The sequence below is a fragment of the Crassostrea angulata genome, chromosome 1, assembly GCF_025612915.1.
Source record: "Crassostrea angulata isolate pt1a10 chromosome 1, ASM2561291v2, whole genome shotgun sequence".
Taxonomy (NCBI): Eukaryota; Metazoa; Mollusca; class Bivalvia; order Ostreida; family Ostreidae; genus Magallana; species Magallana angulata.
In genome coordinates, this window is record NC_069111.1 from 53,120,800 (window position 1) to 53,178,050 (window position 57,251).

At 32.7% G+C, this 57,251-nt stretch overlaps 1 protein-coding gene across 2 annotated transcripts; it reads left to right on the plus strand.

Moving 5' to 3' along the window:
* The first annotated feature begins 335 nt into the window (after window positions 1-335).
* Window positions 336-57,011, plus strand: LOC128174520 (uncharacterized). 2 transcript variants are annotated; one of them, XM_052840059.1, is made up of 52 exons: window positions 336-360; window positions 3,620-3,872; window positions 4,109-4,420; window positions 5,724-5,849; window positions 7,977-8,264; window positions 8,372-8,644; window positions 8,756-9,070; window positions 16,634-16,759; window positions 17,077-17,397; window positions 20,442-20,735; window positions 20,850-20,992; window positions 21,954-22,117; window positions 23,164-23,314; window positions 23,444-23,639; window positions 23,858-24,108; window positions 24,203-24,428; window positions 24,591-24,833; window positions 24,913-25,041; window positions 25,235-25,438; window positions 25,532-25,780; window positions 25,949-26,153; window positions 26,395-26,558; window positions 27,870-28,031; window positions 28,209-28,334; window positions 28,466-28,594; window positions 28,733-28,855; window positions 29,493-29,615; window positions 30,356-30,607; window positions 30,809-30,937; window positions 31,137-31,262; window positions 32,509-32,634; window positions 40,763-40,882; window positions 42,201-42,449; window positions 42,576-42,809; window positions 43,169-43,291; window positions 43,577-43,837; window positions 44,331-44,579; window positions 48,385-48,507; window positions 48,762-49,022; window positions 49,535-49,783; window positions 50,342-50,602; window positions 50,715-50,738; window positions 50,828-50,934; window positions 51,259-51,320; window positions 53,723-53,913; window positions 54,032-54,131; window positions 54,455-54,471; window positions 54,595-54,721; window positions 55,085-55,200; window positions 56,040-56,104; window positions 56,401-56,442; window positions 56,567-57,011. In XM_052840059.1, exons 2-52 carry the CDS (start codon window positions 3,725-3,727, stop codon window positions 56,573-56,575), a joined length of 8,814 nt encoding a protein of 2,937 aa, XP_052696019.1. In that variant the 5' UTR covers window positions 336-360; window positions 3,620-3,724; the 3' UTR covers window positions 56,576-57,011. The 2 variants fall into 2 exon arrangements, with proteins under 2 accessions (XP_052696019.1, XP_052696025.1); XM_052840065.1 differs by lacking the exon at window positions 56,040-56,104.
* The last annotated feature ends 240 nt before the right edge of the window (window positions 57,012-57,251 follow it).

Consider the following 57,251-nt stretch of genomic DNA (forward strand, 5'->3'; position numbering starts at 1 on the left):
AACTATAACTTTTCAAATGGAACAACGTTGTTAAAAAAGCGTGGTAGTAAGCATAACAAGATTAAATGTGTAATAAAGAATATGCTTTACGTATTGAATAGACAAGAACACTATAACACTGTATTTTGGAATATAGAATTAAAACCCTTTTTGATTTTTCAATTTCGTCCTCACTGACTTGTCCGTGTAAAAGAACTAAGTCCAAGGTTTCGTTTTCCTTACCTAATTGCGATAGGTACGATTCTCTCATAGGTGCCTTTATCAGCTCTCCAGCGATTGGTTACTTTGCGCAATATCGCCTCGTAAAATGAGATAGTATGTCATTTTAAGGGAAGTCAAACTAGAGAGAACATTCAAAAGGTTTGTTAAGTAATACAATGTTTTGAATGATATTTTTATTCATATGAGATTGTATGCATTATTCTTGAGTCCCAATAATATGAAAATATATAGAGTCTTATGAATATCATTTGGGTTATGACAGCTAAAGCGCAGGTAATGTTAGTTGATGTTTCCTCGTTACTTTTTTGTGTTTTTTTTTCTTTTCTTTATGGTTCCTTACCAAAAAAACTTGTTTAATTTCAACTGTTTCAGTACTCGATTTTTGGGTGTTTTGAAAGAGAGCAGACTGTGATGTACTACTTGTTATTTTCAGACAAATATCAAGCAAAATTGTGTTTTTAAATCAGGGTTTTTTTTAGGCTGGAACTATATTTAAATGTATTTCGTTTGCATCGTGTCGATACTTTAACAGTTTTAACAGCTAATTGTAGTTGAAATTGGTAAATTGCACATTAGTTATACTTTTATCTTTAAATACTTTACATATTTTATTAACTTACGTTTATTAGATCTGCTTCTTTTTTTTTTATCAAATATAACACTTACCAAGCATGGCAACAATCTGTACTTATATGTTAAGACAATTTGCAAATTAACTAAAAAATGCCTGCACCAGAGTACTTGCTTATTACACCTTTGGTGTTTCTACACGTGTGATGATGTCCGTAAGCTATAATTGATTTTTACATAATAAATAATTATTCTAAAAAAATTTGAAAACCTACATGCATTTTCGATAAACCAACCAGAAATTACAAAAATGAGAGTAATGTGGTGGACACGCTTTGGCTGATCCAATTCACAATCAGTGAGAGTTTGCATCAAAATATATGCTTGCAATGAAAAAAATATTTTATGATTACGTAAAGAGTATACATTTTCTGGAAACTTACTAAAAGTTCACATAGAAGTTTAGATTTGACAAACGTTAAATAACAAAGATAAGGTAAATGGTTTATTGAATGCGCGATTTTAGTTTTGATGTATAGAATGCCTGCAAAGCAAGAACTCTTGTGAGATAATGAGATAGAACTTTTAAGAACGGGGTAACCAAGAACGCGGGTTGACTAATAGATCATGGCGAACAGTTTAGGACGAGCAGATAGTTTAGATAGGACATATTTGGTTCATACAAAAAAAGTTAGCAATAAAATGGAACAATTCTATAGTATGCGATTTTAGTTTTGATGCACAGAACATTCCAGTACAGGTGCCGATGAACGCGGTTTGATTTAGGTAGCAAGGGACAAATTCGGATAAAGTACCCAGTCAAAATTTTTGTAAAATTGAGAGTTGCTCTACTTGAAGGCTTATGAGTGTTGCTAAAATTCATGAAATGATTTTTAATGATTACCATTAGTTAGAAGGGTGTCTCTTGTTGAAATTGATATGCAATATGTAGGCCCCATATGTTAGGTACATGAGAATCAGAAGTAAAAAGCAAAATCTACGGCTATGACTGTTGTGTTGACTTTACACAGTGAAATTGCAAGTTACAGATGGAAGGTAAAAAACCCCGAAAAGTACGTAGACGGGACAATGTAAACTACACACCAGTAAGTTTCTGACATGTGATAGTGCAACATGCACGCGGTACGGAAGGTCAACCATCTGCAGGGAATTAGCTGAGGGAGGTTTAAAAAGCTAAAAAAAAAATCATGAAAAATTAACAAAATATGAAAGGGTCAAAATCTCATATACGTAAACCAGTATGTAGAGAATTTTACAGGTTTTGACTAGTAATTTTCTTCAGAAATTGGTAATTGGCCTTATAAAGAGTGAATTAAAGGTATTTGTGCTGAATGGGAACTGAGGAAATTCTAGTTACAGAGTTCCGAAGACATGCATCCCTTGGCTACAATGAATTGTATAAAAAAACTGTACCGTGCCAACTAATTAACGTCATGGCGGAAAGTCTATGGCGAGTTAACCAGATACTATGGGTCTGACAACTTTAATTCAAAATATGCAATAAATATGCATACATTAAAGCTGCTTTGTCCGATTTTATATCAAATTTTGTGCACGCTTTTAAACGATGGTTATGCTTAGTTTATGTATAATAATACACATTTGTAGTAGTTTTTTTTTCAGTCAATTAAGCCAAATTTAAATGAAAAATATTATGTACAAAATGTGTTAACAAAACAAACGACATAGTAGATTATTGCGTTATTTCGCCTCAGGATAAAATTCACCCCTGACGTCGAGACGTGTATGGCTGTGTTAGAACTTTTGACATCGCTATAAATAAAGGGGTAATGTTAAGGCAAATTACAAATAAATGTGTGTACGTTTTGTTCGCCAATATTTCTAAAGTTTGCTTTGTTTACAATCGATGCATAGCATGCGGGTTGAATCACCCCAATAATTCGAGGGACGAAACTAAACGGTTCCCTTTACTAAACATTCCCATGATGCATTTTGGTTTGTTTTTTCGTTTGCCCAAAAAGAATTATTTTTATTTACTTTGAATATTTCCAACTTTGAAAGGGGACCGATTTTGCTGGTATAAATAGAAAAAGTCATCAATAACTTTTTAAGATATATGGTTTGTATGGAAAATTATTTGATACTGTAATAACAAAAAAATCGGACTAAGCAGCTTTAACGTTTTTTAATTTCATAAATTTTTATACCCGAACAGATTAGTAGGAAACCTTATACATTAGTTTGTAAACAATAAACAAATTGTGTCCTGCGGCTATATGAAAAATGATGTATTGATGTATAAATAAAAGGGGGAAGTTGAATGGGGATTTTTTTTTCAAAACAACCTTTATTCTGAAAATCTTATTTGGAACAGTGATGAAAATTATCATAGTACAAATTGACCTAAAGAACAAAATTTAGAAAAACGACGCACTAATACCCACGCACTGGTTTGGAATAAAATACAAGTTTGTATTTTTTTCGAATTCCCTCCTTCAATAGAAAGTCCACGTACATGTATGTATCATCCAATTGAGTTGATTTTAGATTTCCAAACTCCGTCCGCAATTTTTTTTTTGTTGGGGGGGGGGGGGGTGGTCCGACGGTTATTTGACTCTGCCGGGAGGGGGTGGTCAAGGCTCTTTGGGGGTATTTTTAATGTTACGTTCAAGAAATGATCAACTCTGGACACCCCCCCCCCCCCATTCCTCTCGACCCGTTTTATGGGAAAATGAGCAAAATATATTGTTAAACATATTAAGCATTGTTTCATATTAATGTGCAAAGACTAAGTGTTCATTCCCGCGCTTGCACGGGATATTATCTAGTCAATTATATATTTCAGCTTTACCTCGTTTTTACTGTTCAAAAGTATACGTTTTGGAAAGTAGCTTTAAGCGTCTACAACACAGTGCAGATGAGAAATAGAATGTAAAAAAAAATTACCAATATGTCTCTGCATTGCGAGAAGTCAACATATGGCCTGACTGGATTCATATTCCTTCTGACAATTTGTATCAAAGGTACAACAGGACGGCAAGACATTACACCCGGTGTGACGACAACTCTAGAGCCTTATATAACAGCAAGTGCTCTTTGTAAGAAATATGAAAATTATGTCTTCTTTTTTTTTTTTAGCACAAATACATTTTATTTGTTAATTATGTCTTCAAATTCATTTCTATAATTTTCTTTAATAACATTTTTGTTTTGAAATGAATGGTCTTTTTAACAGACAATTCTGAATTGTGTTATAATTATTATTAAGAGCAAGAATTTGAAAACCATGTGTTGGTAAAAGCTAACCCTGTTCACACCAGAGATATCTTTCTAGCTTGCCCGGTCATCATACTTGCTCCAGAAATCCTTTACGCAGATTATGGGAAGAAAGTTCAATTTCAAGGGTCAGTTGAAGCCAAATTGGAATACCCCACTGATGGACGTTGGCAAAAAATAAGTAACGGTGTTGTACTGAAAAGTATTGACACTAATACAGCCAAATATCGAAATACAACTACGTTGCCTCCAATTCAACTTGTGATAAACAATGCAGACTTCGATGACATAGGAGAGTACCGTCTACAAGTCAGAATTTCTAACGGCTGGTGTTCAAGCACTACGCTCCAACTTCAGCATATATACGGAGGTATGCTTTATTTTTATCAAAGAAAAATAATTCATGGAATTCAATGGTTATTGACCACAATTTATACTGACGCAGATCGACCTTTAATTTGATTAAGAAAAGTTTGTTGAGCGAGGAGTGACACTTAAAAAGCAATGTTTATATATCATAGAATAGTAAAAATTATGCTAAGGAGCCATTTGTCAGGCTTGATATTCTAAAGTTTTGAAGTACCACCTTAATCCTGTTTTAGCGTAGAGATGAATATTAACGTTATGATCCAGGGCGTTGAATGGTAGTAAAATATCGAGGGAGATTAATGTAGTCAAGGATCAGTAATCAGTAGTCTTGAAAACGTCAGATCATATTTATACGGCAATATACATGATGATCGCTCCTAATGCGACTGTAGTCTAGAAACTGTGTACACTTTTGACAAAAAGAATGAACGAGATTTATGAAATCTGTTTTATAAGCTCTTGGGTATCAGAAATTGGGAGGAAAAGTTTCTGTCAAATTGGTTTGATAAATGATAATAAAACACAGAAGGTTAAAGTATTCTGAATCTATCGTGAAAGACAGTTACGTTATCAATCAAGAAGAATAAAAGGCATTTGGTACACCTGAATGATATGTTCTTTTAGATTGAACCAATGATATCATAGGTGATTTTTGTATTTATAAAACCAAGTCTTACCTTTTTGGTAGGATTTTTAAATCTCTAAGAAAGAGATCTAAAGTTTGTATTGTAATATCTAAAATTTTCATCATTTTTTCGGGTACTATAGTATTTATTTTATTGTCCTAACCTTGTCTGGATCTAGAATAATTGAAGTGCCAATAATTCAAAGAGTTGTAAATAAATATTGAAGAGAAAAGCCTATCCCTTGAATATATGATAGAACCAGTTTAACAAGATCTTGGACTTTGTGTAGTTGGTGTCAAACAGCAATGTGACGTAGACATGTCTTTTCCAATGTAGGACACTCAGCCATTGCTTTCTGAAATCAAGATTGGTCTGGCTTTTGAGCTAAGACTTCGCAGTCGGTGTATATTTCATTTGAAACCAGCCTAATTTTTAACTTGTTTTGACGCATGAAATAGATACGAGTAGTTTGTCCTAGTGAAACTCCATTGTTAAAATGGTTCTGATATCAGAACTAAGCAAGAGGGATGAGACAACAGATTAGTTATTAACTACCACCGTGAACTCCCCGTTCTCGAATTCCCACTAAGTTATGCGGCAATAGACACATCAAATATTGCAACATTTTCAAAGCCATACAGTGTTTAGAAAATTTACGTTCGTCTTCTATTTATACAGTTCTAGGGTACAATGAGAGCTGCAATCATACTAGAGAATGTGATGAAAGAAAACTACTACAATGTGCAAGCAGTGCATGTTTGTGTAATGATTTGTATTATCCCTATGGTCAAACTTGTTATCCAAGTAAGTAAGACTACAGTTTTTATGATTATGTTATATTAAGCTTAAAGATGACACGAAGTCAGTGAATAATTTGTTCGTCGTAATAATTTTGATGTTCCTTCAAATGTTATTTGATATGTATTGACATCCACTCAAAGTGTTTTTGTTTTTCTTATTTAAATAAAATAGATTTTAATATATTTGAAACTAACAGGGCTTAAATCTAAACCATCCAACTCTTAATGAATTAACAGAAAAAAACTGCTTTTAAATGCATGGTTCAGCTTAATAAATAGAGAAAAGTTCAAATAACAATAAGAGGTAATGAAAAATAATGACATTGATGTCTTGATGTCTTTCTACACTGTTTAAGATAGTTTTTTCCTTAATAAGTTTGAGATTCACTGATAACACGGTCAACATCTTGCACGGGTTGACATGACACTTCACAGTATATAATGCTTGAATTTTTCTGCTAATTGACAGGAGCTAGTATCATAAACCCACCTTTATTCGCTTTTTATGAATAAGATTCAACCTATTCACCTGTAAACAATGTACAGATATAGCCATACGATATCCAAAATAGACATACCCAATTAATTCTTGGCAAAACACGTGTTTCCGTGATTGTTATGGATATTTATGTACATAACAGGTATGGTTTTTATGAAGTCACTACATAGGTGCACAACGTTAACCGGTCATTTTGCAAAGTGGTAGTATGTAACGTAAAAGTACATGTAAAAGCAAATAATTCCATAAATAATATATAATTAGCCTCCTTTATGTTCACATATGTTTTAAGTCGGAACAAGATAATTTCAACTATGAGCTGTAAGCTCAAGTGATCCTTTAATGTCGGTCCTGTGTCAATCTGCCCTTCTGTCTGTCTTTCTTTATGTAGACTTTTTAGATTTTCGAATTCTTCCCAAATCCGACTTGGCCAATTTCATCTAAGCTTAGCACGAAGCATCCTTGTGTAAAGGGAATTCAAATTTATTAAAATTAAAAGTCCCTTCTCAAAAGGAGATATGAGTGGGAGCAATCTCAGGTGCATGTAGATTAAAATCAAACCTGTTCAAATAATGATCTGGAGGTATGGTGGGGCCATAATGGGAGAACGGAGTAAATGTTTTACATTAGAATATACACGTACATGTATAAAGAAAAATCAGTTAAATCTTGTTTTAAATAAATCAAAACGAAATGCCGGAAATGCTGTTACTTGTGTAGATGCATCCTCAGATAGGAAAGATTACGGTTTGTTATTTTGATCCATATATATATATATACATATATATATATATATATATATATATATATATATATATATATATATATATATATATATATATATATATATATATATAAGCTACTGTGGTTTCATCAATATTCGTTGAATACCAATTTTCGTGGATTTCGTTGTTTAGTTGATCCACGAAATTAAATGTTTATTGAAGTGCATTTTTTATTAACTTTTTGTATTGATAGGGTCATTGGCCACGAATTTACGTATCCTTGCAACTGTGATTTTCACTTTATCCACGAAAATTGATGCCCTTGAAAATTAATGAAACCACAGTATAAGTTGAGAGAAGTTGTAACTTCTAAGAATTGAATGTTTAACTCAAAAATGCAAATGTTATTTTTTTTAATGATATTTTATGTACTTGTTTTATTGTAAAGAAAAACCCTAGGTTAAATTTTACTAGGCGTACATGTAATCTTATCTAAACGTGCAATGATATAATGTCAAGTCGTGTTGTCTAACATATGTTTATCGTGCCTTACCGTAACAATGATCATCGTATCACAGACAATGTATTTACTCCTATCACTTCTTAAAATCCTAATGATATTATATAGAAGTTCTACGATCAGCTATGATATAAATGTAAATATATTTATGACGTGAACTAAATTGGAAATAATGTTGAAGCGGTTTAAACGCGTTTAAAACTGGATATTATTCATATCGTGGTCCTAATTTAAGCATTTCTTTTACATAGTCTTTCTGGTGAAAGATATAGTAAGCATTACAGTTATTCGATTAAAAGTTTTTGAACGGATTACCAACTGTAAATTTTTTTAAATCAAACTTTTGCAATACATCTCTCTAAACGCTTACTACTTTTTTTTCTTCAGGAAATCATTTAGAGGCAAATATTGTAAACTCTATCATCAATGCGTCATCGATTTATTTTGAATGGAAAAATTCGTCGCACTCTGATTTGATACAGGAGTACACCGTAAGCATAATCGACGGCAACGGAACAACCATAACGAATACATCAGTAGGCAAACAGACACGCTTCAACTTCCAATATGAATTCATCCATGGAAACATATATTATTGTATATTTTCAACTAATGTGAAAATCGGACACACAGGGGAGTTGTTTACTGTCATCAAGGAAAAACAAATGGTCTTAGGTATGAGTTAGAATTCATTTAGTATATCTGTAACAAAGTAGCATAAATATTATTATTATAATATGCTTCCTGGTTATTAATTTTTGATATGATGATTGTATTTCTAGCTCCCTTACCCCCCGGTCAAATAGACAAACACAACAGCAGCTTTCATCCAGAAAAGTTACATCTGAAATGGACTGTGCCAATTAACAACACAAAGGTTGATTCCTACTCTGTTATTATTCATTATGAATACGGAGAACAACACTCTTCCTCCTGGTCAAATGAAGTTACTCTCCCCAATAGATTCCAACCTGACAAAAACTACACAGTCACACTATATGCAATCAGTTACGGAAGTTACAGTCCAAACTACACGGAGGTGATTCATACTCTGCGTGAGTAAAAATTGTTCTGTCTTAACTCTTTTCTTCTCTTTAAATTGCCCTTGTTACTGAAATACATTATATAGTACCAAATACTGATTCGATCTCTTCTTTCACAATTAGGTACTCCTGTTTTGACGATTACTCCTTCCGGTTGGCATGCCACACCCTATCTGTCAAACTTGGAGATCAATTGTATAATAAGGAACAGTTCTGGTTTTCCTCCGATATTGGAAACAAAATGGCAAAGAAACAAACTTGACTTCAACATATCAGATGTGATGTACAATGGCAGTTCTCTGGATCTGATTAACCCCAAACTTGTCATCAACCGGGTAGACTTTGATAGAGATGATCGTGTTTATTATCGATGTATGGCAAGAAATTCGGAAGGCTGGGGTTCAAGTCCCTACGACATAGAACTTTATGTTACTGGAAGTACGTGTTTTATATTGCACATATTTGCTGTTATTTTTCTATCCCCTATATGCAAGCTGGTTTACAACCTATAATTTTCGAAATACAAGACGTAAAAAACAACGCAAAACGTTAATATTTATTAAAAGTTATTTATACCAATTAATAATATTTGAAATAACGTATTGGGGATTATTATACGTTTAATAGCCTATATTTACACTAGCAAATGTTTCCCTTAAATAACACTGTTCGCGTAATCCACTGTTATTCATGCACAAGTAATATCTTTATAAATAGCTTGCCTGACTAAACAAAATTATTCAATGGAAGCATGCGTGTATCAATTAAACGAATTTATAATGACAACGACAATGATCTTTAATATGTTTTACGGTGCTACTGTTGTGGCGAGCGCAGCAAGAATTACACATACCTTGCATCATTGTCAACCTAGTGTTATTTAGGTATCAACGAGCGTCAAAGAATTTTTGAGAGAGTATTGCTCTACAATAAGTATGCCAAAGGTACTATAGTCTGTCCCAAGTCATTGCTTCCATCGCTTTTTGATGATTTTTAATAAAATTACACATACCTGTGAAAGAAATACAGTTGAAATCAATGAAATGGAAAATATCCAAGATACCTTCATTGAACAATTTTCCCTTTTCACTCATAAAATTTCACAGGAACGAAAACAATTTTCTTACGGAGATTTATAATGGGAAATGTTTACATCTTTTCTCCATTCGGAAATACTTGGGATACCTCGCTCAATTTTTTAACGTTATTATCCGGGCTTATTAAAGTAGTCCGAGTATCGCACTACGTCATAATACGGATTTTACAATATTGGTTCGACTTTTACAAAGCGTTTTAGATACCCGGTATTGATTTTGCTCTACATCGCTGTTGTAAACAATGGCAATAATAAGCAACAAGTTGCTGTCCTTTAAAAAAGGACTGCAATACGTGGACCATTTGCATGTGTTTCCAACGAAAACGTGAAAGCCTTAAGATTATCACAGATTCCACCGACTCTAGCCCCCTGCTTTTCACCACTAAATTTGTACGTTGTATTATGTGTATGTATAGTTGACTTTTAATCTCAGAATTTAAAGGTTGAAGATTGCATGTATAGTATCAGGCATTCGGCGAATTCTACTATTTGCGCACACATTACGCTTCGCACTACTTTGTTAACTATGCAGTGACAGCTTTGTGTAAATCATTTTCATATTTTGATGCATTTTTCTTGAGATTTTAACTTTTATACAGTGACATAATTATTCAATCATCTATTATATACAGTCACATAATTATTCAATCATACTTAAATAATTTTAATCGGGAAGTACTTCTATAAAAGTAAAGCTACATGTGTATTCGGAAAACAACAAAACCATGAAATTATGTTATTTGATGTATGTTGTAGTTTCGGCATAACATTACCTTATTTCATAATACTGACAGTTTATATCACATGCCAATCATTTCTTTGAAAGGAATACTTTGTTTCTGTAATGTTTACCGACAACTTTACTACTACAGCGCCTTTTAACTTATAATTATGTGCATATGGCATGGAATCCCGATCCCGATTCAGATAAACCTGTGTTAGCCTGGTTCCCTGAGCTACCCATTATGTACAGGAACCAGACCAGCTCATGCGCAGGCTGAATTTTCCCCATAGCATCCGGTTTAACCTCGCTTATATATTTTCTGCGTGGACCTCAGGGTCCACGCAATTAGAACGGTAGTATATGTATTCTATGAGAGATAGAAATGATTAATGTTGAGAAACTCGATTCTATTAAAGTAAAATGAAATACGAAGTTTCTGATTAACCAGGATCTCAGATATGCTTATATCTTCTTTGTTTTGATGCCCCCCCCCCCCCCCCCGAAAACTTTTTTTTCTTTTACTAAAACCGGTTTAAATTTAGAGACTGAAGCTATTTCGAATTTAATCAATCGTCAATTAATTAATGTTTAAATGCTATCTAACATTGTTGACAGATCTAGGCAGAAAACTGTAGCAAAATGTGATTTTTACGGATTTTTTTCGTCAGGGTCTACTTGGTTTAGATCTTATAGCGTGAAAAGTAATCCGTCAACATATAATTTATTTTACCAAATCTTTTTTCTTAGATGTCAATCTATAGAATAAACACCATGAATTTAAGTTTGAGTCCATAAAATAGTAAAAAAATTACAAAACGCGATACTAGCACTGCATTTTTTGTATTCTATTTTGATACATCAGGTCCATAAAGCGTACTTACTTACAAAAATTTGCGCAAAATTATTGATGAGATATGGCTTAAATAAATATTTATACTCTATTTTGTATGTTCAGTTCTAATTTTCCCAAAATTGGTAAATTTTTTTTAGGAAAAACGGACGTCTGGCAAATTTCATATTTGTCACTAATTTTCGCAAGGGGGTACACCCGTCTGAGATGTGATAACAAACAAACTAGCATGTAAACATGCATATCTTCTTTTGTATATGTATTGCTAGAATGTATATATTTATCATTTAAAGCTAAGCTTTTAATGATTGAGCCCATTTAGTGCCGAGTATAGGACTACCTTAATGGCTGTTGCAATGCAAAATCTCAGTAGACTTTAAATTTTGGCATGTGTATTGAAACCTGAAGCGGTAGAGGAGGCGTTTCAAAATAGATAATCTGGACATTTTTCATATTAGTGGATGAACGTAGTTTGAGCACAAAGGTATTTACCATTATTGAAATATCAAGCAAAACGTGGTGGAAGTAAAACTCGGTACATAATTTTAATGGTTATGATACATACAGCGCAACCCCCTACGCAGAGAGAGAGAGAGAGAGAAAGAGAGAGAGAGAGAGAGAGAGAGAGAGAGAATAAGAGAGCGGTCCCTGTTTGTAGGTGTGTAATTTCCCACTTCTAAATTTAATGGTCTGACTATATGCAATATCTGCATGATTTTTTAAACTGTTTATTTTTTCATTTTATTCCTTTTTATTTAGTTCAAAATGTCCTATTGTTTATTTCCTCCCTACTCATATACTTACCTGCCTACTGTACATGCATGCACAATTAGCTTAAAAATGGATCGATATGACAGTAAAGTATGGCTCTTGCTAGTATATATTTATCTAATCTCTATATTAAAAAAACCAAATCATATGTCAATGAGGAAGGTATCGCAGTCTATACTGAAATAGCTATAGTACACTCATTACAGATGTTTGATCCACCTTTAATTTTATCGCGGGAAATATAGCGCGAGAGCACTGTGACGTTTTCCTTGACTTTTTTTGTCTTTGTTTACGTATACACATCTCGACTCAATACGAAGGTATGGATGTTTGTTACAAATCTCTTGTGTCTCGCCAAAACTTGTGCGGTAGTCAAAACCTGTCTTCAAACATTAAGACACCGTAAATTACTAGTTAAATGTCGGCCATTTTTGGCATAGCACCACGGGTGAAAACATTAGAGAGCATTATAGGACGTAGACAAACATTTTTGTTTGATGAACTGTAGGTAGCTCGTTCTTTTTCCAGCGCACACTGGTTGTTAGAGCTCGCTTCGCTCACCGGCGCTGCGCGCCGGCGAGCTGCGCTCGCTATTATCAATAAACTGTATTTACAATGAAGAGAAAATATATAGCCTACAACAATTACATTGTGAAGGATTAGTACATTCGCATTAACCAAGAGAGCTAACTCTCTATAAGAAATGAATTTTGATTTCCGCTGCTGATCAAACATTCACTAACAGACCGTGCAGATTTAAGGAGGTTGGCGCCTGAAATACTAGTAATGTCAATCATCCGAAAAGCTCTCGAATGTAAAGATGGGGACCTAAATGTTCATTTATTTTATTTGTGACCCATGTCACATGGCATTTTTGGAAATATGGGGCCCCAATCAGAAATGATAATTTTCGTGAAATTATTGCTAAAATTTGGCAAGGAAATTAATTATTTGAAGAAATCAAACAAATATTCATAGTTTGGACTCTTATAAGTTATGATTTTAATACAGTATGAAGTTGAACAGTGACTATAAAAGTAATATCCAAGTCAAAGTTTGTCTTACTAATGGCTTCAAATGTCAGTGCATAATGAATGAAATAGCAAATATAAAGATTGTTGCAAAATTTTGGAGCTATCAAATTATAACGCTAATAAAAAAAATGATAGTAATGTCATTTTTCAAAAGCTTTGCATACAAATAGACATAAATTTAATATCTCATATTAAAGTAAAGAAAGTAGGGGTCACATCACAAAAAATTGAAATTTGACATGAAATAAGCTAATTGAATTTGAATACTTATCGCAATAGCAAAGTTTAAAATTCGAAAATAAAAATGGAAAAATGCAACTTTAAAGTGGAAAAATCAACTTTAAAGTTTATAAAATTTCAAGATTAAAGTTGGAAATTCCAACATTTAAAGTTGGAAATTCCAAGGTTAAAATTGGAAAATCCATATTTAGAATTGGAAAAATCAACTTTAAAGTTGAAAAAATCCAGTTTGAAATTGGAAATTCCAAGATAAAAATTTGAAATTCCAAATTCCGTTGTATATTGCTTATACATGTAACTTTATTTGGCTAACTTCCAAAGACGATGGGTGGATAAGGCGTGCAAAATGCCCATACACGGAAACAAGCTAATGAAAAATTAAAATATCAATAAATCTGATAATTTAAAAAAAAATCATCTAAAACAATATATATTTTACATATTATTGATTTTTAACCTATGAATATATTCAATACTTGGAATATGTTGACTCAAACAAGCGTATATATATCAAAACCTACAAATACTGTCAGTTTTTAGAACGTCAAGGCATTTTTTTCAATAGAGTGGGTTTGTGCTCTATATTTTTCTCATAGTCTAAATAAGGTCTATTTAAGAAATAAAGTACGAGTTATCGTGAATGTTGCAGAATAACCTCCGAGGTTGAGAAATGTTGTTTTTAAATATAAAAGCCGAGGCGTTAGCCGAGGCATTTATATTTTAAACAACATTTCGAGACCGAGGAGGTTATCCTGCAACATTCACGAAAACAAGAACTTTATTTCTATTCTACTAACAGCCCAGTATTTCTACAGATCGTTTTCCTAAAGAGAGACGATCTAGGTCATTTTGACGGCTGTTCCGTGTAACCCCAGCGGTTATGTTAGTAATGTTTACATGTGTATCGATCAAAGGAATTACATGCAGACGACAGAATTTTTTCTTGGGATTTTTAATACTCTTCACTTATTTATAAAATATCTTTGAGTTATATTCCTAACATTTTAAGGGCACTTTAATACGATTATAACTACTACACGTTATATATTTTAAATGTAAAAACACGCAGTGAAGATGTGCTAGGGAGGTCCTAGGAACAGCTGCATTGATCTTTTAAAAAAAACATTTGAGGCAATACACATCGTTTTGACTGGAACTAACACGTGAAATTGACATGGTTTTAAATTTTTTACGGTTTGAAGTTGTACTTTCATGATCATTGCGAGACAAATAAGTATTTCTGATCTGATAATTTACTGATGACGTTCGTGGTATATTGGAGAATAATGTCCGCGGCATCTCTTTGATCTTGGCAATAACTGTAGTAGAATGGAAAACAAACTGATTTCAATCAACAAAAACGTGGAGAGATGACCAACTATACATTACAAATTGTATCCCAACAATTGAACGTTTTGAAAAAATAATAATACAAATCCGTAAATTCGTGGTTAAAATCGCACATAATATTTAAACAGCCTACTTTGTTGTGTCTGAAATGACTCAATGGCTAGAGTGCCTGACATAAAATAATCTTATATATCTAGGGTTTTTATATTACGGGTTTGATACCACCAACATTTCTGGCAGTATTTTTTTCCCTTTTATTTTTGTTAAATATATTACAAACTGAATATAGTTAGAAATTGTGCTCTTGTAAACTTGTATCATAATATATTTGAATGGATTTAATTGGGATTAAAAAAAATTCAAAATTGTATTAAACAACTAAACCGAATGAGCATTTGCGCCATCTTATTCCCTCATCTTCTTTGGTGAATCATTCAAAGAACACAAGTAAACTATTTTATACAAACATATATATATAACAAATTTAATCTGAAGAAGTGTCTAGGTCCCTTTAAGGACGTTGTTTACTCAGGGTTTGAGTTCTCAAATCCGGATTGTTATAAAGTTCAATTTCATGAGAAAAATTTGTTTTAAATACAAAAAGTATTTATGAAATAAATTATTATTGACATAACAATCGATATTTTTACTAAACTATTATTAGGCTCTGACAAAGTTTGACTTTAAGCAAAACAAAGGAAAATCGGACTAAATTTTTCAGATTTTCTTTTCCACTTAAATATTTTTGGTAGTACTGTAATATTTAAAGTTAAGATTTTATTTGTAAGTCAACATAATTTTGCATATTTTTGTTGGTTTTATCTTGCTTTTTCGTTTAGATAATCGTATGGAACACACTACAAAACTATTGAAAAATGCCTAAAAATGATAAAAGACATGCATATCTCAAAATTTTGACCATTGACCTCATATAAATTTTATGCCATCAGAGAAAGGTCAATATACTTCGTTTAATACTATAAATGTTTAAGCATTTTCATCATTCAGTTTTGTGTTATATTGAATCAAAAATGGGTAGTAATTTGAAAACTGATAGAGGAAATTCGGACTAGAATATCTATAAAAATTGTGAATGAAAACTATATGCTTTGTATCTATTTAATGTCACTACCATTCATAAACTGTATTTCATTTGTTAAAGAGTTAAGAAATTTGTATTATTTTCACAATTAAGAAAATCTCATTCATAAAGTAAAATTTTTATGGATTTTTCTTAAACTTTCAAAAAATATTAAATGGCTATTAACTCAAAAAGTAGGTCATTGACCTACTTTTTTGAAAGTGAAGAATAACACTACCATGTAAGGTCTATAACACACAATAGTTGGTTTTTCATTATCATCAGTGGAATGTTTTTTTCCTTCTGAGTAAACGTCATCCTTAAAGAGTTTTGCTATCGTAGTTCTTACGCATCCCCCCCCCCCAAAAAAAAAATAAAAATCAAAATGGGTCTTTTTTAATTTGGTTTATGAGGGCTTGATGCATGGTATCGGCCATGTTTCACCGTAGAGTCTTACCTCTGTGAACGTAGCATATGAAATAAATAAATGAAGTGAAAAAAGAAAATTAACACAGTGGAAGTGAAGTAAGTAAAGTTATAGGTATATGTTTATTTCTTTTCTCCTGTCCCTTAATAGATTGAGAGTTTCATGATTTTGCCGTTTTTCTATTATTGTATTTTTTGGCTTGTCAAGATTTCCTGGATGAGAGATGAGGCTGCCCCCCCCCCCCCTTCTTTCAAAATACCTCATGTTAGTGAATGTGAACCATTTACGCACACTGTAAGGTTATGAGTTTGGGAAAAAATTTAAAAGCTCTCCAATGATGTACTATAAAGTAAAAATAATCTCGATGGTATTATATATCTGTCTATAAACTGCCACTCTTCTATTTAAGTATTGAGTTTTCTTTTCAGGTATTAAATTTCAACAACCGTGTAATAACAGTAAGGAATGTCTGCATTATTCAAGTGTAATATGCATCAACAATGAATGCTTATGCACAGCCAGTTATTACCACAAAGATAAGATTTGCAAGTACAGTAAGTAAACTAACGTTATCAAAAACGCAACTGAACCACTTGGTACACTGTACACGTAAAATTTGTTTTTTTTATAATCAGTTTTGGTTTATAATTTTGACATCCTACAAAAATACAATTCATTTTAAAGGCTACGTCCATCGGAATGATAAATCTCTTTCCGAGCTAAACGATTAACATGTCAAATCATTTGCTCATATCAGTATGTTTTTCAATCCAGCAAACAGTTGTTACATCAGAGCTAAAATACTGATGTGTGTTTAGAACATTCAATTTTTATAATGCTAATGAAGCGCTAAATGTATATTTGTTTACAGGATACTATTTACGGGCACAGAGCATCAACATCAGAAGCTCTTTTTGTAATATTTCAATGACTTGGAAACATCCTCAGGACGCAGATCTAATAACCGGATACGAAGTTTTCATAGAAGAAAAAACCGGGTACAGCTGGAAGAAGTTTGACAGAATTGATGTTGGAAACAACACGAAATTTACATCTCCGTGCACTCTACAATCTGGACGGTTATACCGAACCTACATCCGATCTCAAATTGCATTAAGAAACCCATCAAAAAACATATCTGTAGACTCTTACCAATACCAATATCCCGGAACATACGAGGAAACTATACTAGGTACTTGAACTTTATTCTATATATACCAGTATTGCAAATGAAACCATAGTTTTTTTTATATATTTTCGAATAAGTTTTGGTAATTAATCATCTAATAATATCTTTTAAAAATCAAAGAATAAATAGATGTATAGTTTGTTGTCAGAAAATATTCAATTCAGCAGAGTGTTACAGATTTACATGAACTGTTGCTTTGTATATGTTGTGAGTTTGTTTGCCGTAAGAAGTCTAGTGTTTAAAGTTAGACTAATTATTATTCAAACCTTAAATTTTTACTAAATTAAAGAAAAGTCAATTAAAATTGCATTACTGTAGCAACTTTTAGGGAGAAATATACGTTTAATATTAATATTCAACAGGTAAACCAAAAAGATTGTAAAAAGGAACTCTTTTTATAGATAATCTGTAATTGTAATAATAAAGGATTTTAAAGGGACAAGTAATCTTACCAAATGCTTTTTTTAAATATCTCAAAAGAAGATGCATGGGGCGGGAAAGATAGCATGATTGCCCATTTGGTTGAGTCGTTAAAAACGATTTTAAATTTAATTTTGTCCAGTTAACATATTTGATCATTGTATAATGGAAGTTATTAAAAGCATAATTTTTTTAACTTTATACATTTTTAATATTTAAACGAACGATAAGAAAAATTATTGCCTTATGTTTTGGTGGCATCGAACCCACAAGCTAAAAAGCGTAGATCTATAAGCTTAAGGTTACCCAGGTCTATCGCTTTAACCACTGAGCCATTTCAGTCACAAGAGGGTGCTTTGCTTAAATGCTATGTGCGACTTTGGCCACGAGTTTATGGACTTATTTTTCTAAAATTATCAATTGTTGAGATAAAAACTGATATTTTTAATGTATATGGGTCATCGCTCCACCATTTTGTTGATTTGGGATATTTTCCATTAGACCTTATTTGGACTATGTCAAAAATATGGAACATAAAAGAAAAAAATAATGGCACTATTTGGAGGTTTTAATCTGATACGCATTCATCAGTTTAAATCAACATGTTATAGTGGATTTACAATGTTTTGAATGATTTTATAAAAAGTTTAAGATTTGTTGATACTTTAATTTTACAATGTCTTTTTCGCCCCTACAGGCATCATTTTACACGACTAATCTACTTATCTTCTTTCTATGTATCTATAATGTAATTTTTTGTGCAATCCTTTTTTACGCTGTTTTTTTTTAAAAACTATTTCTAATGGAATGACTTGTATATTATGATTCTGGATAGGAATTATCCACGTGATACTTTTTGCATTATGAATTCTTGGTCAACATCTTAATTTCGTACTTTGATTTAGCACTCTGTGTTATTTTCTATTTGTTATATTTGCCAAAATTTCCCGCGCGAATGTCTTTTTTTTTTGGTTTGCCCGGATTTTTCCGTATGATATAATCAAACTTATTTAATCAATGATTTTTTTTTCGACATAAAATTTTCCCGCTTGCAGGTCATTTCTTTATTTGAAACAATTGGGTTTTCCATTCATAAAGGTAATTTAAAATGAAAAAAATAAAGCTGACGTGAATTCATAAATACGAATTATTTCCCTTTTATCTCCGACTACCGCCATATTAGTTGTCGATTTATATTGTTACGCCCATCGCTATATTCTCCCTATATAAGGCCGAGAGCACTATTCATGCTTCACCGCACAGAGGAAATTTATCATTTACCTGTACTAAAGATTTATAGTCTGTCCCAAGTTATTGCTTCCATCAATTTTTGATGATTTTTAATAAAAATACACATACCTGTGAAAGAAGTACAATTGAAATCGATGATAGGGAATATATCCAAATTATCTTCATTGAACAATTATCCCTTTTCACTCATAAAATTTCACAGGAACGAAAACAATTTTCTTACGGAGATTTATAATGGGAAATATTTACATCTTTTCTCCATTAGGAATACACTCGGAATATATCGCGCAATTTTTTAACATTATCACCCGGGCTTAATAATGGCTGATGCAATGCAAAATCTCCGTAGACTTTCAATTTTTGGATGTGTATTGAAACCTGAAGCGGTAGAGGGGGCGTTTCAAAACATATAATCTGGACATTTTTCATATTAGTGGATGAACGTAGTTTGAGCACAAAGGTATTTACTGTTATTGAAATATCAAGCAAAAAGTGGTGGAAGCAAAAATTCAGGACAGAGTATAATATAATATGTCACCCACTGCACTGTTAAGAAATATCTAGTAAACGGCGAAAGAAAACAGACTAAAATTCAGGCACACATATTTAAAAATGAACAATAATTATAGAACGTTTTCTTTTGTCTATTATAGCATAGCACATGCGCAAACCACACAATGTAGCAGATCGTGCTATGTCTGCATGGATGTTAGAAACTGAGTGTTTTAGAAGAAGCTAAAGCAAACGATGTTACGTTGTTACTTTTTTGATTTATTGTTATTCATCTTCTATGTTGGATATAATACCGCCGGGGTCTTCAAAAAGATGCAGACGTTATGCACTTTGTTTGAAGGACACATGTGTTCGGTGTGCATGCGAAGTAAATACGGAAACCTTGGAAATTCTTTCAAAGAATAAATCCTTTTTTATGTTTATTGATTTTGATTTCCTTTATTCGTTTTTACAAACATTTTACTACATGTAGTTTTACTAGTTTATGTATCAAATGGCAGTTGAGGGATCAAATCTAATATGGCGACCAAATGCCTTAATGAATTCCTGTCAGCTTTAAAGAATTATATCAGTGTGGCACTGCCTTGTATCTTGGCCTTATATGACATAAGTTTTTCTTAGAAAATTCAGAAATCGGACCATAATATTTTTTCATGATAAAACGACGAAAGTATCATAATTATACAGATGTTTTTCCCGATTACCCAAACGTGAAGTCGAGCATGCGTATTACATGAATGTGAACTAACATCGTTGCTTGCGCTCGAGAGGGCTAGCAATGATATTGTTCAAATGCATAATCTGGACTGCATTATTGTTTTGAGGTAACATTGAGGACAAATATCCTCTTTATTAAATTTCAGAACCACGTAAACCAGGAGCAATATTAAATAATATAAGTATTTTTTCTGCTGATGGACTTCACCTCGAATGGGAGAAAACTGACGGTTTTGTCAACCGATACAGAGTTAAAATTGACGACAATGAGCAAGAAACACTTGACAGTAAACCACATATAGACTGGAACAAACTTCTGCTCCCTGGCACTTTGTACAACGTCACAATAACGGCGATCAGCTACGGATTTACTACAAATTATCAGACTTACGGGAAAAGAGAAAGCGCACCAGCTTCTTACTGGATAATGACTGTTGATTGTACGTAATGTTGGAATGTTTTTTAAAGTCTTGATCTACAAGAATAACAATGATTTTTTTAGTAAACACGAAGATATTGTAATAAAAATGTGTTGGTCTCGTTTGCCATTGAAGCAAAAAATACCGGGAAGGCGTTCATGTCGTATGGGGATGGTGACTACGTTCTAACTGGCGATTATGTTACAACCCCTCCCCTTACATCCCCCACCAGAGTCTATGTAGGAAGTGAACCAGATGCGGGATTCAACTTTGTGGTTGTAAGTTTCGTTTTGCTTAGATCAAAATTGCGTATAATCAGCAGTTGGCCTCACTAAAGCTTTCCTATGTAAGGTTCCAAACATAGTCTTGAAACAAGTCTGGCATAAACGTGTTTAAGAATAAGCAAAGAATGAATACTATCATTTGTACATTCAACTAGCACAGCAAGACATTAGTATGTGTTATTTAGTGACAGATAATTTTAAAAATAGTTAATCCAAAAGTTTACGTTTTTCGTAACGATTTCACGATACACAACTGAAATTAATGCGAATTTATCCTTCATTTACCAGTTGTTTGTAAGTGAGACTAACAGAATCATTCATTATTACGAGTGTGGGATAGTGAAATTCCACCGAGGGGACACGATTCATGGTCTAGGACGAGGCTTTGCCGAGTCCTAGACCGTGAATCTTGGCCCCGAGGTGGAATTTCACTATCCCACACGAGTATATATAATACATGATTATTTTTCTCGCATTATATTACCTTAAAAAAATGATGTTTGGCAACTTTCTGTTCTGATGTTCAAAAGATTACTTTTGGTTTATCCCTCCGCGTGCTTCAAATAGTGCAAGTCAAAATGAGAGCATACGACAGTTTTTTAATTAAAAATATGATAAATTGTAATTAATTAAGCAACACAATTACTTAATGGATAATCCCAATGCACCATTTTGCATTTCCCTACAGCAGACAACGTTTGTTTACGTTTTAAAACGGCGTAGTAATACACAGTCTAAGACAGAAAAATCACTGCTGTCTCTTACCGGACAAACTGATCTCACACCGGTGATAATGCGAGAACAATTACTGTGAAAAAGTTGCCTTTAAAAGGTTATGTTTTAGTTTTTATTTTTTGTTGTTGTTTGAGTTGAGAAAGAAAAATCTATTTATAAATTAGTACATGTAAAAGCAATCATTTTGATCGTCCAGTATATGTATATTTAAATTTCATAGATTGGAACTAATGGTATAATTGGACTAGGCGAAACGTTTAACAGTGAGTCCATATTTGCCATGGACTCTAAAGATGTCAAACAAAGACAGATTCTCTGTCCATTTTGGACCGATTTACAATCAAAGAATAATGAGGGAAAAGTTTACTACAAAACATACAACCGGTAAAAGCGTTTGAAAGTTGTCGTATTTCTACACCTTAATCTTTTATAGAAACATGTGTATTAGTTAAGGAAAGAGTCTTTTCTGGTTTTCGACTTGTCAAACGTAAATTTGATGAATTATTCATTAATCAAGCTGAAAAGAAATTAAAACAGTATATTATTCTTTCTTTTTTTATTATCACAAAACTTGGCATAGAAAAAGTAATAAATGTTTAGAATCTAACAAGGACTATATTTTTGGCGTAATATTGGCGTAGGAAAATATCACATGTTTCGCAATTCAGAATTGCTGCATATTATTGAGTCTGTTTTAGCATTTTAAAAACAATAACATTAATGTTGGATTTTTTTTACTAATGTGAACTAATGATATGATACTTGGATTTCAAAATATGTTTTTAAAATATGATTTGCTTATCAAATTACATTTTTATTAGCTTTTTAAAGCGCCCATTCTATACATTGATTTTTGTGAAAAAATCACTAAAATCAGTTTTTCTCTCTTATTAAATGGTCAATATATTAGCTTTTCTGACAATTTATATCTTTATATAAAGTCTTCATTATACATAAAAATCAGAAATATTTTATTATTGGATGCATAAAAAAATGATCAAAATTTCATCAAAATTTAAGAAAATTAGAGGAAATGCGGGCTAAGCAATATCAATTTTAGTATAAATATTTATTCCAATTCAGTAGTATAAGCTGATAGACATTCTGATATTCTATCATTTCATTGAAGAACAGAATCTTCAAATCTTAAACAAATGTCTACAGAACTTCAAAGAGCTACACTTATTTTTATCATCCTTTACGCTGAGGAAAAATGTAGTGACCTTGACCTGACCTTTATGCGAAAACAAAAAGGTCAAATTTTATCAATCTGATAGAATCATTTGGTAATAAGATCCGTTTGACTGTGTAAAAATTTCATGAATTTCTTATTATAAAAAGTATGTTTGATAACGAGAAGACTCCTTCCTTAATATGTAGATTTTGCATTGTGAATGTAAATATTAAAATTTTGTGCTTTGTTTGTCAAGAGGGAAGAAAGGAACGAACGTAGATTCAAATTTTATGGATATGGCCGATGACATAGTAAGGAAACATTTCAAAGATTTGCAAGATTTTAAAGCTACCTGGCTTGTGAAAGTCACATGGGAAAATATGACACTTTTTGGACAAGATGACCAGGTATAGTTTTTGTGTTCATTGGAATAATCAAACCTTAAACTATTGACACTTTATGTAAAGACACACTGTATACCTCGTTTTGGCTACTCTTGACCTTCAGCCATATTCATTTTGATTTTTATGATGCAGAAAACTACGTTCCAGTGTTTCCTGATCACAGATGGCGGGAACACATTCGCTGTTATAAACTACATTGATATTAATCTAAAACCGATTAGAAATCTTCCAATCTCAATAGGATATAGATATAAGGATGCCTTTGTGAAAAACTCATTCACCAACCAAAAAGGAGCGTTTAAAATGAGTTTCATTCCTGGAAATGGGGGTAATATATTTACATCAATGTTAATCAATAAAAGAATGGGCGATGTTTGGAACTTTATTTAATTAGGGTTAACACGAATTATACCTGATAAATTGTTTTCCTCGCCCCTTTTCAATGAATTAAATAAAAAAAAATATATTTTTAAACTGAAGGCGATTTTATCATGGTCATCTTTATTTGACATTTTATGAAACGATGTATCGTTCTTTGTGTTTTAGGAGAACGTGGTTTCTGGATTTACAAAATGACAACAGGAAGAAATGCAAGAAGAGAGGAACACGATTGTTTAGCGTGGCATTTATCAAACAAGAAAAATAAGACCGACCAAACTTTGTCCCACGTTCTTGTTGAAATCGAGTGTCCTTGTGATTCACGTCTTCTCAGATTTGATCCACGTTACGCCCTCAACAGATTTGACGAAACCAATCGCCTAGCCTGTTATGCTTCTTTAACTGAGGGCAACAATGTCGTATGTATACACTAAATTTCAAAAAGTGTTGCATTTGATTCTTTTAGAATGTTAATATATCTGAGGAATTGACTACGTAGTCATTTTTCAACAGGAGTGCTGTTATGACATGTATGCTGACGTTCAGCATCTGGGACCTCTGCGGGTTTCGGCGCCTTTTGCAGGAACAGTTTTGCAGTATAATCCATTTTTTCAAAGATATCACTACAACAACCATGATAAAAAACCGAAGGACGTTTGCTGCAGTTCGGGACATTGTGATTGGTATTATGACGTTCGTCCAATTCCTAATTGCTATATTTGGTCACCTTTCAAACCAGGTAATTTCTCAATCTATCTAAAATTCTGTAAAACCGATGAACTAAAGAGTATTGGACAAACCTTTGCCGTACTAAACATTAAATAATTTACGTTATTTAACAAAACATAAAGGAAATAATATACATCTCATACTTCTATTGTTTTACTTATTCCGTTTACAGCGATTAATTTCGGAGATCCCCATATAACGACATTTGACGGTTTGGACTACACCTTTAATGGATATGGAGAATATACTATGATTAAGATAAACACACGCACTGCATCATTTATCTTACAAGCAAGAACGGAGTTGGCGACAACAGAAAACGGAACAACTATAAATGCAACCATTTTCAGTGCGTTTGCAGCAAAAGACCAAACAGGATCAACAGTACAAATTGAAATGTCACGTGACAAAAAAGGTATCATTTTTTAACCTTTTCGTTGTTGCAAAAAACCTGACCACACCTTTTATAAAATCTAATATATTTTTGGCATTAGGAATGGTGATCATTGGCAATGGAATCGACATTACAAATAGGTTAAAAAACGCTAGTTACAAATTCCTGGAAAGAAACCTAACAATATCCTCCCAAAATCGCACAATTGTAGCAACATTTCTAAAATCATGTAAGTATTTTTCAATATACTCTACATATTGTTTTCAGATTTTATTGAATTAGGAGCTTTTATGTATTCTTTAAACAAAAAAAATAAGTCTGCCACGTCATCAAACTATTACTGAACTTGCACATATTCTACCTATTAAAAATCAATAATCAAGTTACTAATGTTTAGTTTCTAACAAACATTTGTCATTTAGCAAACACCATTAAAATTAGCCTTGGAAAACGCTTTTTGATCTGTGAAACTCTGATCAACGTGAAATACAAAGGAATGACAACAGGTTTGATGGGGAACTTTGATGGCAACAAAACTAATGACTTTATATTACCGAATGGGACCATGCTACCACAAAATGCAACGAACAGCGAAAGGAAAATATTTTACAACTTTGGAAGACTTTGTAAGCTTTGTAACTCCATTTTAATATAGATTTTGAATGCAAATGTTTATAAACGAAACGACATATTTAACTTATACAAATATATTTTAATAGGGTCTGTTGGCAAAGAATCTTTATTTCAATATGGTGACGAATTATCCTACTTAAACTACTCACACCCCGAGTTTGTTCCAATGTTTACGGATGAAGTGGATACAGGACGATTGGAAGAGGCTAAAATGAAATGCGGATCGAACGCTTCGAAGGCCTGCATAGCTGACTACCTCGCCACTGGAGACATTGCGTTGGCAAAAGTTTCAGGGAATAAGGAACATGATTCTAAGTCTGATATTGCAACAATAGGTATTTCGTTTTTGTTAATAAATCGGTCCAATGAATTGATAACTGCAATAAATGTATTTATAATAATAATGATAATGATAATAATAATAATAATAATTTTATTTTAGAACATTATATAATTGCAAATTTGAAAGGTCGTGCATGTTTTTAAAGAAACTTCTGTTACAGAAAATGAAATACCACAGATTATATCGGGAAACACAACACTATATGTTGAACTGAACAAAAAAGTGGAATTTAAATTTAATGTATCAGATGATGGCGAGAAAAATCCAACAATAAAGTTTTTAAAGAGACCAGACAATTTTGAACTTGACAATGAAACAAACACCGTCGTTTGGACCCCAAAGAATTTCAGTAATCCTGACATAAGGTATAACAACCCAAACGATCAATGAATACATGATAAAATAAAAATCATATTCATATAAGAAAGAAAGTCACCGTAGCTTGAAGTGTTCTCATATTTGCAATAAAACAAAGCTTATAAAAGTTAGTAAATTACTTAAATTGAAAATGACATTTAAGAACTAAAGTAAATAACAAAAGTGGATTTTACAGGGTGGAATTGAACAAACTCGATGCTTTATATACCGTATGTGTTGTCTATTTAGCATCGTGGCCACCGACAGTCAAGGAGCACAGTCTGCCGCTTTAGAGTATAACATATTAATGTGCAGTGGATGTGGTCACAATGGAGAGTGCGACTATGAAAACACGTTGGAAATAAGTAACCATGCTAAAAGGGTTGTGTGTAAATGTCAAACAGGATACACAGGTACGCTAGTAGAGATATCTATCTATCTATCTATCTATCTATCTATCTATCTATCTATCTATCTATCTTGCTATCTATCAGTCTTAATTTTTAAAAACTTCAATGATGGCACCCATTTTGATTAGTCAATGTATATTTTGTTGTAGGTTTTGGATATATAGATATCGAATTATCTTACAGTTTGATATTTAATATCTATCTGCCCATCAGTTGGACATTCAAATGTCCACCAGTGCATAAAACAAAGCAAAAAACAAAACTAAAAAAAAACACAAGAAAATATGGAAACATGTTTTTTAACACCAAATAGAATCAAAATACAACTATAATATTGTATTCTCTACACATATCCACTAGAAGAGAAGTTCAACATAACGGTCTCTTTTTTAAATATTGATAGATTTGAAATCGCAGGCACAAATTAGATTTTCTATTTCTTAACCACTAGTTGAATAAAATAACAACCCATCAAGATTTTAATTGCGTTTGTCGCACAAGGCTTGATTTGAATGTGTCTTAACGTTCAAAATCTAAAAAAGGTCGCACACATCATTCATAACCTTTTTCGTCTGTTTTAACAATATCGGGAATGTTCTCCTTCTTGAACTCCATAAGAATCCTATGAGATTTTTTTTTTTTTTTTTTTACAAATTACCATTTGATACATCGCTTAAACATCTGTGTCTTTTTCTAAGTTGGTACTCTCTCGATTTTCATCTATATGCAAGTCTGATTAGATTTGAACATATTTTACTATGCAAATATATATTTACATAAATGGATTAGGCAGCAGGCAATGCCTATGAAGCCTTTTCCATAAATATCCAAGTCTGCTCAGTACAACTGAAAAGTAAAAAATGACATGAACACCTGTTTCCAATGTTCACTGGTCCATGAATAAAAGGGGTGCTTGATTAGGCTATTTTGGTACGGCACTGTTGAATATGAATGGATCAAAGTTTCTTTGAGGCCCAATTTAGGGAATATTGAACCATTACGTATCAGTCTATCTGTCTTTCTATCTATGTTTAATGTTTTCCTATACGTCTCTTAGAAAGGATAGACCAACAATAATGCTTAACGTTAAATGCAGCAACTGGGAACATTTTATTTTTAGCATTTTTTTTTGGTCTATATTTATAGACAATTTACATATTTAAATGTCACATACTGCTTTTAGAGTATTTTGTTATTTTGTTTGGAAAATCACAACAGAGCAGAGTAGATGGGTAGAAAAAGCAAGGATATATTTGAAGAAACCAACATAACGGTTTAAATAACTATTTTCTTGGTTTATTGATTTTAAAATAGGGGAAAGGTGTGATATTAACACAGATGGCTGCTCACAAAACCCTTGTCCACTTAATAGAAACTGTACGGACCTCTCACCCGAGGAAGAGGTCAAGTTTGGTCGAGGATATAACTGCTCGAGTTGTCCCCCTGGGTTCAACGAAGTCGGAAATAAATGTATAGGTAGTAACATAAGTGCAATGCTAGTTCGATTTTTGAACTTTTCAACCTTACCTATGTTAAAAATATTTTGAAATCGGATTGATGTTTTTCAATGCATAATATTAAAGCAAAATTTTAAAATTTATATATTCTTGATATTTCGATGAAAACTTACATATATAAATTTTTTTATTTAAGATATTAACGAGTGTACATCAGATGCCAATACTTGTGACAAGGATACATCAAAGTGTGAAAACAGTAATGGTGGCTATATTTGCAACTGTTTAAGCGGGTATAGGAAACTGAAAGAACAATGCAGTGGTGGGTATGCCTTGTTTTATCAAAAAAATCAACCAAACAGCGGTCGAGGAGAAAACAATCAGATTATTTACTTTAGGTAATGACTATTCCTGAAGTTTTTAATAGCTTTAAGCTGTATGGTTTATCTTCAGATATAGATGAATGCCTTGAGAAACGGTCTGGCTGTGAACAACTCTGTCAAAACACCCCCGGATCTTTCTCATGTTCTTGCTTTCCTGGATTTGGTTTAAATAATGATAATACCACTTGCAGCCAAAAGGGTAATTGTAGGTTATCGTGACAAAATATTCAATCTACATGTACATATAACCTGCTCGAATTTTAACTATTTCATAATTTTATTGTTTTAAGAACCACCTTCTTCAAATCACATAATTATATATTACTAATTTTTTCAGATAATAATATCTGTAAACACTTAAATAAACAATGCCAATACGCATGCAGTAAAATAGAGGGAAATGCACAGTGTATTTGTCCAACTGGTTATACATTAACCAACAATGGAATAAACTGCGCAGGTAAATAAAATTGGTTCACTTTATTTGATTTTTTATTTGATGACAAACTATACAGACAAGATTTTGAATTTTAAAAGATATATAGAGAGCAAAAATTATACCTTATAATACAAGGTGATACATTTAGTTACTACATGTATTTGATTTCAAGATTTTCTGATTAAATTCTGTTTGACTTTGTCATTTTGTCATGCAGTCTGTCTATAAAATTTTCTACATCTAATGTTCCTTAAAAACTGTACAAATTTTAACAGAATGGCAAAATCATCGTTAGGTATTAGGAAGTCTAAATTACTTAAATATAGAACCATGACTTTTAACAAGCTATGCAATTAATAAAATTGCGAAAGGATATGCATTGTCATTTTTCTTCCTCTAAGGAACCACTGCAGTTCACTGAATACAAAATTATTGAGTTAAAACTTCACTCATAGTTCTTCCTTGTATAATTGTTAGTAATAATTGTTTTCCACGTTTAGAACATTCAATGTAGTATTTGTTTTAAAAAAAATGCTCACAAAGCTGCTAAACGTGTAAGTCCGTCAGTGAAATGTAATTTGTAATTTGAGAAAAAAAAATTGAATAATAAATTGTTACGTTTATTCATAATACCGATTTGGTTCATATGGATTTACAGATATTGATGAATGCAGTCTGGCTACGACTCCATGTGACCAGGAATGTATCAACCTTAACGGATCATTCCAATGTACTTGTCGTCCTGGATACTCTCTTGAGGAGGACAAAACAACGTGCTCGAGTATGTTTATATTTCTGCTATTTGTAAAGTTGTGCTCAAGATACATGTATGATTAAAGATCAAGAAAATAATTAATTGATTAACAAAAAAAATAAATGATAAATACCTTTATAAGATTTATAAATAACGTTCGATTTTGAGGATTATATAAGTGAGGACACACTTAATTATTAACAACATTATCATCTATTTTGGAAGGTGTAACAGTATTTATTTAGTTCATTTGCTGTCAAGAACTATTTATTTATAAAAGTAATAAATTACCAAAAAGGTGGCTCTTTTGGTGTGTCTTTATGTATATTGTAAACTAAAGACTGCCAACCCCCCCCCTCTATCTCTCTCTCTCTGTAAAGTAGTACATAGAAACCCATGCGTATTGAGTGCATGTTCAAAATGTGAAGTCTTGTTTTTAAAACACGATATTAATAAGAAAACACAACAAAAAGAACACCTCTCTAAATTTATTCATACAATTTTTTTTTATACAAATGAGAAAACATGACTCTCTTTTTAACTATATGGTGTAGTAGTCGCTGTAGGGTTCTTTTTTGTTTACCTTTGAAAATGTGATATTTATGGTAACATTGGCGATAGGTCCGCCTACTGCCAATACTATTTTTTCAGCGAAGCCAGGCTCAATATGTCAAATATTAAAAATCAGGCTATGGTCATGATTTTTTGAGTTTGATCATCATTCAGAAAAATAGAAGTACCAACTCCCATGCTTTTTGCCGTTACAGGATGTGAATTGCCGAATTACGGAGTAAACTGTAGCCAGGTGTGTGAATGTGGCCCAGGTGTAGACAGGTGTGATTCCGTCAGTGGGTGTGTTTGTCTGTCAGGGTGGACTGGGAAGAGCTGTGACGCAGATATTGACGAATGTCAGGAAAATCCAAACATATGTGGTACAAAAATGGTTTGTGTAAACAAGGAGGGCTCCTATCAATGTGATTGTGGGAAGGGATTGCAACGAGTGGAGAATAGCTGTGAAGGTAACTTATTATCGTATTTGTTTTTTTTCTGATATAGGACTTGGTGCATAAAAATATTACAAAAGTAACATTGCTTACTGATTACATCAGCAAACCTATATCGATTATGTCACAGCTAATTATATACTGCAATAACGAATTAAACCTTGGAGGGGGGAATGTTACTACGTGTAATAAGATTTCTCCATTTGATATGTAAAGACATCGATGAGTGCGCAGATGAATCCCTGAATTACTGTTCCCCTGAAACCACACATTGCGTGAATTCGTTCGGTAATTACAGTTGTGGGTGCAGACCAGGATTCCAAGGACAGGGGTCGGACTGTAATGGTAATAAATTAAACTCCGTGTTTTAACCTACAAAATAAATGTACAAAAACAAGCTTAAAGAATGTATACAATGCCTACCTATTTATGAAAATTGTGATTCTCTTGCGAAGAATTTGCATGAAATTCATGCGAATTTCATATGAGATTTATGCGAGCGACTTTTGCCAAGCAGAGTCATTTTCATTTCAATCTATTTCAGATATAGACGAATGCAAGCTTGGTACTCATACATGTTCCCAAGCATGCTTAAACACACATGGCAGTTACAATTGCCTCTGTTTTTTTGGATTTGACCTGGGCAACGATCGTCATACTTGTGAAAAAAGTATCATACATATGTTATTTTAAGGACAACTTGATTCTCAATGTGTTGATAGTTATTGACATTTTATGTATAAAATAATTATTTATATGATTGTTCATACGGCGGCGTGAGAGAGAGAGAGAGAGAGAGAGAGAAAGAGAGAGAGAGAGAGAGAGAGAGAGAGAAAGAGAGAGAGAGAGAGAGAGAGAGAGAGAGAGAGAGAGAGAGAGAAGAGAGAGAGAGAGAGAGAGAGAGACAGAGAGAGAGAGAGAAAGAGAGAGAGAGAGAGAGAGCCTCATAATCATGGATACGCAAATGTAAAAAGTCTAAATCAATTTACAAGATCATGCGCATCTTCCCGTTGGGGGAGGGTGAAAGATAATATTGATTGCCACACTACCCCCCTCCCCGACCCCTGTTTAGATGTCCATGGTAATGGCCATTCTAAACAACGCATATTTTTTTTAAGTAGCTTAAAATAAACTCGCGCTATGCCATTACAAATAATACTGACACGCAAAATTGTGACAGATTTTGAGTTTTGAGACTTGAGTTTATATTCTGGCAGCAAAATATGTCAGATATTGTTTAAATACAGGGCCGTCGAAAAATTTCATATTGGGACGGCCAATTTGATCGATAAGTTGGGGGGATTGTTATTCTACAGTGTGTCAAATTATTCTTGAATTTGATAAATTTTAGTATTTAGTAACCTATCTAATTAATGTCACTGTTCATTGTCAAAACACGCCAGAAACATGTACATATACACCCCACGTTTGACTGTGTAAACAATAAAGTTAAAAATCCTTAAATTTCAATTCTTAATTTCTTTTAAATTCATTTTATGGCAAAATTATTGGGGCGGCAACCGCCTCTGCCATCCCTGTTCCAACACCCTTAAAATATCAGTGAATAGTACATGTACATGTATAACATGTAGGTGTTATCATTTGAAGGAAAAACAACATTCCAGGAAAGGGATGGCTCGATCACAGAACCTCTCCACTTTCATCATCTACATCATTGCCCTTATAGATTACTCATCAAAAATGCTGTTTTTATATACAAATATAACTTATTCGTCCGAACAAATAACTTATTATTCCGAACAAGTTCTAATTCTTCCGAACAAATAGCTAATTTGTCCGAACAAATCCTAATTCGTCCGAGAAAAATAAGATTTATTTATTTTTTCAACTGGCCCTTCCACGCCACTGTATATTCATTCTTTGTTGTAATTGAAAATGTCTGACTTGTTCACTAGCCAAAGACTCCTGCTCTTTATATCCAAACCTGAACTGTACGTATGGGTGTAGGAAGATCAACGAGAAAAAGGGAATATGTTTCTGTGAGAGTGGCTACCAAGTTCAAAGCGACGGGTCTTGTGAAGGTATCAATTTCTAACAATTTGTTTATTTTCATTGTCCGTTAAAAGAGATCAAATGTTCTATGGAATTTTACTCAGTTCTATGTATTCCTTTGTAATAAACGAAATTAACTTCAAATCAGATATAATCTTATTAGGGATCCGCTCTGCTGGCGCCCTATAGTGATCAGTCTGTCTGTCATTCCGTCCGTCCATCTGTCCGTCCGAGATCACTTGTCCAGAGGATATCTTCTCTCCCCTTGGCCCAATCTGGCTTATACTTCACCCACCGAGTGCCTTTGGTAAAAGGGTGTGCAGTGATCTTGAACCATGTTTCTAGGTGAAGGTCAAAGCAGAATTATAAATAAAATCCTTGTCCAGAGCATTTCTTTTCTCTGGTCAAATCTAGCCCATACTTCATCCACATAGTGTCTATGGTCATAGAGTGTGCAGTGACCTTGAATACATTTTGTATGTAAAAAAAATCAAGGTAAAATCGGACAATTTTAAAATCCTTTTTTTTCAGAGCATATGTTATTTCTACTTATAGCCCTTTTTGGACCATTCTTCAAATAAACAGAGCTTATGTATAACGGGTGTGTAGTGACCTTGAACCATTTTTAAGGTCAAAAGTGAAGGTCATAGCAGAATTGTATGTAAAATCTGCTGTTAATGAGGTTTATATCTCAGCTTATTCGTTATGCAAGAGCATACTCCACATACGAACAGTTTCTTAAACCAGGCATGCTTCTAACAAAAACACTGTTGGAACAAGGATATAAAGAAACTCGATTAAACCATCTTTACGGAAGTTCTATGGTCGATACAATGACCTTGTCAGCAAGTACAGTGTTTCATTAAGACACATGCTGACTGACAATTTCCACATTTGTTAAGTTAAACCATTATTTATACTCCGGACTGACCGGTTTCTTCCGTTTTTAGCTTATTTCAGGTTCAATTGCAAGTGAGCTTTTCTGATCACCTATTGTCCGTCGTCCGTCTGTCCGTCCGTCTGTAACTTTTTCACATTTTTGACTTCTTCTCTAGAACAAATGGGCTAAATTTAACCAAACTTGGTGCAAAGCATCCTTATGAGAAGGGATTCTAAATGTTAAAATAAAGGGCACAGCCCTTTTTAAAAGGGAGATAATTGCGAAACTGTGAAAATTGGTTGGGTGTCTTAGAAAATCTTCTTGTCAAGAACCACTGCACCAGATATGCCAATATTTACACCAAATAGTACATAAAGTAAATATTCTAAGTTGTAAAACTTGTGATTCCCGGGTTAATACTGGGGTCCCAAGAGTGATTCAAAGTTTATTTATTGAAAGATGAAATTAACATAAAAATATATAGGGAGAAGGATTTTTAAAAATATATTCTCATGGACTACACTGCTACAATTAGTGAGATTACTATACAAGTACCCTTAGATACTGTAGATTCTAAATTGAGAAAAGTTTTACCCCCCCCCCCCCCTCCTCCCGGACTAATACTACGGCACCAAAAGATGCTCAAAAATTAACATATGCTTATATAATAGGAAAATGTTTTTAAACTCTTCTTCTCAAGAATTACAATGCTACAGTTTGTGAGATTACTATGCAATTATTCTAAGGCAGTGTAGATTCTAAATTGTCAAAATCATTTTTCTTTAAAAGAAGTATTCAAAAATTAAAAAAAATTATTCCATAATAAGTTTATTATAGTTAAATTATTTGGAAATATGTTTATCGACCCCTTTTTTATTTTTGAATTTTGGAATTTCGATCCCGACATCAATTAATACATGTTACATATCGGGATTCAAGTGTTTGGGATCAAAGATCATAAATTTAAACAACTTTAAAAGGTGTGGATGTTAGTTCGTACGGAAGTTTTGATTCACAACCATAAAGTTGGGAAAGATAAAGGAAAAAAAGATAATAAAGATTCTGGAAAGAAAAGTAGGAATCATTGATAGACAATATCATCTATATATAGACTTTCCATGTTTTTTGAGTTCAGTCTAAAAAACGAAAGTCTAACATGTATAATGTCCTCATCACACCTGCAATATTTTATTTACTGTATCTATAAAGAATATTTGATGATTGAAATACAAAACAGAGGCTAATATCATCTTTCAATTATTTAATGAATATTTTCATTTTTTTTTCAGTGTAATGGGAATTTTTTTTAATGCAAATGGGTATTTTACATTAGAGCTAAAAATTCAGTCTCAATTAATGTGTAAAATATTTATGTATACAAACATTCCATGATTTTTTTCTCCTTTTTATGTATTGTTTAATGTATGGCAAAATCTTGAACTATATGAGAGTTTTACATTTTTTTCAGAGTTCACTACATACTAAACTCTTTTGAAATAAAATGATACAAGAACTATTGTTCAGGTGAGCGATATGTGGCCCATGGGCCTCTTGTTCATGATCATGACAATGAGCACACGGCGGGTGCGACCGGTCTGCAGGGGATACTTACTTCTCCTAGGCACCTGATCCCACCTCTATCTTTTTAGAGGTCCATGTTTGCTCTGCTTTTAATTTGTATTTCGCAATATGGTTTTTTAGATGGTTGTCAGTTTGTTATTGTCATTTTTCATTCTAATTGTAGGATTCCAAGATTCTGTTGTGTGTAAATTGGGTACCTGTAAAGTGCGAAACGAAATAGAAAGGAAACGAAATATCCCGATACGAAACGAAATATACAGAAACGAAAAGAAATCAAAACGAAACCTACCAAAACGAACCGAAACAAAACGAAATCGAGCAAAATGAAACCGAAATATATATAAATCTAATGTATATTTTAGAAGAAACAAGTCTCTTTTGAAACGCAGCGAGGGGAAAAAATAATTGTGGATATGTAAAGGTGCGCATTTGTAAATATGGATTATCCTTTTAAATAGATATTGCTCATTTTAGTTTAAAACAACACTTTTCAATGTGCCTATATATTTAACTTAAATTATTACTTTCTTGTAAATATAATCCATTTGTATGTATACTTGTATGAACAAAATCGGATTTTTTCCTGGTGATTCCTGGTCTGCGTTTGTCCGACACCAGACAATGTAATAGATCATATTAAGAAAAATTTACGTGATTAAAGGGGCATGGTCACGATTTTGGTCAAATTCTATTTTTTTATTTACAATGCTTTAAAAATGCATTTCTAATGATCAAATAAAATTTGAGAATCATTCGTAAAGTTATAAGCAAGATACAATTCTTACAATTCTTTGTCACGTAAACAAGGCTCGTGCCTTGTTTTTGTTAACATAGGTTCAATATAGCAGTAAAATAACTTTTTCCAGCTTATTTGTCTATCGTTTGATTTATTTTAAGCATAGATAAGGAGATCGAAACGTTTAACACATTCGTTTTCGGTTTAAAACTGAAAGTTTTACTTCAACGTTCAAAATGTAAACAAACGCTTTGTTTACATAGTTTAGAATTTCAAGCTTTGTAACTTGCATATAACTCAACAAATGACACTCAAATAACGGTCGCCTATATACTCGGCACTAAATGGGCTCAATCATTAAAAGCTTAGCTTGAAATGATAAATATACATTCTAGCAATACATATACAAAAGAAAATATGTATGTTTACATGCTAGTTTATTTGTTATCACCTCTCAGACGGGTGTACCCCCTTGAGAAAATTATTGACAATTATGAAATTTGCCAGACGTCCGTTTTTCCTAAAAATAATCACCAATTTTGGGAAAATTAGAACTGAATATACAAAATAGAGTGTAAATATTTATTTAAGCCATATCTCATCAAAATTTTTACGCAAATTTTTGTAAGTAAGTACGCTTTATATACCTGATGTATCAAAATAGAATACAAAAAATGCAGTGCTATTATCGCGTTTGGTAATTTTTTTACTATTTTATGGACTCAAACTTAAATTCATGGTGTTTATTCTATAGATTGACATCTTAGAAAAAAGATTTGGTAAAATGAATTATATGTTGACGGATTACGCTTTAAGCTCTAAACCAAGTAGACCCTGACGAAAAAATCCGTAAAAATCACATTTTGCTACAGTTTTCTGCTTAGATCTGTCAACAATGTTAGATATCATTTAAACGTTAATTAATTGACGATTGATAAAATTCGAAATAGCTTCTGTCTCTAAATTTAAAGCGGTTTTAGTAAAAGAAAAAGAAAAATTCGGGGGGGGGGGGGGGTATCAAAACAAAGAAGATTTAAGCATACCTGAGATCATGGTTAATCAGAAACTTCGTTTTTCATTTTACTTTAACAGAATGGAGTTTCTCAACATTAATCATTTCTATCTCTCATAGAATACATATATTACCCTTTTAAGGTAGCTCCATACTCGTAAAGTTCTCTGAGGAAAGTTGAAAAACCGAACTGATTTCTACTGAATAGACTCAAATGTCATCAATTGTTAGAAAAAATATACATGTCATCACACTTTTTGAGATGCCAGATAAACATGAACTAAAGCATATTTTAGCATTAGAAAAATATATTTTTTTTTTGTTAAAAGGAAAATCTTGTAGGCAGAAATTTGTTTTTCTTGTTTAATTTTAATGTCAACTTTATCAGAAAACTAAAATTACAAAAATATTTTAAAATTAATCGTTGGAATAAGAAAAATTATAGCATTTAAACATACAACTGAGAGAAAAGTCAGAAAAAGAGTTATTTCCCCTTTGCATAGATAAGATATATAAAAATTTGGAAATTTAGTATAAAATTAAGTGCGAAAATATCTTGAACCTACCAATAATTCTAATTACATCCATGTGATTATATTCACATAAAATAAATATAACTATCTTGCACAATTTATAAAGAATTCAAAGTTTTACAAAAAAGTGTGACATCACAGAACACTGGATCTACTTTAATTGCTTATTATTGCCATTGTTTACAACAGCGATGTATAGCAAAATCAATACCGGGTATAAAAAACGCTTTGTAAAAGTCGAACCAATATTGTAAAATCCGTATTATGACGTAGTGCGATACTCGGACTACTTTAACCTTATATAAATCAAAACCAGATAAAACACATCAGCATGTTTACCAGTCGTCTTTTTCAGCAGCCATGACAGTTCTCGCGTGATTTTATGGGATGTACGCTTGGAGTTTTGATGGGCTTGATAACGTGAATGTCAGGGTAAATAATCGATCTTACCTCGGTATATCACTAAAACATCCTTTAAAGAAATGGTACACTAAAGAATAATGGAAAATTCATATTTACCGCGTTAATTATGTTTAAAATAGGGGAATTCCTATATTCAGTTCAAGATCCGCTCCTGAATTCTCATTGGCTGTGTCAAAATAAAACCGGTCAAGGTCAGTAAACATGGCGGACAAATTCAACTTTCGTTGTTGACATACACGAAAAATAACCGATATATGGATTATACTTGATATTATTGGATTGATTTATGCCATAGACATCTACAACGTTTGAGTTCAGGAAAGAAATGCAAATGTTATTGTCATTTTATATAAACGATTTGAGACGAAATCATTGCGGGAGTCAATCACTCCCGCACTTGCACCATAACGATTTCGAAGATCCTATGGAGTTGTAGCCCTCTCCCAAAAAAAAAAAAATCGGGAGAGGGCAACATTATTGCAGCTACTTTTTAATATGTAAATGTAAGAAAAATGGTCGCTGCGAGAGAAAGTGGGGGCGGGGGAAGAAGCCACCCCCGACCCCTCTGATGCTACGTGCCTGCTTTCATAAACAGTAAATAAGACTTTCAGATGACCGATTTATTGCATAATTTTATTTCTCTCTCTCTCTCTCTCTCTCTATCTCTCTCTCTCTCTCTTGACTAGTAAGTATTTAAATTTCAATGTAAGGAAAAATAGCTATTGATCCTTTTTCTAAATTCATCATCATTTTACCAAAAAAGAAGTAACAAAGCGATAACGTTCTTGAATTTTAATATTTCCTGCTTAAACATCAATTCCAATGTAGAGCAACTTTGCTTTTACATTTTCCAGTATAATTGATATCGACTCGTTAGAAATAACTAGCGCATCATTTTAAAATCTGGGTATTTTTGTTAAACAGACATTTAGCAAATGAAAATAGGCATGTTGCCACTCCCCCCCCCCTTTTTTCTCCCATATACGCGTTCGCGATTTTATATTCTTGTGGTTTAATGCAAAACTGTTGAATCGCAGTATTTAATAAGTACTTACCTAAATATAAGGAATTTACATTAATACACCAACAAAAACATATGCCTTGAAAAAGGAAGGGGGGCCTTCTCAAAACTACCTCTCAAAAAGCTGGACCCGACAATGATCTAAAGTATGATAAATGGGCTTTGTATAATTGATAACATAATGACATGTATATTAATAGTAATACGCTTTATTTTTTTAACTCAATGTGTACAGTTATATGGGTTTCATTCGCAAATTATGTTTATAGACACTCGCAGTACAACAGTATAGTAAATTTATTTCGATCCGTAAATAATAAAAGCTTTTACATGTGACACATTAATTTTGAGAAATTTGTTGTATCTAGGTGATTAAGGAATAAAAATAAGAGTTAGACATAATCAAAAAGAATACTACGCATATTTTGAAATAAGTATTTTGAAGTTAAATAGTACGAACAAGCATATTTGCAGCTGGCAGCTGATTTACAGTATGAACGTATAAATAAAATACGTCAATAGAGAAGGGAGCCTTTATCCGTGACAAATTTTAAATAACGAGTGCTTGAACTAAGTAAATTTTATATGAAGTAAAGATTAATCCTTAAACATTATATATATTTTTTTGTATACCCTTCATGATTTCAAAAATATTCTGATAGTTTCGTTTCAACAGGTTTCGTTTCGGTAAATTTCGTTTCGTTTCGATGGATTTCGTATCGTTTCGGTAGATTTCGTTTCTTTTCTATTTTTGTTTTGCACTTTACATGTACCCATGTAAACTCGATATTGAACTGACGATAATTTGATTTATTATACCCCCCGCAAACGAAGTTTGAGGGGGGGGACTAGTATATAGGAATCACCTTGTCCGTCCGTCCGTCTGTCCATCTGTCTGTGCAATCGTGTCAGGTCCATATCTTTCTTATGGAGAAACATTGGAAGTTCCTACTTCACACAAAGATTGCTTATGACCTAAGGGTGTGTCATGACCCTGACCCAAGGTCATTTGTGCAAGGTCAAGGTCACTGGCAGAAAAAATACAAAATTCGTGCCCGGTCCATATCTTTCTTATGGAGAAACATTGGAAGTTCTTACTTCACACAAAAATTGCTTATGACCAAAGAGTTGGTCATGATCTTGACCCAAGGTCATTTGGGCAAGGTCACTGGCAGAAAAGTGCAATTTTCGTGTCCGGTCATTATCTTTCTTATGGAGAAGTATTGAATGTTCTCCTAAATTCATAATCATTTTACCAAAAAGAAGTAACAAAGCGATAGCGTTCTGAAATTTTAATATTTCCTGCTTAAACATCAATTCCAATGTAGAGCAACTTTGCTTTTACATTTTCCAGTATACTTGATATCGACTCGTTGGAAATAACTAGCGCATCATTTTTAAATCTGGGTATTTTTGTTAAACAGACATTTAGCAAATGAAAATAGGCATGTTGCCACTTTTTTCCCTTTTTTTCTCCCATATTCGCGTTCGCAATTTTATATTCTTGTGGTTTGATGCAAAACCGTTGAGTCGCAGTATTAAGTACTCGCCTAAAAATAAGGAATCTACATTAATACACCAACAAAAACTTATGCCTTGAAAAACAAATGTGTGGAAAAAAATGTCGGTAAAGGCCGCGCTCAGTATACCAATAATTTAAAATGTTTAAATATTAAATCTTGACATGTGGATTTTGTTTGATTCGAGTCATGTTTGTTAACGTAAGGATGCAAATGTCCACAGTTAACTTTAAAAAATGGAATTAAAGGATAGAAATTGGTTTGTTTACTCATATTAGCATTAACAGTTTTAAGAAATAGAGCAGTTGTTATTTATAGCAAATGGACGGTGAAATAGATTCATCCAATATTTTCTATAAATGCAAAAATACACGTATTATGATTTTTATCTTAGCGGGGGGTATCAATTGTGAGCTTGCTCACAGTACCTCTAGTTTTAATATGTTTATAGACATAAATGAGTGCCTTATTTCATCAACTTGTGACCACAACTGTACCAACGAGAATGGGTCGTTTACTTGTTCATGCGCTGTTGGATACCGACTAGGAAACGACGGCAAGAGTTGTAGAGGTACAATCTATCTATCTATCTATCTATCTATCTATCTATCTATCTATCTATCTATCTATCTATCTATCAATCTAAAGCACAGAGAAATTCACCTTATGGAGCTACAATTTCTCTGTGCTTTATGTATTTATACTACTATATTAAAATAATAGACTCGAATTTTAGTTTTTAATACCGAGAAATCGGAAGAATACTGTCTTTTGTTTTATATATTTTAAACATCTTTGGTACTTGAAGATTACCAATTTGTTTTTATTTTTTCTCAGTTAAGCTTTGCTAATTATTAATCAACGAAAATTCCTCAAAAAATCCCGGAAATCACCTGGATTTTTTGGATTTTACAATCTTGCGCTTGCGCAATACATTCACGCTAACAGGAGCTTTAGTTTATATTTGTTTCCACAATATCACCTCTCCCTGAATAAACTCAGAAATGATTATACAAATACGGGTAAATTTTCATTGGACTTTTGCTATATATTCTGTTCATATAAATTAATGATTTCTTACGAGAAAAAGTATAAAATAACAAATATACATTTCAACTAAGCACTTACGTCATCTTCGTGATGACAAAAAATATTTGATTACATGCAAAAATGTTACATTATATTTGTTAGGAGAGTGAAGATAGAATATGTTTTATCGTAAAAATGAATAATGTCCTACAGACCCAGTTTTACAAAGAATATACGTGTACGTTGGTGAAAAGGTGTTGAGTTCTATCTATCTATCTATCTATCTATCTATCTATCTATCTATCTATCTATCTATCTATCTATCTATCTATCTATCTATCTAAAGCACAGAGAAATTCACCTTGTGGAGCTACAATTTCTCTGTGCTTTATGTATATCTCTAAAATTCCCTATGGGCAGGTATATGTCAATTGAAGAGTTATTGCAATGTCTGTGCTTTTATATATATATATATATATATATATATATATATATATATATATATATATATATATATATATAAAACAAGCGTTTATTAGTTGAAATTCAGTATTAATTTTGTCCTTAAATTGATTCAAATATTCTATGTTGATTATTGTAAAACTTGTCCGATATTCATTTTGAGATACATAATTTAATAGCTGACGCTTTACAAAATTGCACTACATTGCAACACAACTTTGTGAAGGAGAAAACATAAAAGTAAACCTTTCTTTAATTGGGAGAGAGTGAGTTATAAATTAAAAGGAGTTTCTGTAAACCCTCTTGTGTCATCATTAGTGTACCCAATCTTTTGTCAAGATAATAAATTAATATAAATGGCTGTTTAAATTGACTATTGTTTAAATGGCAACATTCAGTATGTAAGCCGGGATTTTACGGAAAAAACTGTGAGAGACCATGTAGATGTGGGCGAGGATCAAAGGAGTGTAACAACATCAATGGGTGTGTCTGTTACCCCGGCTGGAGGGGGGAGACGTGTGAGGAAGACATCAACGAGTGTGGCAGCAGTCCGTGTACAGGGGAACACGAGGTTTGCTTCAACACACCAGGGTCCTTCCGGTGTAATTGTGTTCCAGGGTTCAAAAACAGTTCCGGAACATGTGACGGTGTGTATAATGATATAAGATATATCCTGAAATGAAAATAATGCTTATACCTGACGGGTTCAGAAGACAAAGACATACAGTATTATGTAATTTTAATCTCATTTATCTTTTTTTCTTTTTATCTAGATATTGATGAGTGTCAAGAACCACACATATGCCACCAGCTATGTAGTAATACAAACGGCAGTTACTTGTGTGGGTGTAAGGCTGGGTATGAACTGATTAATTCCAAGGACTGTGTTGATATTGATGAATGCGCTAAAGCTCGGTGCAGTAAATGTTCCAACTGGCCTGGAAGCTTCAAGTGTTCCTGTAGTGACGGTTACCGGCTGAACGCAACGACACTGAGAGATTGCGAGAGTATGTAACGTTTATATGTTGAGCTGTATCCATAGCGATAAATTGTATGATATAAAAATGAAGAAAGCAATTTTTGAAAGATTAGATTAATGCGTTTATATGTTATACGAAAAAAGTACTCATCAATTCAATTTAATTTAGATACAAATTACGTTAAAATGTAGAAATGTAAGCAAATAATCCTTTTGCATGTGCATACTGATAAATATTCGAAGATAAAATAACAAAAAACTGTTTTGGGTATTTCAACCGGAAAGAAAGATGATGTGCATGCAATTACTCTCTGGTTTCTTTCAGTCTGTTGTCTGGGTTTAAAATAAGTGAATGTATTCATTTTACAAATTTAAAATTTTTTTAAGATGTCGACGAATGTCACGAAAACACTCACAACTGTTCCCTGAACGCAACCTGTACTGATACACACGGGAGCTTCAAGTGTAGCTGTCATATAGGGACGCACGGAGACGGCTTTAACTGTACAGGTTGTGTATAAATTTGACACATTTGATATTGCGATAGAGTGTGAGTTACTACTAGGACATCCTACTGTAACCAGCAAGTAGCTAAATTTTTCATTTTAAACGGTAACGCGTTGGTTTTTAATGAAAGTGTCTTCAGTTCGTGTCTCTTTGACACCATCAGTATGGTCGAAATATTTTTGTCACATCGAGATTATGTAAAACAATGAAAGATAATTAAACAATTGAAATCAAACCTTTTGTAGATATATGAATAAGTGTGATATTGAGGTCAAGCGTTTTTTTTAGCATGCCCTCCGTTTACCTATGGCGAGCAATGTTTAGATCACTGCAAATGTAAAAAGAACAACAGTGACAGATGTGATGCTGTTACCGGAAGTTGTCAATGTAAGACAGGATGGACCGGTGATACCTGTTCACAGGACGTGGACGAGTGTAAGGAGGGAATCAGAACGTGTAATACAAGTCTACATCAGGTCTGTGTCAACGACCCGGGCTCATCTCACTGCCAATGTCATTATGGTGGGAAGGATCTTGCAAACTGTAACAGTAAGTAATGGTTTAAATGTTTTAAAATGTGACGTGTTGCAAGCGGTGCAGGATAACCTGTAATTTCCCATTCATTAAAATGTTGAATATTTAAAACCCCTACCTCATCTCGACCCATTATATCAACATGCTTTCATGTAAAATCGATTCAACTGAAAATGAAAAAGAGATATTACAGAGATAGTTTAAAAACAAATACATGTTGGTTGTAATTCAGATTATTGGCAGCTTAAATAACTGAATACTTACTTTAGATTTTAGATAAATCATAGTGATTATTCTACAATATCAATAAATAATTCCTTGTTAATCAGTGTTATTTATATTGTGGAAGAAAGTGTTAATTAAATAAGTTTTTCTTTATTAGGGGAAACAGAATGTTGTAAATATGCAGGCGCCTCATTTATTCTTTTTATACGTTCATAAGTCTACAATATCAAAACTTAAATAAATGGTTATTGAAACTGATTATTGTTTAAATGGCAACGTTCAGTATGTAACCCGGGGTTCTACGGAGAAAACTGTGAGACACAGTGTAGATGTGGGCGAGGATCCAAGGAGTGTGACAACATAAAGGGGTGTGTCTGTAACCCTGGGTGGAGGGGAGAGACGTGTGAGGAAGACATCAACGAGTGTAACAGCAGTCCGTGTACAGGGGAACACGAGGTCTGCCTCAACACACCAGGGTCCTTCCGGTGTAATTGTGTTCCAGGGTTCAAAAACAGTTCCGGAACGTGTGAAGGTGTGTATGATAATACAAGATATATAATATAATAAGAAGTTACGTATACTTGACAGGAGCAGAAGACAACATACATAGTTATGTAATTATACCCCCGTTCCGAAGGAGAGGGAGTATACTGTTTTTCCCTTGTGTGTCTGTCTGTCTGTATGTCCATCCATAACAAAAGTTTCTGTCGCATTTATCTCGGCAAAAATTTATCGCAGATGCTTAAAATTTTTATACAGTGTTTGTTAAGGCATGCCATATCGTGGGATATATTTTTGTACCAATTGGACGTCAACTTCTTGTTAAATGACGACTTTGCTTATTTTTTAACCAAAATTTTAAAACACATTTTCGTCCAAGTTTTCTCAGCAACTATTTATCACAGATGCTTGAAATTTTTACACAATATTTGTATAGGCATGTCATATCGTGGGATATATTTTTATACCAATCAAACGTCAACTTCTTGTTAAATGACGACTTTGTTTATTTTTAGCAAAATTTTTTTAACAAATTGTTGTTAAAGAATTCTCAGCAACTGTTTATCGCAGATGCTTGAAATTTTTACACAGTATTTGTATAGGCTTGCCATATCGTGGGATATATTTTTGTACCAATCAAACGTCAACTTCCTGTTGAATGACGACTTTGTTTATTTTTAGCAAACATTTTCAAACAAATTTTCGTCAAAGATTTCTCAGCAGCTATTTATCGCAGTTGCTAGAAATTTTAACACACTGTTTGTTTAGGCATGCCTTACTGTGGGATACATTTCTGTACCAATCGGATGCCAGCTTTCTGTTAAATGTCGTCTTTGGTTATTTTGCATATTCACATCAGAACGGGGGTATCACTAGTGAGCATTGGCTCACAGATATCTTGTTTTATATGATTTTAAGCTCATCGAGACGAAGTCAGGGGGAGCTTATGCTATACCCTTGGCGTCGGCGTCCGGACTTGGTTTAAGTTTTTGTTGTAGGTCCTGTATCTAAGTATTACTTGTCCTATCTTCACCAAACATTCATGGATGATGCATCATGACCTACTTATTGACTTGGATTCTGAATCTGGGCCATGAATTTCAGATGCTGCAGGAGGTTAAGTTTTTTAGAACAGGTTAAAGTTTTTGGAGCAGATGCCCTTTGACAGTTATTTTTAAGTTACTACTGGTCGAACTTCACCAAACTTGCAAGGATTGCGCTTCTTATGTTACTCATGCACTTGACAGGCCTGGATGCTAATTCTGGGCCATAGGATTTGCATTTAAAGCTGTTTTTAGAGCAGGTTTGATAAAGAAATCCTACTTGTTATTGGTTCAATCTTAATCAAATTTAAATAGATTATGCATCTTGTGATTCTGGTGCACTCCATGAGCTTGGATGCTCAGAGCCATAGGTTTTGGATGCCGGAGAAGGTTTAGATTTTTTAGGAACAGGTCACATGTGATAGATAATAGTACTATTTTAAACTTGCATAGTTGATTTTATTATTATATAAATGCAGAGGTAGCTTCAGATACAGAGCTTGATTTCAATTATCAAGTATGCTGGAAAACAAACCTCCTTCATGTACCACTCAAACTTGCTTGATAGATATGTTTGTCGTCAAATGATATAACATGATTCATATGATATAGTATTGTATGATATGATACCCTGTTGTATTATGTAATACAATAATATATTGTATTATATTATATTGTAAACAAAACATTTGACACCTAATTTTATCAAATATTTTGTATATATGGGGAAATAATATTGTATTATATAATATTAATAGATAAAATATTGTATCATATGATACGATATTATATAATATGATATGCATTTTATGTTTTTGTGATCATATTATATTGTGTTTTATTATATATGATATTGTATCCTATGATATCAAACTTTAATATATTAATTATATTGTATCATATATATGATATGATATTTTATATGATTTTGTATAATATGATTGACTATTAAATCACATGAAATTGTATCATATGAGATTGTAATAAATAATATGTTTGATATTGTATAATATGATATTGTATATTATTATTTTGGAGTATTGTATAGTATGATATTGCATTATGAAAAAATGACAATCACAAACTGTCAACCATCTCAAAAATCCATAAAACGAAATACAAATTCAAAGCAGAGCAGCACGGACCTTCAAATAGATAGAGGTAGGATCAGGTGCCTAGGAGGAGTGAGCATCCTCTGCTGACAGGTCACACCCGCCGTGTGCTCTTTGTCGTAATCGGGGAAAAAACTGAAAAATTCCGTAGACAATTTGGTGATTAATTATGGTCTAACAATTAATATTATATGATACTAAATTGTATATTATTATGCCTCCTGTCAGTTTGTCGCTAAATATTCAATACTCTATTTTTGCATTGTATACAAAGGGTTTATATAGCGTAACTGTACGCTGCCGAAATAGAGCACGGGAAATGTTTTCAACGAAAATCTTATAAGCGCGGACTGCGGGATTCGAATTCCTGACACTAAAATCATTACGTCTTGAAGTCGAACGCGTTACCATTACGCTTCATATGCCGGTGATGTATATGAAGGTATTTATATATATAAAACATAGAAACATACGATTGATATCAAGCAATTGAAATTATTAATCTTTCCAAAAACACCTCATTATTGACGGTAATTTTATAAGTTAAAGTTTTGATAAATTTTTGAAGAGATCGATGAAAGATTTTTCAAAGAAATTCTACACGAGAATCACAAAAATGCTTTTTTAATGACGCTTGATAAAGAATGTACAAGAATAAAATTCATTGAGATTTCATCTGCTAAAAATTTTGTATCTCATTTCCTGAAAAGAACATAAACTTTGTTAATTTCTTATTCTACAACAACTTGATTAATTTGAAAAAACAAAGGCTAGCTTTTCCGGTGATTATTTTTATGGACAAGACTACATTCAAACGCCACAGCTATTTATAGCAAAGCACGTCAGTATATACAACAATCGGCATGATAATAACAATAGTGTGCACCATTTATCAAACCCTGACTACTATTTAGGCATACTACATGCACAACACAACACTATTATATAGATATATTATGTTATGATATTGAGTTATGTAACGAAATGCAATAATGTATAACATGATACAATGCTGTATCATATTATTTGATATAATGGTATATATTGATACAATGTCATATCATATGTTACAATATTACATTGCATCATTATATATTACAGTATTATATTATATCATATCATATATTATATGACGCAATATTGTATAGTATCATTAGATGCAATACTGCAGTATCGTATTTTATTTTTGTGTATTGATAAACATTGTATCTTACAATAGTGTATGAAATGAACATATGATTATCAAACAATTTTCTAACATATGAAATACAACATTGTGTCAAACCACACTACAATATCCATAAATATGCCAAATCATTAGCTATTATTTTCATATAATATGATAAAGGCTGTGTCATAAAGGTAATGCCTCGTATCGGTGAGCTTTGTAATCTGTGATTACCTATGTTTTTTTAAAAAAAATTTCTAGATATAAATGAGTGCCAAGAGCCACACACATGCCACCAGCTACAACTACTAACGGAAATTACACATATATACATTTCAATGTAGAACTGCAAGCATATAATTTATTTGCATGTGCATACTAATAAATAGTGGGTATTTCAAACGGAAAGAAAGATGTTGCACATGCAGATACTCTCTGGTTTCTTTCAGCAATTGTTGTTTGGGTTTAAAATAAGTTACTTTATTCATATTTTAAATCTAAATATTTTACAAGATCTTGACGAATGTCACGAAAACACCCACAACTGTTCCCTGAACGCCACATGTACTGATACAGACGGGAGCTTCAGGTGTAGCTGTCATATAGGAACGCACGGAGACGGCTACAACTGTACAGGTTGTGTATCAATTTGACACATTTGATATCGCTCTAAAGCATGAGTTACTACTGCGATCTCCAACTGGAACCATCTTATATCTAAACTTTTCATATTAAACGGTAACGCATTGGTTTTTAATTAAAGTGTCCTCAGTTCGAATCTAGTTGTGACCATCATTATAGTTGAAACACTTTTTTTATCTCGAGATTATGTATATACCCTTTGTAGATTTATGAATAAGTGTGATATTGACGTCAAGCGTATTTTGTAGTATGTCCTCCGTTTACCTATGGCAAGCAATGTTTTGAAGAATGTAAATGTGAAAAGAACAACAGTGACACATGTGATGCTGTTACCGGGAGTTGTCAATGTAAGACAGGATGGACCGGTGATACCTGTTCACAGGACGTGGATGAGTGTGGTGAGGGAATCAGAACATGTAACACAAGTCTACATCAGGTCTGTGTCAACGACCCGGGATCATCTCACTGCCAATGTCTTTATGGTGGGAAGGATCTTGCAAACTGTAACAGTAAGTAATGGTTTAAATGTTTTAAAATGTGACGTGTTGTGAGCGGTGCAGGATAACCTATAATTTCCCAGTGTCAAAAAGACTTATACCCAGAAATGTTTCCTTTCTAATACTTTATTTAGATTTAAAACATTTAAATGCCATCCTCATCTCGAACATTGGAACTACAAACATTATTATGCATCCACGTCAGCACGATTCTACTGAAATTAAAACGGAGATATAACAGATATTTTGAATGCAAATAATTGTTTGTTATGAATTACATATTTGGCAGCTTGTTTTAGGTTTTAGATAAAGCATAGGGAATATTCGACGATATCAATAAATAATTCATTGCTTATCTTATTTATATTGTGGAAGAAAGTGTAAAAAAGGTACTTTTTTATTAGAAAGACAGCATGTTGTAAGTATGCAGGCGTCACATATATTCCTTTTGTACATTCATACGTCTACAATATCATAAAGAAATGGTTGATTTAATTGATTATTGTTAAAATGGTAATTTTCAGCATGTTACCCGGGGTTTTATGGAGAAAACTGTAAGACACAGTGTAGATGTGGACGAGGATCCAAGGAGTGTGACAACATCAAGGGGTGTGTCTGTAGTCCCGGCTGGAGGGGAGAGACGTGTGAGGAAGACATCAACGAGTGTGACAGCAGTCCGTGTGAAGAGGAACACGAGATCTGCCTCAACACACCAGGGTCCTTCCGGTGTGATTGTGTCTCAGGGTTCAAAAACAGTTCTGGAACGTGTGAAGGTTTGGATGATAATACTCGTTTTACCACAAAGACGCAGTGATATTCAACTTTTACTATTTCTTTTTACGAAGATAATATTTTAGCTTTCTAAGTGCAGCATAAATAAATGTAAACTTCCGAAAGGAAAATAAGCATGTTAACCACCCAATTGCAAAGATACTTCAATATTATAATAAATGTAACTTTAATTTTTAGAGCAAAAAACTAACACTACGTATGGAAGGATAAAAACAATTACAAAACTTAAAGTTTTGAAAGTTCTGGTTTCTGACCAGAACCTTAAAATCTGTTCATAATTTCAATAGAAAAATATCGCTTTTAACCAATCATCTGCTGAGTAAGGACCAATCTCAATGGTATTGATCGTAATATCAGTCTCTAACCAAAGTATTTCCAATACGAGCCTAGTTGTAATAATCTTTGATCCTTAATTAATTATGGTCAAAAAACATTATGTCGTATGAAGCGTACCAAAGCCCCAAAGTTACGATTCTTTACGTTTCTTAAAAAATGTTCTATTTCAATGTGTGATTACAGCATCAAATGTATTTTTTCAGTCTGTTCTCCGTTCACTTATGGCACAGAATGTTCAGAGGACTGTAAATGTGAAAAAACAAAGAGTGAGAAATGTGATGCTGTTACCGGGAGTTGTCACTGTAAGACAGGATGGACCGGTGATACCTGTTCACAGGACGTTGATGAGTGCGAGGATGGAATCAGAACGTGTAACACAAGTCTACATCAGGTCTGTGTCAACGACCCGGGATCATCTCACTGTGAATGTCTTTACGGCGGAAACAATCTCACACGCTGTATTCGTATGTACTTCTTTCAGCACCTTTAAATAAAACTGCATATAGGTCAGTTTTGATTTAATTTGGATAGAAATATGCGAGTCATAAAATGAGTCATTGATATTGTTGTTAACAGGTCCCAAGCCAACGATTCATATCAGTAAGTAAAGGAGTGAAATAACAAAATATTTTCATGAACCACCATTTTTAAATGTATCATAAAAATATTTTCAATTATATTTCCTTTAGATACATCACAGGTCAAAGTAAAAGCGGAAGTAAGATTTGACATAAAGGCTAGTAGAGAGGACTTCGTGAAACATAGTGAGGAATGGCGAAAACAGATCGAAGAGACGGTAAAAATTGAGTATTTTATCAAAATCAGACTTTATACAATATATTTTTCACATATTTGCTAGCATAATAATTTTCAGGTTAACATGGTTTAATGATTTTATCTTGCTTTGCTGCGTTACTTCGTGGTACTATAAAACCAACACAGCAGTTTATAATTTCATATTCAACGAAAGGAATCTTTTGGTTCCTGCATGTATAAAATGAATGTTATATTGAATGCAACTATATTGTAAATTGAATAAATCGAGGCGTGTTGGCTTTGTTGATAAAATTCATATATCAATAAATACATGTTCTGAAGACAATTTTCGTTACAAAAATAGCTGATGAAATTCCATCGGGACACTGTTCCAGGATTTTCAACTCTCATCGTATTGTCAATAAGGTAAATGCAGTTGATGTGTCGGTAGAGGCAGTCGGGGGGGGGGGGGGGGTCCTTTCCGCCTCCTTGGTAGACGGTATAATAGTGTAGTGACAATACCATCAAAATTTAGATTTTAATGTACCACCCTACCTCACGGCAATATCGTGCTTTTTTGAAAGACATAATATTAAGTCAATTTTATATCACTCGTCTGTAGAAATGTCTATGGTCAAAATTCAAGAAAATAAAAGATCAAAGATAAATGACTGAAATATAACCAAAAATTTACAAACTAAAATAATTTGTAAATATTCGCAGATAATTTATCAATTTTTAATATTTTATAAGACTTTTGTTTTTGTTAGTTGTTTATATTGATATGAAACAAAAATATTTACCTATATTGTCTGTCTGCCAAACACGCATGGTTAAGCATGATTAAGCGTATTCTTCAAATAATTATACTTTTAATTTGAAGTTTGAAATTCCACATAAATTAGAAATATATACAGTGATCCATGTATATAAGAATAGTTTATGTCAGGTAGAAGAGATGACATCTACTATATTTTTTCATCTGATCGTCTTTGTGTATGACCTCGCTGGAAGTAGTATGACTTCAAATGTCAATAGAATAAAACAAGTTATCAGTTTTATTGACGTTTAACTATTGAGACACAGAGAAAATCTGTAAACAAGTAATGAATGCCTGAAACTTTAATATGCAATGACTTATTTAGAGCCTCAATGTGTAATTTTGAAATAAGCTAGAAATAAGATAAGTTTTTAACATTGAAATGTCAAAGCTTTTACTAATGCATTTATTCATTTTCATTGGATTGAAAATCACAAATGACATTATCTGTACAAAATAAACATACTAGTTTACGTATCAATACGCATTATACGTATTAAGTAATTAAGTATGCCATTTTAAAACAATATCATATCGGCCTATTGTCCTTAAAATTGGTCTCAAACCGTTTTTAAGCTCTGTTATATACACAGTTTAATTCTAATAAAAACTTAGTTTTCTTAACTGGAACAAGCACGATTTATTAAGAAAAGCTTGTGCCACTGAGATTTTTTCCTCACATTTGTAAATCATACTTTGGAGCAATTAGCTTAGTGCAGTATCCATAACAACAGATAAAGATTAGCAGAAATGCAAATTTTCTAAATGTTTAAGAACTCCAAAAAAATGGAACAAATCAAAATCAACGTATCAGACTAATTAAAATTTTATCATTTTTTATTGATGAAATGTAGTCACAAACCAAGAGTACAGTATTGTTCGCTTTTCTTCTTCGTGTCTGATAAGAAATATCCGACACACAGATTTACCGATTTCAGGAATTATAAATTTTATTAGATTGTATTCCTAGACATCTTCAGCTATTTCGTGAAAAAGTCATAAAGACATGTAAATAAAATTTATTTTAAAAAAATCTTGACAAACAATCTCACATACGCAATCTGCTTATTTCTTCACTTAGTCTAAATAAAAAACTGATTTTCTAAAATCAGACAAAACTGTTCAAAGAGGAGTGTGTAATTAAGGAAAATACGTCCTATCACCGAGTATGTAGATTTACGAAACTAGAAATATTTTTCATTTGTTTGTCATCACTTCACTGACTAATATCATTTTTTATAGTTCTTGTCTACACAAGGCATGTAACACTATCGCATACATAATCATTCTTGTGTTCAACAGTTTATAATTAATACCAGACTTTGAGTTGATAGATGTTTGTTTTATTCACAAGACAAATATAAATACTAGTACTTGCATCGGACTTTTAGGTAAACATTACTATTATATCAAGAAAATGTCGTAATTTAAAGTTTTAATGATGAAGAACGGCAATGGTTGACAACATTAGACAACGCCAAATCTTCATTTTCCCCATTAATAATATATTTGACTTGAAAAGACATTACTACGACGGGACAAAAATGTTTAAAGAGGGTCATATCTTTTTGAAAAAATGACTTCCAGCAATGAGGTATGCCGGTCCTCTCTCTTCTTTGTGATTTCAAAACTTTAAAAGTGGGGAAACGAAAACACAATTGAAATTTTCATGAATGAAAATATTTATTATAATTTTAGAAATAACTTGGCATTTTACGGCTAGGCTACTCTTAATTTTAGTCGCACGCTTAAAGAACAAATATAAAAAAAAGTTCCACGCGCCCTGGCATATAGAGAAAAGGGCGTATTTATATAAAAAAGGAATAAAATTGTCTTTGATATCTTATTGCTGTTAAGAGTTTGCTCTAAAGACCGTAAGCTTTTAAAAAAAGCTAAACTTGTGAATCCAATAACTGTTGAAAAAAAGTTAAGTGCTAGTTTGATGTGAAGAGTTGAGATACCATGTCGTTTGAAAAACAACCATTCATTATTAATATCACGTTGATAGGTTAGGAAGTCTCTGGGCGGACTATGAAATCATTGGAACCAAAACACAATTGAACAAAAATAAGTTCGAAGCTGGCGTGGCAAGCAGTATGTCGAAAATTCTTAAAGGTGAACACACGTTTAATATATTGAAGCAAGAAGCTCGTGTCATCGGAGTTACCATGAAGGATAATAATGGATCAACAACAATGAGTGAGCAATCCAAATTTTACCCTACAGTTATTATTTTAAAAAAACAAATTGATGTTTGAAATTCCATTTTGTTCCATTATGCTTATGAGCTGTGCGTTTAAACTTGCTTCCATTGTAGCTTTTACAACCCCTACGTCGCCTTGCTATTTGCTGAAAGCGTTTTACGAATGTCCTTCTGGGTACCATTGTGACGACTCCTTAAATAAAGCAGAGTGTGTGTAAGTATTTATGTTGTTTTCTTAATTTGTTGTGTTTCTGTAGCTATATGAAATGTAAACATTTTCTCATCTATACAGTCTTTGTTTTGCATTCATTATGATTATGTATCGTTCATCATCTCTTTGGACATTTTGTACGTTTAATGCGATCAAATTTGACTCCTCTTGTTAACATAAAATGCATCATTTTGTTGCATAAAAGCAATGGTGTCTTTCAAAAGAAAATGTTTATGTTTCTCATAAAAATGTAGGTTTTACACATTATGATTAGGGGGCGTGGATTATGTTAAGAGTTTTTTAAGTTCCTATTCTTTTTTTTACAGATTAAATGACTTCTCAGGTAAACGGTTTACTTGTTCTTTTTTCACCAAAATTCATACATACAGAAACAGAGGCATTTTAGAATATTCGTTTCTCTGACAATGGTTTTTGCTAAGTCTCAAGAAATGCCGTTCTCGTTCAGATCTCGCTATCATCACAATCTCGGTTGGAGTAGGCGTTCCCGTTCTGATAGCGGCAATTGTGATTATCATACTGTGGAAGCGGTACCAGAGGAAGGCTCGGAAACTGAAAGAAAAATCTGGCCACGAGTTAGTAACATACAATGTACCATTGGTTAATAACAAATAGTCGTATTGTCAATGCTTGAATAGAGATTCAACAGTTTCCTATAATGCAGAAAAATATGAAATGATATAAGAACAAGAAAGAATTTTGTAAAATAGGAAATAACATTCATTGTATATTAAGTTTAAGATATCTAACCTGAGGATCATTAAATGTCAAGAAATGAAATGATACTTTTGGGAAATCATTGGTGATAGTTCTTTAAAGTATGTTGCGATAACAGTTGCTGACAAAATAAAACGTGCTTAAAAACTAGCACGTCATTGTATATTTTGTATGTGCCAATACATTGTCAGGTATTTTATCGTGATCAATACTTGTTACAGCGAAACTATCCCTGTGACGCTTGCAGGGAAGATTCCACGACCCAAACACTCGCCTTCAAGTGAATATGACTTCATAGACTCGCGGTCTTTGTATGATGGCAGGTACACTGACTTGGGTAAGAAGTTGTGTAATGGCCGGTACACTAACATTAATTACATGTAGCACAAGGGTCATCTGATGTCCATTTCTGCATAATTTATTATTCCTAGCGTACGTAAGATCTTGTGTGCTAACAAGTAGATCGACATTGGTAAAAACTTTACGATGACCGGTACACGCCGACATAAGTAAGAAGTTTTGTTGTAGCCGGTACGCTAACATAGGTGAGAATTTGTATATAACAGGTACATTGAAATGTCTAAAAAAACTTGTATGATAACTGGTACACTTACAAGGGGAAGAACTTGTATGATAACCGGAAAATTGGCATGAATAAGAACTTGTATAGTAATCGGTTAACTGATACAGGTACGAACTTCCATGATAGCCTGTAAACCGACATGATAAGAAATTCTAGGATAACCGGTTCAATGACATACATGTAAGGACATAATCTAACTTTAATAAAGTTAGTCTGATAATATTCAATTTGGTTTTTCATTGACATAATTCAAGAGAGATAACAAGAGGAGAACATGCACCTTACAAGTAGCATGAGTGATTTAACAATTATATAAGTATGAATATTTTAATGTATATAATGTGTATTAATCATTATAAGAATGTTGTATTGATTAAGAATGAAAGCCAGGACATCGTCAGATAATTCTTTTTATTTTCACCTCAATAATTTACAAATTGTCCAGTCTTAGCAAAGTGTGGTTATTGGTTCTCTCCGTAATTCCTTATTGTTTCTACCAATGTTGAAATGGTTAGTACACATCAATATGGTTTAGGGTTTTCTTTTAATATTCATGGATCTAATTTTGGTGACTGTTGGTTTTACTTTCGTAGGGTGTATTAATCCTAACTATTCCGAGGACTCTCACAGAGAAAGGAGATACCAGGTTGATGACCAGGTACTACACTTCAGTCAACCTTAATCACTGCCATGTGGTCTATTTCTTTTATTACAAGTAGCCATCGTGAGCCAAATAGTTAATTTATATTTCAATTTTTGGAAAATTGATGCTTAAAAATACGTCATATAACATTGATAATTTGGTATTGGAAGTTTATTAGGAAAGCGCTTTCCAAAAAGATCAAAAGAATTTGATGGGTAAACAATGAAACAAATATTCTGCAATTGTGACGATTCTGGCATTATTTTTCACTCGTTTGTGATTATTTTCTTTTCTTTTCTTTGATAATACAGTTCCCTATCAAAAGACCAAATGTCGGCCCCGACATGACCCGTGTGAGTATTTCTGTTAAAACAATGAAACGATGTTTTTTTTTAATTCTGTAATAGGCTTTCTTATCAATTGAATGACAATGACAATGACACAGAAACTTTTATACTGTTTATTCTCTTCCTCCAGGAATACTGAGAAGACTGGAAATGAAATAACCATGAACTTATACATTGTGCTAGGCTAGGCGTGTTTATAATTACTAGAGTTTGATTATAAATTGCTTTTTATGTGTGTAGCGCAAAATATTATTAATAAAGTGATTATCTTCTACCCAGCCAATGAAATTATGTACAAAACCCGTTTATGTAGAGGTGAAGAATATTTTATAAAATAACAAAAATTGTTTTAATTAGAGTAAAAATATAAAATGTACAAAAAGGATGTTGTATCTGAATGGTAAGCATAAGATACTTTTGTTAATGACCACTAGCAGATGATTTCATACTATTATTTTAGTGTTTTTATATAAATGAGAATATTATAAATGAAATTGATGCAATGTCCTCTCAAAATTGCTTGTTATTACAATGTATATTGACTTTTGATTCAAATAAAATCCTAACGTAAGTAACATATTGTGTTCTTATATTTTGTTGCAAGTTTAATTAATTAACTAAGTTGTGCATTTCATTCCGATATATTAAAGGGTCATTGCCGCAATTGAAACTATTGCACTTCACTTGATTTGAGCTAATTTTTTGTAACATAAATTATATTAATGCTCTAAAAAAGGTATTTTAAAACACAAACCTTATTTTAATGTCATGATTAAAAGTAAGCAATGCTTATGTTGCGTTTTAATTTATAATAC

Excerpts from the sequence above, each read along its gene's own strand:
- LOC128174520 (XM_052840059.1), top strand. The coding sequence starts at position 3,725 with ATGTCTCTGCATTGCGAGAAGTCAACATATGGCCTGACTGGATTCATA. Across the intron at positions 3,873-4,108 it reads TATAACAGCAAGTGCTCTTT|CTTGCCCGGTCATCATACTT; the intron begins GTAAGAAATATG and ends ATATCTTTCTAG. Across the intron at positions 24,109-24,202 it reads TAACTGAGGGCAACAATGTC|GAGTGCTGTTATGACATGTA; the intron begins GTATGTATACAC and ends ATTTTTCAACAG.